The sequence below is a fragment of the Arachis hypogaea genome, chromosome 19 (genome assembly GCF_003086295.3).
Source record: "Arachis hypogaea cultivar Tifrunner chromosome 19, arahy.Tifrunner.gnm2.J5K5, whole genome shotgun sequence".
NCBI lineage: Eukaryota > Viridiplantae > Streptophyta > Magnoliopsida > Fabales > Fabaceae > Arachis > Arachis hypogaea.
This window is the reverse complement of record NC_092054.1, coordinates 2,058,346-2,130,434: the sequence shown is the minus strand read 5'-3', so window position 1 is coordinate 2,130,434 and position 72,089 is coordinate 2,058,346. Positions and strand designations below refer to the sequence as shown.

The 72,089-nt window shown below is 30.1% G+C and overlaps 7 protein-coding genes across 15 annotated transcripts; 5 read left to right on the top strand and 2 right to left on the bottom strand.

Moving 5' to 3' along the window:
* Positions 1–5,025: 5,025 nt before the first annotated feature.
* Positions 5,026–6,477, bottom strand: LOC112775912 (UPF0481 protein At3g47200-like). Its single transcript, XM_025819813.1, has one exon. The coding sequence runs from the start codon at positions 6,475–6,477 to the stop codon at positions 5,026–5,028; it is 1,452 nt and encodes a 483-aa protein (XP_025675598.1).
* Positions 6,478–8,627: 2,150 nt separating this feature from the next.
* LOC140181880 (protein FAR-RED IMPAIRED RESPONSE 1-like) lies at positions 8,628–10,500 on the top strand. Its single transcript, XM_072227506.1, has 4 exons — positions 8,628–9,128; positions 9,282–9,685; positions 9,774–10,427; positions 10,469–10,500. Exons 1-4 carry the CDS (start codon positions 8,749–8,751, stop codon positions 10,498–10,500), a joined length of 1,470 nt encoding a protein of 489 aa, XP_072083607.1. The 5' UTR covers positions 8,628–8,748.
* Positions 10,501–13,598: 3,098 nt separating this feature from the next.
* LOC112776879 (uncharacterized) lies at positions 13,599–14,735 on the bottom strand. The gene is made up of 7 exons (XM_072227505.1): positions 14,727–14,735; positions 14,579–14,664; positions 14,432–14,500; positions 14,283–14,357; positions 14,156–14,209; positions 13,913–13,999; positions 13,599–13,683 (listed from the first exon to the last, which is right to left on the bottom strand). The coding sequence occupies exons 1-7, from the start codon at positions 14,733–14,735 to the stop codon at positions 13,614–13,616; spliced, it is 450 nt and encodes a 149-aa protein (XP_072083606.1). The 3' UTR covers positions 13,599–13,613.
* Positions 14,736–17,864: 3,129 nt separating this feature from the next.
* On the top strand, positions 17,865–21,440 carry LOC112776709 (zinc finger BED domain-containing protein DAYSLEEPER). Of its 4 annotated transcripts, none has more exons than XM_025820939.3 (3): positions 17,865–18,031; positions 18,139–18,223; positions 19,143–21,440. In XM_025820939.3, coding segments are annotated over exons 2-3 (2,025 nt in total). In that variant the 5' UTR covers positions 17,865–18,031; positions 18,139–18,221; the 3' UTR covers positions 21,166–21,440. The 4 variants fall into 4 exon arrangements, with proteins under 4 accessions (XP_025676724.1, XP_025676727.1, XP_025676725.1 ...); XM_025820942.3 differs by having other exon boundaries at positions 17,872–18,027; positions 18,139–18,202; XM_025820940.3 differs by having other exon boundaries at positions 17,872–18,027.
* Positions 21,441–22,384: 944 nt separating this feature from the next.
* LOC112779226 (putative pentatricopeptide repeat-containing protein At3g15930) lies at positions 22,385–25,128 on the top strand. The gene has a single exon (XM_025823477.3). It carries the CDS (start codon positions 22,620–22,622, stop codon positions 24,876–24,878), a length of 2,259 nt encoding a protein of 752 aa, XP_025679262.1. The 5' UTR covers positions 22,385–22,619; the 3' UTR covers positions 24,879–25,128.
* Positions 25,129–25,477: 349 nt separating this feature from the next.
* Positions 25,478–31,214, top strand: LOC112779228 (uncharacterized). The gene is made up of 11 exons (XM_025823478.3): positions 25,478–26,056; positions 26,266–26,341; positions 26,444–26,529; positions 26,842–26,935; positions 27,021–27,097; positions 27,757–27,884; positions 28,146–28,217; positions 28,854–28,924; positions 29,097–29,172; positions 30,705–30,848; positions 30,934–31,214. Exons 1-11 carry the CDS (start codon positions 25,748–25,750, stop codon positions 30,971–30,973), a joined length of 1,173 nt encoding a protein of 390 aa, XP_025679263.1. The 5' UTR covers positions 25,478–25,747; the 3' UTR covers positions 30,974–31,214.
* A 2,690-nt stretch (positions 31,215–33,904) lies between these two features.
* LOC112779488 (protein REDUCED CHLOROPLAST COVERAGE 3) lies at positions 33,905–46,324 on the top strand. 6 transcript variants are annotated; one of them, XM_025823782.3, is made up of 24 exons: positions 33,905–34,122; positions 34,479–34,566; positions 34,700–34,764; positions 34,926–35,018; positions 35,220–35,292; positions 38,537–38,872; positions 39,033–39,097; positions 39,216–39,347; positions 39,558–39,599; positions 39,686–40,198; positions 40,502–40,656; positions 40,756–41,236; positions 41,445–41,507; positions 41,597–41,698; positions 41,808–42,125; positions 42,299–42,391; positions 42,498–42,599; positions 42,693–42,797; positions 43,060–43,193; positions 43,330–43,513; positions 43,683–43,814; positions 43,945–44,057; positions 44,148–44,229; positions 44,475–46,324. In XM_025823782.3, exons 2-24 carry the CDS (start codon positions 34,497–34,499, stop codon positions 46,050–46,052), a joined length of 5,031 nt encoding a protein of 1,676 aa, XP_025679567.1. In that variant the 5' UTR covers positions 33,905–34,122; positions 34,479–34,496; the 3' UTR covers positions 46,053–46,324. The 6 variants fall into 6 exon arrangements, with proteins under 6 accessions (XP_025679567.1, XP_025679568.1, XP_025679570.1 ...); XM_025823783.3 differs by having other exon boundaries at positions 33,939–34,122; positions 34,493–34,566; XM_025823785.3 differs by having other exon boundaries at positions 33,985–34,122; positions 34,493–34,566; positions 34,703–34,764.
* Positions 46,325–72,089: the final 25,765 nt, after the last annotated feature.

Here is a 72,089-nt window from a genome sequence, read left to right as displayed (position 1 = left end):
AACGAACAGACACGCGCGCAAGAGGCACGTCCCCTCCACGGGCGGCCGACCTGGCGACAACACACGAAAGAAGAGATAACACGCCACCAACAACCCTCACGGTCATTGCTGGCGCGTTGGGGGCACTGTTATGGCCTGGTCCAAACCATTTGCAGGCCAGCCCGACCCGAGCACCACCCGACCCGAACGGTCAAGAGTGAGGCGCTTAGTCGCCGACCCGGACACGCGTCCCTGACAGCTTTGCTACAGCTGTGCGAAGGAATCATCGAAAAAGGTGGGCCTGCCCCTGCAGGGCCCACCTCTGACACGGTATATATGGAGAAGGTCTTACCCCTCCCCCAAGGTACGTCACGTACCATTCATCCCTTTTTCGCCTGCATACTTTGCTGACTAGAGCGTCGGAGTGTCTTTGCAGGTGACACTCCCCTCCTTACACGAAGTGCTCGGGACGTCGTCTACTCCAACCCGGTAACTTACGATCAGGCAAGACCCCCCCCTCATCAACCAAGATACTAATCCGAACCGTCCGGTACTCGATCTACCGAACAAATAATAATAATAATAATAATAATAATAATAATAATAATAATAATAATAATAAATATAGAATTAGCGAATAGTAAATATTGCTCACTTTTATTCTTTATAAGGCTAGCATTTTAATTTAAAGTATAATATAGAATATTTTACATATTTTTGTTAATATATAAATATGAAATTGTTTTTACAGCACATCAAATTTTAAATTTTTTTCCCAATATCAGACTATTAATATTTTTCGGTGTACTTATCTTATACTTGACTTAACATTAATTAATTTTCACTATTCTTACTTAAAATGTTTAGGGTGTTCAAATCTAAATCGATTCAAATTAAATCGTTCATTCAATCTAATTAAATCTGAAAAGGCAAAAATTGATTAAAACCGCACTAATTCGGATTTGATTAGATTCTATTTTTTTACAAACCACTAGATCGAATCAGATCGGATTTTGGATATACTTTTCATAACCGATCCAATTCAATTCAAACTGCACAATATGCTATAATATTATTATTTTATTAGTATATTTACAATTATACTTATAACATGTCCAATTTGTTATATATTTTTTATATTATTTATGTATTATTATTTAATAAATATTTTATGTTCAAAATGTTATTTATTTATTTATTTTAACTAACCTATAATTTTATTTCTATTGTTATGTTATTATTGGCTTTTTAAGATATTGTTGAGACTTGTTATGTCATTGTTGATTATTTAAAATTTGATGTTGAAATTTGTTATATGTATTTAATTTTTTTAATTTACAAAACCGCAAATCCAATCCAATCCAAACCGCTTGAAATTGGATCGGATGAAATCGGATTGGATTTTTTAAAAAGTTTATCTAATCCAAACTGCACCGCAAGTAAAATTAATGTTCGAATTGGATGATTTTTTACTCAAAATCGATCCAAACTGCACCACAAATCCCCTAAAAATGTTGGCTCAAACATTATCTTATATGTATATAAATTGAATTTCTATACACTATTTATACGAACAATTAATTATATATTACTATAATACACTAATAAAAATAACCAATTTTTAAACACTTAAAAAATATTCTAAATACTAATTAAGTAAAACTCTATTTATATATATTGAATAGTAGTTGTTTTTTGAAGAGTGAAGAGTTTTTAGGAATTAGGATTTATTTGGAAGCTTAAACCCTTCATTGTGTTCTCTTCTCTTCAGACTTCAGCCGCATCAAGTATTAATATATTGCCGCTTCTTCTTCCAACCATCAAGACATTATGGTGGCAATTGATAAATAGATTAAGAACAATGTTAGGAACCAAAAGGGTATTAGCAAAAAATTAGTTAAATATTTTTAGGTGAATCCAAAATTTCTACGAATTAATATATATGGATGTTTCTTCTGCTATCAGAATATTTCTTTTTCATACTAAATGGATGTTGTTTTATATATTTTTTTAATTTTTTTGTATTGCAAATGTGAATGTCTCTATTTCTTTAAGAATTTTATATTTTTTTAAATTTTATAGATATTTAATTATTTTTGCTAAAATATAACTGGATATTTTTTTTGTTAATTATTAGGATATTTTTTTTTCATATTAAATGAATATTTTTTTTATATTTCTGTAATTATGTAATTTGTCGTCTCTTTAATCATCAAAACGGCACCTAATATCTCAAAACGCAGAGAGCAACATGGTGATGATGCTGCTACTGTGCCATGTTTCGGTGAACCATTGTCCTTTGATGGAGAATTTAAACCCTCATTCATCACCACCATCTTCTTTTCCCTCAACCCTCTTACATATTCCTTTTTATTTGTATTCCTCACAGTTTTTCTTATTGGCTTTGAATTTGAAGAAGAAGAAAAAGAGGTATCACTCATCACTGGAATTACATACCACAAAACACATGTGCAAAGTATCGCCACCGATCTACCAAACACCGTCACTCACCTTGGAATAAACCTTCTTCCTTCTCTCATCGAGTTCAGCTAGAAGTTCCCAAAACTTGTCTAATCCACGTGTTGAGTATGGATTCTTGTCGATAGTGGCGAATCCGACGAATTAGATGTCGATGATAGAAGAGGAGTGGGTCGCGGTGGAGAGGCGGAGAGAGCCTGACGGTTAAAGAGAGAGGTCTGTGTGTGATTGTTGGAGGTGGGTAGGTTAATGTGAGAGAGAAGAGGAAGTTTTTATAGGTTTTAATTAGGTTTACTTAATCAATTTTAAATTTTTTAAATTTTGAATTTAAAAAATTTAAAATTAATTATTAATATAAATTAATGTGGTTTTGTTTAGTTTTTTGCTGGTAATCTTTTGATTCCATATACTTTTCCATAGATTAATCACTATAGCTTATAAGCTAATAAGATTAGGATAGTTTTTGACACTTATACATGACTACATATTCTCCGAATTCGAAATCTTTAAATTTTGAATTTCACTTTAGAAGGTAAAATGTAATTTTTTATCATTTATTTTATAGATGAGACCAAAAAAAATATTAGAGAGAAATTATTTAAAAATGAAAAATTATACTTTATTCTCTAAAATAAAAATTTAAAATTTAGATGATCCAAAATTATATTCTCTGATTGACCAGCTTCAACACTATATGAGTAAATTTTTATATAAAGAAAAAAAAATCAGCTCAGTGTACAAAGCATCTTTGCATTATCACAGGATTTAAAAAAAAACTGCACCCAAAAAATATAATGTACGCAATCTAATTTGATAATTATATTGGTAGCTGTTTTCACGACTTGAATTCGTGACCTTAATACAAATTAAGAATATATTAGATAATTGGATAATGAATATTCGTGAAATATTTTTTTTTATGTTTTTGTAACGTTTCATGAAATTAGAAACTTAATTGAAAAAATTGTATACTTAAAAGACATAATTAATTTTTTTAACTATAAAAAATATAATTAAAATAAAATTGAATAAAACTATTAAAATGTACAGAAAAATTAATCTTATAAGAATAAACTTGGTTAACTGCTCGAGTTTTATAGTAGTATTTTACTTTGTCTGTTATTTATTCAGACATAGCAATTAGCAAGTGTTACTGTGTTACTATTAACCACGATATGCTTTTTGACTTTTAAGACAGCTCATACTCTTTGTTTTCTTTTTTTAAATTAAGAATCTTAACGACTATTTTACCCTTTCTCTTTTAGTTTCTATGTCAACCTCGAAGTCTTTCATTTTGTGTTTTTTAAACCATTGTTTGAGATTATTTGTGTGAATTTTATATTCAATCTCTTGTGGATCTCGATGACTGGATATCATTTTAATTTTTTGTATAGCATAAAGAACCAGTAATATGACATGAGCACTTAAATTATAATTGAATAGTAATACTATTTTTCTATAAGAACTCATTCGTATAGAAAGACTTTCTTTCTCAACTACTTCACGTGTGTTTGGATTTACGTTGGGCAAATTGAAGTTTGAACAGAAATAATTTTGTAAAATTAATTTTGGGTAAAAGTGAGTTTATACTAACATGATTTATGTTTGTCAATTTTTACTAAAATTGATTTTGATAAAATAAATATTATTTGAATAATATTAGTTAAAATCACTTCTAGATAAATAATTAATTAATTACTAAAAAAATATAATATTAAATTATAATATTATTTTTTTAAATATATTTAATATTTTTTATATAGTATTTTTTTATAGTACTTTATTTTAATATATTATAATTTTTTATTATTATAACAAAAATTAATATTTATTTATTAAATTAAAAATAATATATATTAGTACTCTTTCTAAATATTCTTGATAATTTTATTTTTATTATTATTTTAGGTTCTAATTTTTTATAAGTTATATTTTTATTATTATTTATAATTAACTTTTTATTTAATTTATCATTTCTAATAGAAACAATAATACATATTATAAAAAATTAAAATAGTAAACAGTGCACAAAAATTAGAATAATTGTTTTAATATTTTCAGTATTTATTTAAAAAAAATTATAAAAAAACCAATAATAACTAGCAACAAATTTAAACGTGCCTTGAGTAAACACAAAAGCTATAATTTTTTGCTTCTAGTAAAAAATCTTTTGGGATGCAGAATCACGTTGGCCTTCAGAAAAGAAAAGTTGCCAAACATCAAAGAACGTTCAAATTACTGAAACGCACTTTTATCCTCTCTTACTAAATTTCTGTGAATATTATAGCTTTTAAAAAGTATGGCAGTTTCAGACGAATAAATCTCTAACTAAATTAAATTACAAGTAAGTCCTTGATTAAAAAGGAGAGAACCAGATTCCAATTACTGCATAGTAGTTTATGATTGAAATACAGATTACACACAGCTCACATACTCATATGAGTAGTGTTTTATTCATCATCAAGCAAAACATTGAAAAAAAAAAAAAAGATATTAAAGGAGAGAAATGAACAAGTGATAAGTAAGAAAACAATACAACAGCTTTTTCTTTAAAAGTGATGTTATGATTTATGAAGATTTAGGGTGGATAGCAAACCATGTTTGGATAAATGTAAGAACAAGGCCAAGCACCGCAGCAAGCAAGGCAATGATGGTCCATGGCGAGCGGAAAAAGGTGTTAGAGGCCTCTCCCATCCAAGACAGCATCCTGATCTTACCTCTCTTGGATTTAAAATGTACATGGATTTGGTCTCTGATGTGAGCAAACAATGGTGTCTCAGGCACCAGAATAGTATCCATCTTATTAAACAGATCAGCCACTTCTTTGTCATTGGCTAGTTCATTGATAAGTACACCAGCTAATCTGAGTTCCTTGACATCCTCAGGCTGGTCAATGAGAGAGCTCATGAACACTATAAATGAGCTGATCGCGAAGTTGTTGCGAAAACCAGGCCATATCTCATGGGCTACAAGGTTGAGGAAGATATGAGCTGTTGAACCATCCACAGTTAGCTCAGGAAGGTAGAGTATGCCATGATTGAAGGTGGGGTACAAAGAATTGATGTTGGAATGTCTTCTAACTCGAATCCCGGCTGCTCTGAGTTCTCTTATGGTCCCAATTCTATACTTCCTGAGGTGCCAGGATCTCATCTTGACCCTGATATCCTTATGGATTGTCTCTAGATCTCTCATCAAGAGTGCCCTCCTCAAATAATCTAGAAGATGGAGGGGATCAGATTCATTACCCTCTTCTTCTTGGTTATCTCCTTGGACAATTAGCCTTAACTCTTGTTCTTCTTGATTCTGTCTTCGAAGCTTGGGTGCTGTCTGAATACCATGAACTTGGAGGAAGTTCCCGAGGCATTTTTCGAGCCTTTCTTGATCCTCACACAAGAGCCTGAGGACTTGGAAGGGAATTTGGTTGTCCATGATAAGCAGATCCTGGTGCATCCATAAAAGCTTGTCAATGCTAATTTCTAGCTCTTCTTGTGCCTCAAATGAGTTGTCTGATTTCTCCAACAGGTGAAGTACACAACATCCATCCGAAACCAGCGCCAATGTAGCAAACATTTTTCCATCCGGGGGATGGTCATATGCAGATGCAAGTTTTTCATTCTTTAAAAGGTCGAGGTACATGAACTGCATGGAGATATAAGCATTTTGGCGAGTCATCCTATGTACTTCCTGTATCCGATGGAAATCAGCACCTTGAACATACTTTGCAGCCCACAAATCCTTATATAACTTTCCTTGAAGAAGATCTTCTTTGGGTAGATGAATTGGACCAATTGAGATGATCCGTGGCTCATAATAGTTTCTAAAATCCACCCTTTCAGCCATGTGCTGTGGAATTCTTGGTATATTATTTCTTTCATCTGACTTTCTAATTTTCGATTCCAAATTTTCTTCCGAAATTAGTAGTTTGCTCAGTGCTCCTCTTAACCAAGAGTCGTGTATGTTCTCTATTTTTCCTGGGAAACTTTCAGAAGCAAGCCTTTCGTAGGTACTGAAGACAAACATTCTTGGAAGCAAAGAACATGCACAAGAGAAGACTTGTGAGAAAACAGAGAGGAGGAAGAGATAGTATATGTCAAGGTTTAATAATTTTTTTCTAGCAGCTCCATTCCATCTAAGGTTTAATAAGTTTTTCAAGTTTACCAGCTAACTCCGGGGGTCAACTCACATGTTTTAGTCCACATTTTAATGCATTATTGTTTTTCTTTTAACAGAAATAAAGAAATTTTTAAGGTATTAAACACACACATTTTTCATGCATATTTCTTTCTATATATATATACATATATATTTTAAAATGTGTTTACTATTACAACATTAGAAGCTCCATTATGCATCGTTTGTTAGCAAAAAATCAAAGGATTACCGCCTTTTTTTTTAAAGATCTTACAAAAAAAATATTTAAATATTTTTTATTAAAAAAAAAATCCAAATAAGGCCTTAGTCATATTTATATTTTGTATATTTGATTAGATATTGGACTAGTGAATTTATGTATTTAGTATTTATTTTGGTGCTATTAAATTAATAGAATTTTTTTTAATATATTTAACAAATTTTTAGTAGTAAAAATAAAAATATTAAAAAAAAATTTTTTTGAGAAGTTATAATTTATATTTAAAAAAAAATATTTTTTACATAATAAATAAATAAATAATATTTTTATATTATTATATTCGAATATAATTCATAAATAAAAATTTTTTTATATTAAATATTAAATATTCAATATAAAATTATTTTTATTTTTTAAAAAGATAACTTGACAATTTTTTTTTAAAACTCGTCCAAACAAATCCTTGGTTATATGTATATGTAAAAGGATTTGTATGAATACTTTATATTCCACCACTCTTATACCCTTCCAATGAATCTGATCTTTCCATCATTAAGAAAAAGAAAAACAAAATTAAAAGGAATATTTAATACACACACAGATATATATATATATAATATTTTTTTTATAACTAAAATTAAATTGAGTAATACTAGCAAAATGTACAGAAAAGTTAATCCTATTTAAAAAGTATGGAAAAGCTCTGCATACAAGCCCTAATGGCTTGTATGCCATACAAGTTTATTAAACAATAAGATCAAAATACGTGCTGCTTCAGGTACGTTGATTACACGCGCTATATAACATCGCGCGTATATCTAACTACCAGATTTAAAATATTTCTTTCCCTTTTCGTTTTCGTTATTTTGAGATTTCGTTCTTCTTCTTCTCCCGCGTTTACCCTCCTTCTTCTTCATTGTTCTTTTCTTCTCCTTTTCTCACTAGCATCTTCTTCGTTTAGGTTACCTTTGTCTCTCTCTGCAACTCCATCTTCGTTTTCTATTTTTGATTTGTTGTTTTTCGAAATCAAAGTTTGATCTCGTTTTGAAGATAATGGATCATTCAACCTCAGATTGTCATCTGAATGCAGGCGAAGTGGATTATGAGTCAGAATCTAACGAAGTCCCTGAGATTTGATTTACATAGGATTAGTATGAAATTTCTTTCAGTAATTTGTATAGCATTGTGTAGTTGAAAAATTGCTGAACATTACTGTGAAAGTAACACGTTTACGTGAATCTGTCGATTCAATGTATTAGTTGTGATTAATTACCTGGAATTTGTAGCAGACGCTCGGGTGTAGATCAATTCTTGTTTGGGTGTATTTTAGCTAGAAGTGTGGGTGTATCTACACTTTACTGGTTTTTTGTTATTTTAATTTACTTGTTGTTGTTCAGCTGTATTATAACAGACATGATTAGGTGTGTTTTTAGAACTGTATTATATCTGCATGCTGTGTATTTACAGTTTATGGCTTTAAAAGTCATTCTGTAGTTGAGTTGTTGCGGTTAGGGTGTATCGTATTAGACATGATTTGGTGTATTTGAATCATATCTATGGGTGTATTTACAGTTCTGACACGGTGTATTTTGCAGCCTCTCTCAGTTGTTGATGACGAGCTTGTTCCAAAGGTCGGAATGACCTTTACCACCCTTGAAGATGCTGGAAAATTTTACAGGAACTACGCCAAGGCTGCAGGTTTCTCTACAAGAGTTCGGTGCACAAATAGGAAGGGAAACGAGATTAAGAACCAACTGATTACATGTAGCAGAGAGGGAAAATGGAAATCTAAAATATCTCCGACCGAGAAGACCAATTCGACAGCCGGTCTAAACTGTCCTGCAAGAATTTATATACACACATTGAAGGATGTCGGTGCTTGGATCATTTCAAAGGTTGTGCTGGATCATTCACACCCCTGCTGTCCAAGCAAAGCAGAGATGCTCAAACAGCACAGGGAACTAAGCATGTCCATTCGTCGTACGATAGAGAATAACGAGGAGGCCGGTATCAGACCAAGCAAAACCTACCAATCATTTGTTGCGGCTGCCGGGGGTCACCGCGAGTTAAATTTTATCGAAAAGGACGTGAGGAATTACATTACCAGGGAAGTGCGGAATGTTTCCGAACAAGAAGATGCAAAGAAATTCGGGAAATATTTCTTAAGAATGAAAGAGAAGAATCCGAATTTCTTTTTTGAGCTCCAACTCGAAGATGATCAATCGATTAAGCTGGCTTTTTGGGCCGATGCAAGAAGCAGAGCCGCCTTTGAGTATTTCGGAGACGTCATTTCATTCGACACCACCTACAATACAAACAGGTAACAAACTGTCCCTGTTTATGATGCCAAATTAATTTATTTTTACGAATCCGCAGTAGAGGTGTATATTGGCTGTTTCATTGGGTGTATGCGAAGCATTTGTTAGGGTGTAGCTAATGATTTTGCATTCTGGACCATGGTAATTTGTTTCAGGTATAATTTGGTCTGTGGTTCTTTTGTCGGGGTGAATCACCACGGTCAATCAACACTTCTCGGATGCTCTTTGATGAAGAACGAAGAAATTGAATCATTCAAATGGTTATTTCAAAGCTGGCTTCGTTGCATGGGAGGAAACGCTCCGAAAGGGTTTCTCACCGATCAGTGCGCATCCATGAAAAGGGCTTTAGAGGCCTGTATGCCAACAACAGTTCACCGCTGGTGCATTTGGCACATCATGAAGAAGATTCCAAGCAAATTAAACGGGTACAAGGGACATGCCGATATCAAACAAGAAATGAGCCAAGTTGTTTGGAACTCTCACAGCAAAGACTCATTCGATAGGAATTGGAACGATTTTCTGCTGAATTTTGGTCTTGGGGACAACAAGTGGCTTTCAGGTAATGTCTTTTTAAAATCTGCATCAGAGGTGTAAATTGCATGTTTTTTCGGGTGTATTTATAGACTGTCTTTGGGTGTATTATGCAGATCTGTACGAAGACCGTCACATATGGGTTCCTATCTATCTGGATCACCATTTCTGGGCAGGGATGAGAAGCACACAAAGGAGCGAGAGCATGCATTCATTTTTTAACAAGTATATCACCCGGAACAGCTCGCTTATTCAGTTTGTCAAACAATACGATAATTGCCTCGGAAGCAGGGAGCAAGCAGAGAGAGAATCAGATACTGCAGATTTTCATACGGTCATACCGTGTGCAACGAAATCCTGCATTGAAGCTCAGTTTCAAGATGCGTACACTCACGCAAAGTTTAGGGAAGTCCAAGCGCAATTCAGAGGAAAGGCGAATTGCATCACCAGACTAAAGAATTCCGCTCTAGGCTATTCAGTATACGAAGTCGGAGAACAAGTTTCCAGCTCAATATTCAACAAGTTCGTGGTTACTTACGACTCAGTTGCAGCCGAGGTAAAATGCCATTGCTTATTATTCGAGTCGAGAGGGATACTGTGCCGTCACGCACTAAGCGTGTTAAGCTTCGAACAAGTAAGCCAAGTGTCACCGAGATACATACTGGAACGATGGAGCAAGAAGGTAAAGAGGCGACACACACACATCAAGAGCAGCCACGACGAGCCACTAATGGAGCCAAGAAGCAAGAGGTTCGACCAATTGGTTTTTCGTTCGCAAAATATATGCGAATTTGCTTCCGAATCGGAGGAGCTGACTGCAATTTTGCACCGTGCGTACGATAACGTCATGGCCGAGATGGAAGCATTAAAAGCCAAAAGGAAGGGGACATCTTCTTTATCCCACGAAGACGCCAACTTGGAATCCGTTAACGAGCTTCAAAGCCCGCCAAGGATTCGAACAAGAGGACGTCCAAAAAACAGGCTAGGTTCAAAGCTGGAGAAACAGATCGCAAATGCCACAAAGAAGAAGAAGACGAAAGTTTTAAGCGAGGTAAAAGTAATGTTCTTTAAATTTGTGGCGATTGAGTTTATTTTTCTCGTTAATAGTTTAGGTAATGTGTGTGTGTTATATTTCAGATAAACCTGTTTGATGCTGCATCAGCGGCGCATTCAAATTGCAGCCAATATCAAGGACACGTTATGAGTTATCAGTTCAGGGTACCAGCAGCAGGGGATAACTCGTTGGGTGTATAGTTTTACAGAATATGGGTGTAAAAGCACCGTTATTTTGGGTGTATTTTCGTTAATTCACAATTTAGATATAGACACATATATAGATATATATAAAACAAAAGCTGTAAAAATTCTCAGGTTATGGGTTTATATTTGATTTGATGTTTTTCTTCATATTTTAGTACATGTAATTCATACATTTTGAATACAGCGCAGACAGTTTGGGTGTATATTTTATACAACCTTGGGGTGTATTATTAGACTTGCGTTGGGTGTAGCAGTTTATAATTTGTGTTTATATATGCCTTGATTTTTTCCTTCATATTTTACCACCTGTAATACAGCTTTTGAATACATCACAGACAGTTTACCAGCACAGATAGTTTAACTATGGGAAAAAATATACATGGAATAGAAGTTGTTGATAAATGGCAAATATTTACATCATTTGTTCAATTTACAAACTACCAAGCAGTTGGATTACCCAGTTTCTATATCAGCAGAATTAATCTGACAAAATGGACTTAATAATATAGAGGATGGCTTCGACAGCCTTATAGCACTACTCTCTCTAATTGCCTGATCTCTCTGTGTATTCATCTCACTGAATAGTATCCGGGATGCGTACTCCACTCTATAGTGGTCCACCTCCTCCTACAATAAAAAAGTATATTCTGTTTAAACAGCAATATTAATTCAGTAAAGTAATACAGAGTTATATGGTTTTAAAGACAGTTACCTGTGGCCAATTATCCCATTCATACTTCCCCTTTTTGATGTTTTCCGGCTCAATTATCTCCATCCACTTCATAACGTACACAGCGCAGTCATAGCTGAAAACGAAGAAAATAAATTACAAATCACATTTACAAAAATTTAATGTTCAGACTCACAAATTTATACCTTGTTTTTTGGCCTGATATTTTAACATATGGTGATTTAATTTCCTTCTCCCTCTCCCCTTTCTGAAGAGGTTCCCCGCCGGCATATGTTATCAATCTTGAAAATACGTATCCCTTAAATACGAAAACAAATCAGTAATACACCCGAATGAATGGACAAGATACATCCAACTGAATGGACAATATACACCCATCACAACTAACGAAATAGACCTATCTATTAAAGTAAAGAAGACAGATGCAACTTACAGTGAATTTATTAATGGCCTTTCTCTCATCGGTGGGAGCTTTTTTGTGTAGCGGGTCAAGTATTTGACATTTCCGCTTTCTTGTATTTATCAGCCATAACCACCAATGCCCGGCGTAGCAGACAGGGGCAAAAATCTGAAGGATTGCCACACATGAACAGTGTGTTATTTTATTTTGCAAATAAGTAAATAAGTGTACTAACAAATTTAGCAAACGAAAACTTACATATGGGTGCGAAGTCAATTTTTTTCTATCTATGAAGGGAATGAAACTCGGGTAGGCTTCCACCCTGAATTCCTTTTCCGTTTTTGGTGATACGAATTCCCCGTTTGGGTGATCCGAAAGTGCCATGCACTGCAAGAATGGGAAACGAGAAATGAAATACTAAACTTACACCCAATCGAACATGACAAATACACCCAAATCAATACAGAAAATACACCCGAAGTTCGTAGAAGTAACACTTACCACAATATCGGGGGGGAGACAGTATATTTGTTCTTGAAATCTCTTTTCATTTTTGTTGTTGAGGATGAGGCAGATGGCAGATACAATCTAGAAATATATGCCGAAATCAATTTTACATTAATAAGCATTGTAATTGACTTTGGTGTAAAAACAGTAATCTTATTCTAATATTACCTGAGATTCTATATCACTTTTTGCCTGGAGGGAAGCAAGGTGCATTCTCATCAAAATGTATTCTCCTTGGCCAATCAGAGTGCACATCTCCTCATACTCGTTAGTATTGCCATCTGCATCTTCCTTCAGTCTCGTCCCCCAGATGTAGCACTTTTGTTTCATATCATACGTAATCTGATATAATCCCCGAGGAGTTTCAAACTTTGCAGAACTTTCTCCCCCAGTCTCCCTCTGAATTTGTGGACTTGTGTTTTTTCCCTTCGTCGCGCTGCTTGCTATTCTTTGGACCAAACTGTCCAATTGTTCTATCAAATTCGCAGCTTCTGGAGATTTTTCCCTTTCTGTCTCCTGCGTTGACGCCCCTCCTGGCTTGAATCAGTCAATCCAAGGCTGAATGATGGCACCCCTGGATCTGTTTTAGGAACATAGGAAGCTGTCCGTGCCATCATCAACAGGGCAGCAGCGTCTTCTGCGTCTGGATGACTGCGTCATCATGTATAAGAATAAGAATAAGAATAAGAATATACAGATGATAAGCAAAGATTGATTTTAGTCTGATGAACTTACACTTTAGTTGGAGCTGGGGGAACCGTGGGTGTGGTCTCTTGAAGTTGTTTGGGGGTTTCAGGAGTGCTGCACAGTTACAAAAAATTAATCACGGCGTAAAAGAAACTAATCAGGAACAATATACACCCAAACTGTTAGCTAATATACACCCAAACTCCAAACAAATATACACTCAATACTATTTCTTACGTTTCTGTAGTCCCTTCAATCTGTAGCATAGGGGTTGGTTCAAAATCTGTCTCAGTGGTTGTTTGGGATGCCGGCACAAAAACCTGAATTGGGACTCTAAACAAGAAGAAAAATGAAAGGTTAACAACGCCTTTGAAAATAATAAGGTTATAAGGTTGAATATTATTGTAAAACTCACATTGCAAGCGCTTCGGACGGTGTCTGTTCCCTCACAACCATCATATTCGAATCAGACGGACTCAACCTAAAATACACCCAAAGAAATTCAAGAAATACACCCGAACAATTCAAAAAGAAGACAGGCTTTGTTTTTTTGAGAACTTACATACTTGCAGTTTTTGCTTTTTTTTCCTGCCTTTTTTTTCTTGAATAAAATAATAAAGGGCTTTTTTTTCTAAAAAAAATATATACAGAATTAGAAGTAGAAGGGTAATAGAAGAACAAAAGTAACGGTTATTTGAAAGAGAAATTACATGCTCTGTGACGGCTGGTTTACACTACTCTGTTCTGTGTTTCCTTGAGAGGAAGGAGCATCAGTTCCCAAGTTCACAGCCGGTATTCTAAGACAGATTTGATCCAAGCAACACAACAAAGTTAATATTCCAACTTATTAGACAACATACACCCAACTTGATCCACTCAATACACCCAAATGGTACCACAAGACACACCCAATTCATGATAACAAGATTTTATTAAATAATAAAGCTTCTTACGTTTCAGACGACACATAGCGACCTTCTGTCGATCGCAGGTCAGGTTGGTTCTCCCTGCGAAACAAGAAACAATTATTAGCATGCAAAATACAACAAAATATGAAATAGACAGCCCATCAAGACATACCCCTCTGCAGCAGATTTATCAACGTTTTGCCCTAGCCATTCATCCAGTTCGTCACTTGATATTTCATATGTCTCACTACATTCATAAAGGAAGATGTTAACAAAAATAATTACGACGATAGCGGTAATATAGCTTACGAGGTACTGTACCCGTCAAAGTATTGGTCTTCTTTAGGAGGTGAATCCTCCACGAGAACTTTTTTCTTTTTTGGTTGTGTTCTGGGTGGAAAAAAAAGAGTACCAATCAGAAATAAAAAATTAATTTTATCACAGAATATTATGCAAAGAAGTGCTTACTTTTTTGGTGTTGTTTTTGTTTTTTTCTTCTCCTTCTCCTTCTCTGCAGGTGATGATTCTTCACTCCTATAAGTTAATAACAGACACTTCAGTTAATACACGAAATCTTTATAATGAAGCCAAAAGAAAGGAGTAATAATTTCAGGACATTACTCATTACTTTGTTCAGATTCAGATTCTGAATCAGAATCTGGCTCCTCTTGCCTCTGCTTTCTTTTTCTGGAGTCCATTCTGGAAGGCAAACAGTGATTATTTAGAACATACTAAAATACACCCAACGTGATCAACAAGATACACCCAACTCGAAAAAGAAATTACACCCAAGTATGGTACTTACTTTTTCCCCTTTTTGATGGGGTGTTTTCTTGCTGAATCCTCCGAGTCTTGTTGAGTCTCAGACTCAGAGGTAGAAGTGTCACTGTCAGTAGCTGTTTCTGTCTCCGAAGACGATGTTGGACTCGCCTTCCTTTTTTTGTTTTTTTGATTTCTTGTTTTTTTTCTTTTTTTTCTTTTTCTTTCATTTTTTCTCTTGCTCTTGTCTCCGCCATCTTCACAATCCCCTGAAACATGAGATATTTTAGCTAGCAGCATTCAGGTAAATAAAATACAAGCAACATATTATGTTTACTTACCAAAATTTCTTCTTTTTCTGCAGTCATTCTTTCCACCAACTTCTCCTTAGTCCAGTTGGCAATCCAAGGCTTTGGTGGTCTTTCAGCCCTCTTCTTGCCTTTGTTTTCAGAAAGATGAAAGTATATTATCATGAGGGCAAAGAGGCATCCATCAATTGCCTTCTTCTTCTTCTCCTGGTAGTTTGTGATGCCTTTGATCAAGAAGGTCAAAACATGCGCCCCCCAGTTTCTCTCCGATATGCCGTCCATCTTAAAAATTGGGGCGAGGTGCACGGGCGATATTTTGTTTATCGTCGTTGGCAAAAGGAACGCCATCTGTATGTAGAGGATGAATATCCTTTTGAACATCAGGCGTTCCTCTTCGCTGCCAACGCCGATTTCCATCATTTCATCGGTAAGACTTTTGAGTGTCTTACCCTGGAATCTTCTATAAATTATTTTGTCATCATCAGAAAGTTGCTTATAAAGTTGCTTATACTCAACTTTCTCAGGAAACGGATTTCCTACAAAAAAGAAAACAACAAAGTATCAAAATCGGTTCAAAAACACCCAAGTATCAACCTTAAATACACCCAAGCATCAACTTAATATACACCTATAATTTTGAGCTAGTTACCTGTTGCATTGATGCCAAGCGCATCACCTATTGTCTTTGGTGTTATTTGGAAAGAACCATATCCTGTCTTCAGTCTGTTCTCCCCAAGTTTGAAGTTGTTTGCCAGTTCCCTTAAGAGTTGGTGATCCACCCTTAGAGGTGGGACGTGCATCAACCCACCAAATCCGAGATCCCTGACAATTGCCTTCTTCTCCTCAGCCATGTTTCTGAACTTATCACTCAAGAGATGTGTGGCACACTTAAGGTCTTTCGTTTGGTTTCTTGCTGCCATTTTGTCTGAAACAAAAAATACACACAAATATACTCCCATTAGTAACAGTAAGATACACCCATATGTAAGAATCAGATACACCCATTGATAACAGTGAGATACACCCATTGAAATTATTCAGATACATTCATATATATCAGTCAGATATCAGTCAAACATGTTTCAATATCAAGCAACATTACAAGGTCTAATAACAGTAAGATACACCCATATGTAAGAATCCGATACACTCATTGTTAACAGGGAGATACACCCATAGATATTATTCAGATAAATCCATATATATCAGTCAGTTATCACTCAAACATGCTTCAATATCAAATTAATTCAGATATCAGTAAGATACACGCATATATGAGTCAGATACACCCATTGATAAGAGTAAGATACACCCATATGTAAGAATCAGATACACCCATTGATAACAGTGAGATAGATATTATTCAGATACATTCATATATATCAGTGAGATATCACTCAAACATGCATCAATATCAAGTCACATTACAAGTTCAAACAGTATACAACCCCCAATCTACGGAATAAAGCCCCAAAAATCAACAATAGTAGCAAGAGAACTTAGAACAAGAATGTAGAACGACGTAGAACTTAGAAGAATGACGTAGAACTTAGAACAGTGTGACAAAGAAGCAAGAATAATAGCACAGTAAACCCTAGAAGAACGACGTAGAAGAAAACTAAAATATACAGTAATCTTGATGAACTTACGTTGAGTGTATTTGCTTCGTTTTCTCTTCAGATTCTTCACGGAGAGTTTGATGTTGTTTTGATGGAGGTTTCGAAGAACGATTTGTATATTTTGAACTTTGATTTTTGCTCGAAAATGGGAGCGTTTCCTTGGTTTCGAAGCGTTTTGAGAAGTGGAAGAAGTGGAGGAAGTGGAAGAGTCTGCCATACGTAACCGTTTGTGTTGAGCGCGTGATTTTGACGCGCCATGTTATGCTTCCTTATGCGCGTGTCTTCGATTTGGGCTGGGCCAACTTGGATGCTTGGATACTTGTATGTGTAGCAGGCCCGTAAAAAGTAACATATACTTATTAATTATTTTGTAGATACCTGAATATTTAAAAATAGAAACAATAAATAATTTTGTTAGCCTTTTCGATGTTTTTATATGAATTATTTATCATCTTTAAATTAGGAAAGATCTCCAACAAAAAGAAAAAACTAGAAGAGGATTTTCATGGAAACTATTTTTGTTTATGTTACAATTTAAAAATAATCAATATATAATAAATATAAATTTAATAAAAAAAGTTAAGTTGTTTAATCTCATATTCAATCTTGGAACTAACACTATGCATGTTTGATAATAATAATAATAATAATAATAAATATAGAATTAGTGAATATTGAATGTTGCTAACATTTATTCTTTATAAGGCTAGCATTTTAATTTTAAGTATAATATAGAATGTTTTACATATTTTTGTTAATATATAAATATGAAATTATTTTACAGCACATCAAATTTTAAATTTTTTTCAATATCAGATTAGTAACATTTTTCTTTATACTTATCTTATATTTGACATAACAATAATTAATAATTTTTAATATTCTTACTAAAATTGTCGGTTCAAACATTATCTTATTTGTATATAAATTTAATTTCTATACACTCTTTATACGAATAATTAATTATATATTACTATAATTCACTAATAAAAATAACCAATTTTTAAACACTTAAAAAACTAATCTAAACACTAATTAAATAAAACTCTATATATATTGAATAGTAGTTTTTGAAGGGTGAAGAGTTTTTAGGATTTATTTGGAAGCTTAAACCCTTGATTTTGTGTTCTCTTCTCTTCTCTTCTCTTCTCTTCAGCCGCACCAAGTATTAATATATTGCCGCTTCTTCTTCCAACCATCAAAATCTTCGTCGCCAATCCAAGTCGGTTCCGTAAGTAGGGTTCCTCTTCTCTCTCTCTCTCTGTATCTATATATATGCGCATGAATATACAAGAAGACGAAAAATTACTAACTTTTTTTGCGTCATATTTGGTTACATCAGGAATCGCTTTCTCTCTCTTCCGCCGCCACGCTGGCACGTTCTCCTACCATTCTCACTCCCGCAAGTACGAGGTTTATCAGTCTATGTATGTGTTAGTAGTCATAAACTCCTTCATTCATGTATTTAGTTATTTTAATTGTTGTTGTTTTGCTCGTTTAAGGTTTTTGTTTGTTGTGTTTTGCTCTCTTATCAAACCAAAAACCCTACTTGTGATTGTTTATTGTGATTGTTATGTGTGTATGTGTATGTATGCATCATGCGTAATCAACTGGCTTGTTGTTTTTGCTCTGGTTCTGATTATCATTGTTGTGCCAAACTATAGTGCGAGCCACATTAAGAATTATGGTTTTGATTTCACACGCGATAGGATGCTACACCATTGTCTAATTCATGTTATTCAGCAAAAGTTTATAGATGTAGCCAGTGATTTTAATTTGTTTTCAATTGTAAAATTATAATGTAATTAACTTGGTTGGTTTTTATTTTATCTATCTAGGGTTAGAACTTGGGGAGATGAGCCTTAGTAATTAGTATAATGGTAAGGGATTGTGGGATTCAAATTCGAGAATCAATCCCACCTCTTTTGGAAGTAATATGCATACATCTTTTCCTGCAAATCCCACCCGATGGGATTCTCGTGCACTATGCCACCCCACTCTTTCGTAGGGTTAAAAGTATTGTGTTTGAAAAGCCTACCCTGCTTGAATTTGTATTCGAATAACAGAAAAAAGAACATATAAAAGGATATAGAGGGACTGAGCATGAGAATCCTTTTTTTAGCCTTTATATAGGGTATCCTTCTTGGACAGTTTTAGTGGATTTTTCTTGCAGCTGAAGTTCTATGGCTTTTAAACTTTTATTCCATGTATTAAGTTCAATTTTTTTTTAATCTATGCATTGTATTAAATTATATATTGAATATGCTTCATGATTCATTTTGCTAATATATGCATTCACCCCCCATATTGATGACCCTCTATTGTTTCGTTAATTATGTCCTCTAGGATTACACCTGCATTCATGGCGATTGATGCTGGCATTGCTGTAACTAATAACAAAGAGAAACCTGATTTAGGAGAACATCCGAATCTACCTAAGAGAAAGAAGTCTATTGTGTGGGAATATTTCACTGTTGAAACTGTTGGAGCTGGATGTACCAGGGCATATTGCAAACAGTGCAACAAATCCTTTTCTTATATAAATGATTCAAAACTAGCCGGCACAAGTCATCTGAAAAGGCACATTACTTTAGGAATTTGTCAAGTTATTCGGCAGAAAAATCAACAAGGAGAAACTCAAGATACTCCCAATCCACCCAAGAAACGTCCAAGAGCAACACCTGGATATGCTGGTAATGGTGTCTCATTTGATCAGAGCCGGAGCAACCATGATATTGCTAAAATGATAATTTTACATGATTATCCACTTCATATTGTGGAGCAGCAGGGTTTCATTGATCTTGTGCGGATTCTTCAACCCCAGTTCAATCCGATCCGATCTGATTCTGTCGAAGAGGATTGTGTTGCTTTATATGTAAGAGAGAAGCAAAATCTTTTGAATCTTATCAATGGTATTCCCGGACTGGTTAACCTGACATTGGACTTATGGACTTCAAACGAGGCAATGGGCTATGTTTTTGTCCGTGGACACTTCATTGATGGCAATTGGAACTTACATCATCCTGTTCTAAATGTCATTAAGGTACCATTTCCTCTTTCCGATGGTTCCTTAAGCCACACTATATTAACATGTCTATCTGACTGGAATTTAGAGGGACGACTCCTTACCCTTGCACTTGATAAATCCTTCTCCAGTGAGACTTTGATGGGAAATCTGAAAGGCTTTCTTTCTTCCAAGAACCCAGTGATCCTCAATGATCAGTTCTTAAACCAGAATTGTTATGCCCGTGTTCTTAGTCACCTTGCACTGGACGCATTACAGGCAATGAAGGAAACTGTTGACAAGGTCCGTCAAAGTGTGAAGTATGTAAAGTCTTCAGAATCTCACCTAGAAAAGTTTATTGAACTGAAACAACAACTACAAGTCCCAAGTAAAGTGGACCTTGTACTTGATGACACAAGTAGATGGGATTCAACATACCATATGCTTCTTGCTGCCTGTGAATTAATGGAAGTCTTTGCTTGCTTCGATACAGCTGATCCTGATTACAGAATGACCCTTACGATGGATGAATGGAAGCAGGTTGAAAAACTCTGCAAATATTTGAAATGTTTTCATGATGCAGCGAACATTTTGACTTTGCAACCATACCCGACCGCAAACTTATTTTTCCCTGAAGTGTCAAAACTTCAGGTGGAGTTGACTTATGCGGCATTTAGCGATGATCCCTTCCTTAGTGGTCTGATTAAGCCTTTGTATGAGAAGTTTGATCGGTATTGGAGAGAAAGCTGCCCCATCTTGGCAATGGCCATTGCCCTCGATCCAAGGCATAAAATGAAACTTGTGGAGTTCACCTTTTCTAAGATACTTGGTGAGAATGCAGAGCCATGGATAAGAACAGTTGATGATGCCCTTCGTGAAATGTTCATAGAATATAACATCCAAATGCTTCCGTTTGAAACAATCAATGGGGATGATGAAGGGGATGAGATCATGATAAAGACAGAGCTGTGCCCAGAAGGTTCTCTTGATGATTCTATCTATCTTGATGACTATGAATTTTATATATCCGATTTTGTCGGTAACCAGCAATTCAAGTCAGAATTGGATGAGTATCTAGAAGAACCTCTACTATCCAGTCATCAAGAATTTGATATTTTGTGTTGGTGGAGGCTGAATGGATACAGGTATCCAACCTTGTCAAGAATTGCATCCGATCTTTTGTCTATGCCAACGTCTACAGTGTCTCGGGATTCTGTTTTTGACACAGAAATTAGGAAAATGGATAGTTACAGGAGTTCATTAAGCCCTAGGACTATTGAGGCTCTTATTTGTGCCAAGGATTGGTTACAGAATAAAATCTTACCAACAGATGATTCAAAAGCATTTGTGAAAATGGAATTTTAGGTATAGGTTCTTTTGTAGGACATAGGATTCTCGAGTAATTTTGAGGTATACTGAAGTATTGAAACAAGGTTGAAGTAAACTAATTTGTGTGATTAGTTTTCAGGATTTTTCTTTTGAACTTTTTAGTAACATGTTTATAGTATAAGATTGATTCTATATAAACTTTCAAATTTAGCCAAAATAACCCTTTTTGTAAGTGGAAGAAGAAAAATATTAAGTAATTGTGTTCAATACTCATACTCGAGTTTTAGTGAAAAGCAATTTTATTCTTTTTATTGGGTTTGGCTCATAATTCTCGGTTTATTGATTGTTACTTGCAGTAAAAGAAAATACGTGTTTCGTTTCGGTTGATGATTTTATTATGATATGTTTCGGTTGATGATTTTATTATGATATATAGAAATAGTGAGAGATTATATTTTATCTAATAATTAAAAAAAAAACTTGAGAAGATTTACGCTTCTTTTAAGTTTGAGATTCCAATTTATAAATGCATTCTTAATGGTTTTGATTAAAGATTGGTTGTTTAATATTGTCTAATGACTAATGGTAAAAAGTAAAAACAACCTTTTTCTTTCTCGGAAAAAAAAAATCTTAAGACATAATGATGCTTCAACTTGCTAATGCAAATATTAATTTATAGTTGTGAGGGATATACCAAGTTAAGCTACTAAGTCAAACAAAAACAAAAAAGTAGTACAACACGTGTTGAAATTACTATTTAATCAAGAGTTACAAAATTCTTCATTTTCCTTTACAAATTAAAAATTAATAAATAATAATCACAATATTTCTTTAGAATAATTTATATTAAAAGAATTGAATGTTATTATTTCCCCTTGCTTTTCAATTTTCATATCTTATTAAAAGAGCACCAACGTACATAAAAAGAGAATGTGTTATACAATATACATCATTTAACTTCTCATAATATTTCATTGAAATAAAAAATAACTGTTCAATATTTTAAATTGAATAATAAATCAAATTTATACAATAAACTAACATATTTGCAATAATTTCACTCAAAATAATAATAACAAATAAATAATTCCTTCCTGAGTTATTATTTTGTATTTATTTGTAATTAGAATTAGTTATCTGATAAAAATATAATATTATACATTATCATATAAATATAATATCAAAGGTCTAACCAACCTTAAACCTCGTACTCTGTCTTTTATTATCAAAAGCCTTATTCTATTATTGCATTACCATATGTGACATTGTGACAAAGGATTTTCCCTTGAAAACTGCTATTTAAAGTGTTATTGGAACTTAGTGAGTAAAGTACCCAAAGCTTCAATCTTTCACAAATATTAGAACCTTTAAAGTTAGATATAGTTTTAGTAATTTAGAACGCTTTGTGAAATTCTGACATTGATCTTACAGTTAGTTATTGTTCCATTTTTCACAGTAACATAACATTTACAGTTAAGTTAGTTATATCCATGCTTTGTTTGTCAACTTCACTGTCTTGTTCACATGCAAGTTTCACACTTTCACTTTCCTTGCTCATCAAGAGATTGGTTTCTAAGTCTTCTGATATTGCTTTTAAGTGTTCTGCACATTTTGATTCCAAATGTTTTGGAGAATATGCAATATCTTTGCTTGAAAGGTGCAATTCCATGGAACAGTTAAAGCAAATTCATTCACAAACAATCAAAATGGGTCTAACTTCAGACCCTTTAGTTCAAAACAAAGTTATAGTCTTCTGTTGTACCAAGGATTGTGGAGATGTGAAATATGCTCATAAGGTGTTTGATACAATTCCAAAACCAAGTGGGTTCATTTGGAACACCATGATGAAGGGCTATTCTAGGATCAACTGTCCTGAAATTGGAGTTTCTATGTATATAGCAATGATCACCAATGATACCAAGCCCGATCATTACACGCTTCCGTTCTTGTTGAAGGGATTCAACAGCAATGTGGCTTTGCGGTATGGGAAAATCTTGTTTAACAATGCAGTGAAACATGGATTTGATTCTAACGTGTTTGTTCAAAAGGCTTTCATTCATGTGTTTTCCTTGTGTGGCATGGTTGATATGGCTCGGAAGGTCTTTGATATGGGTGAATCATGGGAAGTAGTTACCTGGAATGTAATGATATCCGGGTATAACAGAGTTAAGGCGTTTCAGAAATCAAAGAAGCTTTTTTCTGAGATGGAGAAGAAAGGAGTATCACCCAATTCAGTTACTATAGTTTTGATGCTTTCAGTATGCTCTAAATTGAAGGATTTACTTGGGGGAAAGCACATATATAAGTATGTCGAAAAGGGTATTGTTGAACCTAATCTGATATTGGAAAATGCCTTAATTGATATGTTTGCAGTCTGTGGAGAAATGGGTGCTGCACAAAGTGTTTTCGACAAAATGAAGAGTAGAGATGTAATTTCTTGGACTTCCATCGTCTCAGGGTTCGCCAATTCTGGCGAAATTAATTTAGCTAGGAAGTATTTTGATCAAATGCCTGAAAGAGATTATGTTTCCTGGACTGCCATGATTGATGGATACCTTAGACTTAATCATTTCAGGGAGGCTCTGGTGCTTTTCCGTGAGATGCAAATGTCAAATGTAAAACCTGATGAATTCACCATGGTCAGCATCCTATCGGCTTGCGCAAATCTGGGAGCACTCGAACTAGGGGAGTGGGTGAAGACTTACATTGACAAAAACAGTATCAAGAATGACACTTTTGTTGGGAATGCTCTGATAGACATGTACTTCAAATGTGGTAATGTTGAGAAAGCAAGGAAAATATTCAAGGAAATGCATCAGAAAGACAAGTTTACATGGACAGCAATGATAGTTGGTCTTGCCATTAATGGCCATGGTGAAGAAGCTCTTTCCATGTTTTCAAATATGATAGAAGCTTCAGTTACACCAGACGAGGTAACCTATATTGGTGTCCTGTGTGCATGTACACATGCCGGCATGGTAGAAAAGGGAAGAAACTTTTTCACTAGCATGACCGAGCAACACGGAATCAAGCCAAATATGACACATTATGGATGCATGGTTGATCTTCTTGGAAGAGCTGGCCAATTAAAAGAAGCTCTTGATGTCATTAAGACTATGCCCTTAAAGCCGAATTCAATTGTTTGGGGATCTCTTCTTGGTGCTTGTAGAGTTCACAGAAATGTGGAGCTGGCTGAAATGGCAGCAAAACAGATTCTTGAGTTAGATCCTGAAAATGGAGCTGTTTATGTCCTGTTATGCAACATATACGCCGCGTGCAAGAGATGGGAGAGCTTGCGCTGCGTCCGGGAAACCATGATGGAGAAAGGAATCAAGAAAACACCAGGTTGCAGCTTGATGGAAATGAATGGCAATGTATATGAATTTGTTGCTGGGGATCAATCACATCCTCAATCTAAAGAGATATATGCAAAGCTAGAAAACATGATGCAAGAGTTGAAGATTGCAGGGTATTCACCTGATACCTCAGAGGTTTTTCTTGATATTGGGGAAGAGGATAAGGAGAGTGCAGTTTATAGGCATAGTGAGAAGTTGGCTATTGCTTATGCACTTATTAGTTCAGGAAAAGAAGTTACCATAAGAATAGTGAAGAATCTCAGAATGTGTGTGGATTGTCACCATATGGCAAAGTTGGTGTCTGAAGTTCACGGTAGGGAGATAATTGTTAGGGATAGAACTAGATTCCATCATTTCAGCCATGGTTCATGTTCATGTAATGATTTCTGGTAAACATTGGCATATCTGTAGTGGGGTATAGGAATTAGGAACAGAAACTATTTTATAAGACAATTGAATCAGTGTATCATATGTATGAGTGTGATTGGAGATATGAAGTGTTCTTGTTCACTTAGTCGATCTTCTTGTATAGCTCGTCCACCTTGGAATGAACTCGGATTTTTCTGGATGGATGAAAAATACAATAATTAAGGAAGAACACGGAGTGTGAATACCTATAAAAAGCACTTTGATACTCAAATAAGTGTTTGAAGTATTTCTTGTGAAAACTTAATTTTAGATTCAAAACATACCTCTTCTTCTAAAGAGGTTATTGTTTTATAAATATAGAAGATAGTTGTTGATCAGTTTTAGATAATTTATACTGATAAAGAGTAATAACTGAATTATAATAAGACAGTTATAGCTGAGTTATAATGGACAAATCATGAAGGTATATGACTTTATTTAATGTAACTACTAAGATCATATTTATTTAAATAATGAGTTTAATTTTCGGAGATTAATACTATATAGTTTTTATTTATTTTTAGCATTATAAGTTAATATATCTTTATCTCATTTAATAAGCACAACAGTTACATAGCATTAAGGGCCCTTCTTTTTTATTTTATCTATCAATCTATCAGTATCCTATGTGGAATAATGAGAGGTCTATAATAACGTAGGGACACCAGCCTCAATTTTTGTAGCCAAAAAAAGTAAAGGGGGAGAAAATTTGGAAAAAAAAAAACAGTGGCTAGTTTTGTTCGTTAAGTTGAAGTTCTTTGTTGAGTCATGTAATGTAATACCACACTTCATAGTTCATAGTTCATAGTTCAAACCTCTGTCACTGATCATAGGTTCATAATACCAAAATAGCAATGGTGTTTTCTTCAGTGTTCTCTCCCACCCTCAACCTTGCTATGTCTTCTTCTCATTCTTGTTATTTTTCCTCCAATAAGTACTGTTACAGTTACAGAAGGAGAAGGACACAAAACACAAGAAGAAGAACAGTGAGAGTGAGAGGTAGCAGTAGCAGTAGCAGCTCCTCCAATGAAAAGGACAAAGAAGATTCAGATTCAGATTCTTTCAACCCTTTTGGATTTGTGACTGATAACCCTTCAAGCCGCAGCGCAATTCAGCTTCCTGAGAGTCCTGCTGAGGATGGCAACGTTGGTCAGATGCTCTATGTAATTCTTTCTTTCAATCATTCTTCTTCTTTATATAATGTAATAATTGTATTCTTTGAAAGTAATTCTAAAACTTTGATAAATTTGAGTATTTTTGATGCTCTACTAAGTATGTATGATTTTGAATGTTGATGATATTGATATTATTCATCATTTAGTGGGAGAGTATGGTATTGGACTAATAGTTTCTGTGATTTGTGTGTTCATAGAGGATAGAGGACAAGGGCAAGGAATTCGGTTCATATGTTAAATCTGGAAAGTTAAGATGGTTTGTGAGGGAAACTGGTAATTTTCATTTCTTTGCTGAGAAATGTTTTCAACTTTTTTTTAAGGAAATTTAGAACACATGTATTGTTATATGTTGCTTTTGTTCTGCTTCTTTTGCAGGATCTTCTGATAGTAGAAGAGGGACAATTGTGTTGCTTCATGGGGCTCCAACACAATCTTTTAGCTACAGAGTTGTTATGTCTCAGGTAAGTTGGTCCCCATTCTGTTGTGAAAAAGCATTGATAATTCAGGCAAACTACACCAATCTTTTCTAAAATTTATGCGATATTACACTCGACACCCTTAGTTTGTTGTATTTACACTAACTTCCTTCAAATTGAAGGATGATGTGTGTAATATGGCCTAACCTGTCCTTTGTTTTCGCTTTACATTGTTCATTTTCATTGGTCATTGCATTTCTTGCAATTTCTAATAATTGATGATGCATACATTCTTTTTTTGTCACTATTTCAGTTTTTGTTCTACATATATATGCTTTTTCCTCTCTTTTTTTACAGTTGGCAGATGCAGGGTTTCATTGCTTTGCACCTGATTGGATAGGATTTGGATTCAGTGACAAACCTCAACCAGGATATGGTTTTGATTACACAGGTTTCCTTTTATGGATGATCTCAGACCAGAATCAAATTTTAGTAATGCAGAAACCTTAAAAATGTTTTTGTTTCAATTCTTATAGAGAAGGAGTTCCATGATGCATTGGATAATTTGCTTAAGGTGTTGGGGGTCAAATCTCCCTTTTTCCTAGTTGTTCAGGTATCTAATTAAGCATGGATACTATACAATCTATGGTAGCATCCATCATTTGAAAGTTACATTGAATTCAGTGAAATACTATGATGCATTTATTTACATGCATATAGGATGCTTGATTTAGAAAGCTTATAGTTCATACTATAGTTGCATTTATGTTTTTGGCAAATTCTATCTGACTCTCATCTAATTGTACAAAATATACATTATCTTCTCCTAAGATCAGATAATAGCAAACTAGATACCTCAAATATTTTGTAAAATTTGACTCTAAACACCCTTCAAAAACTTCATATTATAATCTCCTAAAGGGAGCTTTAGGGCCCTATTTAGTAACTGTGTCATGAAAAAACTACAGAAATTTTCGGAGACACAAATTTATTTAGAGAACGAGAGCGATACGTAAACAGACAAAATATCTCAGTCATGGGAGAAAATATGCTTAGTTTTCAATCTACCTAAAGATCGGAATAGTAAGAACAAGAATAAAGACTTGACTTTTCTGTCTTGAAATACTTACCAAACATAACGCTTGGGAGGTCAATGAATAAAATGATTTATTTTCTTCAATCATATTACTTGTACACAAAAAATCATATATATCTTTTGTAAAATCCTTATTAGACATTGTGTCTAACATAAGGTCACACTTTGTTCTTAAGGGATTTCTTGTAGGTTCATATGGACTAACTTGGGCCCTGAAGAACTCAAGCAAGATATCAAAGCTAGCAATACTCAACAGTCCATTAACACTTTCATCTGTCATTCCTGGACTTTTTCAGCAGCTAAGGTTTGATTCTTATAGCTAGTACCTATGATAGTAACAACTAACATTTTCATCCCTGCTTGTCAATTAAATTTTGAGTAAATGACTATGGTGTCTTGTTACTTGTTATTAGTCACCTTGCCTATTTTAATTGTACTAAAGAGTAAAACACATTATACATATTCTCTAACACTGATGAATGTTTATCTGCACAAATTTGATAGTATATGAATGACTATTCACCATCCTTATTGTAATTGATTCCTTTTCTTCTTTCCTTTGTAGAATTCCATTGTTTGGTGAATTTACATGCCAGAATGCTATTATTGCTGAGCGATTTATTGAAGCAGGTAGCCCGTATGTATCCAAAAAGTTTATTTGGACCTTCTTTTTTTTGGAAATTTCTAACTTCTAAACTGAATTTCTTGCATACAATAATTTAATTAGCTTAGGACTTCAGCAAATAAATAAATAACAGCTTTAGATCATTTTCTGGTATATTTCATGGTTATGAGAACCGGACTGAACCGACTTAGTTCAATCGGTTAAAAGACAAAAACCAAAAGAATCAGCAAAAAAATTGGTAAACGGATCAAACCAGTCCTGTTTTTAGCAGTTAATCGGTTTAAATCTTTGAACTTCTAACTCTACCAGTTTAATTATCAGTTCGATTTTAAGAATCTTGGTATATTCTTAGATTCTTATATTTGGATACAATTTATATATTTAATGTAACAAATAAAAAGAAACAAAGGAATTACAAGATATCAGCAAAAGTATCTTTTGTTCCTTCAATAATTATTGCATTGTGCAAAGGGCATGGGGAGCATATAATAAACCACACACATAAATACATAATCATAACTGAATCATTGCTGTTTTTCACATGCCCTTAAAGGAATTCAAATGCAAAAGCATTATTCAAAATATGATCAGAAATTAGAGGCAATAATTACTACTTTATTTGAGGCTTGACATTAAATTATGTTGCAGCTATGTCTTGAAGAATGAAAAAGCTGATGTATATCGTCTACCTTATTTGGCAAGTAGTGGACCTGGATTTGGTTGGTGACATTATTTATTTTTCATCATTTTCATGGTTTCAGAGTTTGCCATTTTCTGCATATTCATTTTCATAATGAAATTGATAGAGCCTTTATGTAACAATATTTAATTTCTTATATTTAAATTTATTATATATAGTAATGAAGTTTCTAATTGATTTTGTTTGCTCAGCTCTTCTAGAAGCTGCAAGAAAGGCTAATTTCAAAGGCACTTTAAGGGAGATAGTGGAAGGATTTGCATCTGAGAGGTATGTTTCTGAAATTGAGGAAGCAATAAAACTGAACATATTGAATGCATGCATGTATTAAGAAAGAATAAGTAAGTAACCGAAAAATGGTACCAAAAAACCAAAAAGCAATCTAGGCCTTTTGGAGTTTGGAAGTTATATAAGAGTTGTTGCTTGCAATCATGACGGGGGTTGTACACTTTCCATTAGGGTGCCATGCTCATCATTGGTCAAGATCCTGTTCGATTTTGTTATTTTTATCCGGTGTTATTTTGAATAGATTCTATTTGGTCTCAAGTTATGTATTTTTTTTCTAGAACAACAATACATGGTGGTTGGTTAGTTTATGAACGAATTTCAGCAATATTGAAATTTTGTGTGTTTTTTTTAGGTTTAATTACTCTGTTGGTCCCTATAGTTTCGTGAAATTTTTATTTAGGTCCCTATATTTTTTTCTTTTTAATTGGGTCCCTGCACCAAATTTTTTTTTCAATCAAGTCCCTCTTAGTAGTAATTCGCTTAATTTTATAGGGACCCAACTAAAAAAAAGAATTGATACAGGGACCTAAATAAAAGGAAAAAAAAAAGTATAGGGACCCAATTAAAAAAAAGAGTGAATACCCCATCCGGCCCCTGACAATTATCTCGAAAGAATAACGAGGCCCCCAAGAAAAAAAAACACCAAATCCGGCCCCTAATAATTTTTTTTTTGGGACTGATTAGCCCCTGTGCCAAAAAAAATAACATTGATTTTTTTTGGTACAGGGGCCTCGTTGTCCTTTCGAAGTAATTGTCAGGGGCCGGATTAGATTTTTTTTTTTTTTGTCAGGGGCCGGGTTGGGATTTTTTTTTGTCAAGTGCCTCGTTGTCTTTCGAAGTAATTGTCAGGGGCTGATTTGGGTTTTTCTCTAAAAAGAAATTTGGTGCAAGGACTCAATTAAAAGAAAAAAAGTATAGAGACCTAATTGAAAATTTTGCGAAACTATAGGGACCAGCAGAGTAATTAAACCTTTTGTTTATATGGAAACCATAGTTCTGATGGTTAAATTTGTGACTTTTAAGTTTTTTTTTTAAACATACAAATTTAATTCTCAGATTTATATTTTAGTATTAATTTTTTTTAAATGTGCAAATCAAACACTCCGATTTACTTTATAAAAAAAAGAAAATTTATTTTAACATAAATCAGATTCTTTGATTTATGCATTATAGTCATATTTCTCTACAAATTTTATTATTTCTCAAATTTAAGAGTCCGATTTATTATTTAAAATAAAACACACCAATTAATCAGACTTCTTTCATTTCTAAAAAAATTAGCCATATTTTACTACTTGTCATTCAATAACAACTAGTGGATGAAAATCCTTCCTTTGAATCTGGTATGATGCCATGTACCAAAATATTTTATAGTTTAAATATTGGTATAAAATTATTTTAAAATTCATAATTATTTTATCTCGGTGCATCACAGCATTGTTGTCCAAGGTGGGTGGAAATTTATTATTTAATATTTTTATTTTTTTTCTTTATACAATTTGAACTACTTTCAGATGGGACAAGCCAATACTACTTGCTTGGGGTTTATCAGACAAATATTTGCCACAATCTGTGGCTGAAGAATTTAAGAAAGGAAATCAAACAAACATCAAGCTTCAACCAATTGAAGGAGCTGGCCATATGCCCCAAGAAGATTGGTAAGTACAATTTAACATTTTTATTATTAAATTTCATTACAATAATCTTTTAATTATTCACCCTCTTAATTAATTATTTTAACAGGCCAGAGAAAGTTGTTGATGCTTTGAGAATGTTCTTCTGATTTCAAGTGCAGGCATTAATGCATCCAAGTGCTTATTTAATTATTGGAGGATATTCCTTTTCCTCTTTTTCTTTTTTTATCCTTAAATTGAAAATTTAATCTTTAAAATAGTTTATTACTATTAAAATTATTACTTTCTAATGTATATATATGTCCTCTAATTCCGGTCCTAGTAGAAATGAAATTAATTACTTGAAAACCATGGAATAATTCTATTAAATAATAGTGACGGTTTTCCAAAGTTTTTGCGGTGATTTCAAACTGCCGTTAAATGTACACTTAAGATAATTCAACACTATATAGTATATATACATTTGAACTATTATTGAATTACCTTAATATTTGATGTACCAAGTTTAACATGGACACAAAATATATATAAAATTTAAATTTTTACTTTATTTATTAACTTTTTTAAATATTTAATAATTATAATTTTAATATATATCCTAAAAGCACATGTTAATTAAATGCAATAAAATTACAGTAATTTATAACCATTCCTTCCATCCATGTAAAAAAAAAGTAACATAAGTGAAGTATTAATGACCTGTCTTTAACACATTTTTTTCTCAAAATAAAAAATAAAAATGGAAATAAAAGAGAAGGGAAAAGTGGCACAAGCATTTCCCATGAGCAAGGAGGTGTTGTTCCACTTTAATTGGATATATATGTGGTATGATATGTCATATATATATGTTTTAGACTTTAGCTTTTGTTACTGTCATCTTTCCAAAGATTCACTGACCAATAGTAAGATAACGAAAGGTTGAAATTAAATTCTATTAAGAGAAGTAAATATATATAAATTTTCATGTGATGATGCATATAAAGTACCTTTGCAATTATATGTTTTGGACATATATAGAGTTCACTTGATTAGGCCATGACCAATACTCTTTGGGTATGGTTGTTTAATGTACATATTTTATTAACTTGAATGAAAATGGATCGTTCATTATTATTTATTATTAATTATTATGAAGATTCACTTTTGAGATTTTGTCGTATTTAATTTTAGTTTTTATTGAATTGAAATGCACTGTTTTTCTTATTGTAAATAATAGAATATAACTTGATGAACATTAGAATAAGCAATTGAGGATATATTTAATCATAGCTTTACGAAAAAAAACAAGGGTTATATATCATTTGAAAAGATTTAGTAGCATTTTTGTTTCAACCAAAAAAACAGAGGAACTTGGTCTAGTGATTAGCTCACTAGTTTGCTTAAGTAAGTGTCGAAAGTTCGAATTCTGTCTTATGCATGCAACAATTTATTGGTCAGATAAATTAGTCTTTGACCTGTCGGACTCGAGAATATCATGAAAAACAAAAATGAGTGAATACCCCATCCGACCTCTGACAATTACCTCGAAAGGACAACGAGGCTCCTAAGAAAAAAAATATCAAATTCGGCCCCTAATTTTTTTTTTTGGACTGATTAGCTCCTGTACCAAAAAAAAATAACATTGACTTTTTTTTTTTTGCACAAGGACCTCGTTGTCCTTTCGAGATAATGGTCGGATTGAATTTTTTTTTTTGTCAAAGATCTCGTTATCTTTCGAAATAATTGTCAAGGGCTGTTTTGAGTTTTTCTCAACAAAAGAATATGTGAATATTATTTGCTACATGTAGTATAATGAATATATTACACATAAGACTAATAAAGAGTAAAGACAAAATATATGGAAATTTATTATATATGATTTATTAATTTGGACGGTACTCATTTGAACTCAAATGAACTTTAATTTCTCCAATTAAGCTAATCACTTTGAAACTAGTGCTAACCATACTCTAAGTAAGTTTCACTCATTCATGCATGAATTTGAAGCTGAAAGGGTCCACATAAAACATGCTTGACCCAAGTGATTGACTAAACAGTAAATAACAAGGACATCTTCCACTGAGAATGTTACAAATTTCTTCCATCAGTGAAGAATTTGCACTAGTTAAGATGGACTTGGCCTTTCATGAGATTCTAGCCTTGTGATTATGACAAAACCAAACAAGGCCTTAATTAAACATCAACGGTCCACAATAACCAAAACATACTTCTATGTTCTTGTAACACATTAATGTATTTTGGAAACACTCACCAACCAATAATTTATATTTTTAGTATTTTAAAATTAATAATATAATGTGTGGTTGTAAATATTTTTTTGTCATGAAATCACTACTTTCAAAAATTTAAACTAATAGAAAAAATGCATAATTAATTTGACAACAACTTATTACGTGTACACCAAAATTAGTCACCAAAATCAACTATCAATATAAAATATATGTTGGAATACAAATACACAATGAAAATAAATTAAATCACATATGTATTTATACACAAATACATTAGTAGCTGATTTTAATGGCTATCTTTGATGTATAAATAATATTTTTGTAAATAATAATATCTTTAATACGTCTTTTTACGCATGAACTTCTTTTAAGTTTGTGTGAGTTTTGTATAGACTTTTTTTATTTGTTTTATACTGAAATTCTTTTTTTTTTTCCTTTTAGAGTCAACAAGGTCAAATTATAAATATTCGATCATAAAAATTTTGATATTTTCTCACGAAACTATTTTTTTTTTTAAATTTAAACTAACAAGAAAAAATACATGAATTATTATGTCTTTAATTAAAGTATATAATTATTTTTAAAAATAAAATAGAACATTTTTTTAAAAAAAGAGATAAATCTTTAATTATTTTTATTTGTCTTAACAAATACTTTAGTAAAATTCCTTTTCCTCATTAAACCCCACCCCTTTTTTGTCAACACAATCTGATTGGGGTTAAAGAAAAAAAAGAGAACACTAAGAAGGCCCAAACATGTGATAAAACAAAAATGCATCTGCCACCACTAGTCTCTGCCACGTGGCACTTGATCAACGGTTAACTTGCCTCTACCACTGTCCTGTTTTGTCTCTAGCCTTAGACTCAATTGGTGCATGAGTCTCTCTCTCTCTCTACCCTTATAAGCTTCTCTTCACAATCACATGGTTCCCACAACACTATATACTCATAACATTAATAGAGAGAGAAAGAGAAAGAGTGTGTATTTGTGTGTGTTGTGTGAAACTCTATCCCCCAAGTTTATTAGCAACAAGGAGAGGCTAGGATTGCTCACAAATCTTGAAAAAGGTTGAAAATTTGATGACCCTTATCCTATCTTCTTTCAAAAACACAACTTTACAATTTTATTTCATCATATATCATATCATCATATTCTCTTCTTTCACCATAGCAACATAAAAAACACTACTTTGTTATTATGACCATAACAACAAACTTATTATAAACTCTTTCTTCTCATTCTTTCTTCATTCTCCTCCTCCTAAAACATCATCATTCACTTGGTGATTGTATTTATAAAATTTTGCTTCTGTCTTTGTGGTGTTTTCTCTATATCTATATCATCACAATCAATAACCAAATTTGGGTATTGGTTAATGATTTTTATTGTGGCGGTTTTGTGAACTTTTTTGTTACCCTTTTAGTTTTGTGACAACAGCAAAATGGCCCCAAGGTCAGGAAAAGGGAAATCAAATAAAGCTAAGACTGAGAAGAAGAAAAAAGAAGAGAAAGGTATGTTGCACTAAATAGTAATAATAATAATAATAATAATAAAATTTTCATGTGTCATAATCTTTTGCACTAATTAAAACTATATATATAAATTTTCTAAAAAAAAAATTTTATGTGTTTTAATTATTTGCAGCAGGAGCACCTTCTCTTGTTGACATAACTGTGGTTACTCCCTATGATTCACATATTGTATTGAAGGTATAGTGTTTAATTATTTTATTATTCATTCTTTGTATTTTAATAACCACCAACAACAAGAATTAATTAATTAATTAATTAATTAATTAAATGTGATTATATATTAAAAATGTTTAATATAACTAATAATTGTTTATTGTGATGATGAAATTTTCCAAAAGGGTATCTCTACTGATAAGATACTTGATGTAAGGAGGCTATTGGCTGTGAAAGTGGAGACATGCCATTTTACAAACTATTCTCTATCTCATGAGGTTGGCATTTTCTTGAATTCAACAAATACTTGTATTATTTAAATGAATAATATATAAAAAAATTTTCTTCCTTATTTTGTGGCAAATTATATCATCTTTCTTTTTGCATTTCCTAAATTTCCTCAAGTTAATTAGAGTTTGATAAACATTAATGAACTAATTAATAATTCAATGCTCTTGATTAATGTTCCCCCTTTTTAGGTTAAGGGTCAGAGATTAAATGACAGAATTGAAGTTGTTACCCTAAAGCCATGTCTTCTAAGAATGGTTGAAGGTAGGTGTAATTTGCATACTTGCCATTCAGCATCAACCACCAATTTTGTGTCTCATTTGAATTTGCATTTACATTTAGTTGAATCTAAAACAATTAGGTATGTTCTGACAACTGCAATGTACTTTGTTTTTGTATTAGCCTAAATCACAATGTTTTAAGGATTTTAAAATAATTTCATTATTTTTAACAAAATTTTAAACCATGTCTTAACCCAATTATAATATTTTAAAAAATTTTCTAGAATCATGTTATCATCTAATAGTGTTTTTCAATTAAGAATGAATGTTGCTCTTTTTACAATATAAAAAAATATTATATGTATACATATTTAAAAAAAAAATTAGTTATAATATTTTCGTTCAATTTCATTCTTCACATTTTTCTAAACTGAATTATTTAACTATGCTACTTTAAGCTTCTAGGCCGTAGAATGCACGTGATTAAAATACTAAATACCCATATTACTCTCTTATTTTAGGTACTTATATATTAATATAATGCTAATTGAATAGCTTACCTCATGAGGTGGATGAATATTTTATATGGATTTTATTATCATGTGCTCTAAAGATATAGGTTAAATATATGATAAAAAATTAGTTTAATATTATTTATTATTTTTATATATTAAAAACGTAAAAAAATTATTTTTATAATATTAATATTAAGAAAATTTTTATAATATGTTTAATCTATATCCTTAAAACACACTATAACAAAATTCATTTTATATATAAAATTTTGTTATTCTGTGTTCTAAAAGCATACGTTATGCATACCATAAAAAAATATATATATTATTTATTGTTTTTATGCATTCAAAATTATTTTTATGATAAATTATATTAAAATATTTTTTTTTATGATATATTTAACTTATGTCTTAAGACACACTATAGCAAAATCTTTATATACAAAGGTTGTGTTTTGGGTCATGAGTTGTTAATTTGTTGTGGGGTTTGTACCATTTAGGTTGTAGTCAATGCCGCTATTTTGGCATCAAGATTTGGTATTTTAGTGGTTCGAAGTAGAAATGTACTTAAAAGCTAACTTTAAAAAGCTCCCTCTTAGATGTTTTTAAAAATAACTCTTAATTTTTAAAAGTTACAAACACAAATATTTGAGCTTTTTAATTTATCAAACACAAAATAAGGTATTTGTACTTTTAACAAGTACAAACACATTTTCAAAAAGTTTTACCAAATTCGACCGTAGTGTAATTAATTAAAAGTCGAAATTGGGTTTCATACACGCTAAGATTATTTAATACTATAAATTTAATAAAAAAAATATTTATATACCATTAAATTTATCTTCATGTGTCCTAACATTGTCCAAGTAAGGCCAAAACAACTAAGTTGAACATGTTTTAGAGAAGGGAAAAACAACATAAGGTTTTGGAGATTTATACTTGATTTATGAGCTTTATTTTTTAAATGACAAAGTTTTTTGAGATTTTTTTTTTGTTAATCCTCTAAATTTCCTGTGTTTCAAATTCTTCAAATTAGAGAATTTTTCATCACATTTTAAAGCTAATTTATATATATTTTTATCCTTAATAATTATTATAATAATATTGCAAAATAATTCAATAAAATATAAAACAGTAAAATAAGATTGAATTTTCTTATCTTATTTATTTCAAAGCTTTGGTTTAATTTCCCTTGCAACTCACGAAGATATTCTTAGTGATTCTTCTTTTATTGTCAAAACCATCCCTTAATCATGGTTTGATTAAGATTAATTAGAATGGTGGTTGTTGTGAATCACGTGAGTGGGCACAAGTAATTATACAATGTAGTATGTAGTATAGTACCTTGTCATTTTATGTGTTGTGCCCATCCCATGAATGATGAATGGCATTGCATATTTATTCTTTTTTCACTTGAGATTGCTACTTCACAATAAGCCATGTGAGGAAGCAGACATTGAAGTTATGGTTACTTAATTGGTGCTACTTTAATACCATTCCCTATTTGGTTTAGACACAATTTGGTTCCTCCATTCATGTCAATTTATTGACACAAAATCTTCTATTCAAATGGAAAGTTCCGGACCCCTACAATTGCTTTCATCATTTTTATCATTATTTTATTTTTGTTTTGTTTTTTAACTAACAACAACTTAAGTCTTTACAATTATGAACCAACAAAATTGCAAGGAAAAATAAAAAATATTTAAAATAGTAATCATCATAGTAAATAGTAAATAGTAATCTTCTAGGACAATTTACATAATTAAATTGTTTGGGCTTCAAAATTACTCATTTATAACTTTTTTTATCTTATACTCAACCACACCTCAACAGAAACTGCAGCCGCCTCTAGCAGTTTCTGTGTAGCCGTTTTTTCATGTAATCCGCGGTTGTCTGTAGCGGATTATGTGTAACTTATAAATCGCTACTGGTAGTAGCGATTTCTATAGATATGTGAAAAAATATAAATACGTATTCTATTTTAAAAAATTGTAAATAGATGATTTTAAAGTCCAAACAATTTAATGATGTAAATTGCCCAATTTTCTATGACTTGGTACTTATTTTGTGTTTTTTGTATCAAGTAGCAATATATTACTTTTAGATGTTATATTTTGGTTTTTGATCCATCAACAGTACTTACTTCGTTTTATATGCAACTACCTAATAGTTTTGGTACATTTGCATTCAACACTATTTTGATTTAGTTCTTAGAATTTTATTTATTTTTTTATGGAAAATAAGATATTTTGTCAAATGTCACTTTCCATTGTGGTTGTTATCTTGGTATTGTGGGATACACACATTGGATTCGCCAATAAATTGTTGTCATTTATTTATGATGCATCATGTTGGAAGTACCAAACACTTTCCCTAGTTTTTTGGTCTCTCTCTTGCCATCACCGTCTCAAATTTATAGCAATGCCAATCCTCTAATTTGACTTTTTATCCATTATTCATATTTATAAGCAAAAATTAAAATTATTACTTAAAAATACTAAAAAAAAAACTTATAAAAAAATATATCTTTTTAGTTTTCATATAATCAACACATGAAAAAGAACTAATTTTTTTCATTCACTTTCTTATTTTACATTGTAAAATAAACAATAATATAATATTACTAACCTATCATAATCAATTTTAAGGCATACGCATTTAAAAAAAAAAAAATCAAATTATGGAAAACATAATACTGAATTAATGTATTTTCAATATTTTACAACACAATTATTTTGTTAATATTTATTTTATTTTTGTTAATTACAGAGGATTACACAGAGGAAGCTCATGCTGTTGCACACGTGCGGAGGCTGTTGGACATAGTGGCCTGCACAACAAGGTTCGGGAAGCCCAAACGAGGCCCATTAAGCCCAGAATCTAAGCCCAAGAAGAACGCTAAGGCCCAAAATCAGATTAAGGGAGGTTCGAGTCCACCGCCTACACCTAATGGCGAAATCCGTGTCGGATCTCCGCCGGCGCCGGCGGAGCGGGGTATTCCGGCGATATCAGATAGCGTTGGCATGGTGGCGATTCACCCAACGCCGAAGCTTTCAGATTTTTACGAGTTCTTCTCTTTCTCTCACCTCACTCCACCTATTCTACGTTAGTCTCTCTCTCTCTCTCTCATTTTTTTTGTCTTCATGCATTTTTGATTATTCAGTTCATGTTCTAGTTCATTTCACGTGCTTAAATGATAATGGGGGATGAAGATTATGGATAAAGTTTTGAATTTTGTGCTAATGGGTAATTGAGTCAATTGCAGATTTGAAGAAATGTGAGCTGAAAAGTGAAGAAGATAGAAGTAAAGGAGACTACTTTCAGCTTCAGGTTCTAATTTTTTTTCTTCATATATATGTTAGTTTCAGATACAATTAGCATAGAAATTAAACTGTCATTTCTTATAATAATAGTATTTTGAAGCTGAAAATGGTGTTGGGACATGTAGGTTAAAATCTGCAATGGGAAGGTAATAGAAGTGGTGGCTTCAGAGAAAGGGTTTTATACTGTTGGAAAACAATCTCTGCAAAGTCACACTTTGGTTGATCTTCTGCAACAGCTAAGCCGAGGTTTCGCTAATGTATGTATTTTTCATGCTGCACTATTTTTTTGTGTTGGTGCTTTCTGGTTACTAATCATGAACTTGTGGCTGTAATGGAACATATTCATGTTTTAAGTTTTAACATTTTCTATATTCTGTGTTGGTTGTTCTGTAAATTTTAAACAAGCACAATTTTGAAATTCAAGTTTTCTATTGAAATCTTTTTAAATAATTTTCTGATTGGTGCAGGCATATGAATCTTTAATGAAAGCTTTCTCGGAACATAACAAGGTAAAATTATACCAACTGATTTTATTTTTTCTTTTAAATAAAAAAATGTTTTCCTTTCTCTTTTCCTAACAATTTATCTCGTTCAGTTTGGCAATCTTCCATATGGATTCCGAGCAAATACCTGGCTTGTCCCTCCATCTGTTGCCGAGTCACCTTCAAACTTTCCTGCCCTTCCTGCTGAGGACGAAAGCTGGGGTGGTAATGGTGGTGGCCAAGGTAGAAATGGTGAATATGAGCTTAGACAATGGGCTTCAGATTTTGCAGTATTGGCTTCTCTTCCATGCAAAACTGAAGAGGAGCGAGTGGTCCGAGATAGAAAAGCTTTCCTGCTGCACAGTCGATTTGTTGATACCTCGATATTCAAGGCCATCAAAGCAATACAGCATGTCATGGAATCCAATATGAAGAATGAATCAAATTCTCCAAGTTCGATTCTGCATGAAGAGCGCGTAGGAGACTTGTCAGTTGTTGTCAAATGTGATATTCGCAACAGAAATGGAAAGTATGATTCTATATCTAATGAATCCAGTCTGCATAAGGAGGATGCTCAGAAGAATTTGCTCAAAGGTTTGACTGCAGATGAAAGTGTAATTGTTCATGTAAGTTGTAATCCTGTCTAAGAAATTTGCAAAAGAATCAGAATGAACTTTGCTTACTTTCAGTTTTGCACTAAACTTGTTCATAATTGCATATAGTTTTGTTGTCTTCATTTCTAAATAAGGCACTCAATCTTGGAGTCTACATTTTTACCATGCATAAATCATGATTGATGGAGGAAATTCATCTTTTCTGACACATACCTGAATTCCTTCTAATATTTCAACTCCAAATTTTAGATAGATTGGTTTCTTTGTACTTTTGCTTTTCCACCTTGTTGATAAGTCCTTAACTTTTTTTTACAGGATACATCTTCATTAACTTCTGTAGTTGTGCATCATTGTGGATATACTGCAACGGTAAGGGTCGTAGGTAACTTAAATATTAGCAAGCCTAATGCTCACGATATTGAAATAGACGATCAACCAGATGGAGGGGCAAATGCTCTTAACATCAACAGGTTTGAACAATAACCAATTCTGCTAATGTTAATCTATGGATGATCTGATAATGTCTGAACTTTGAATCTTTGTACTAAACAATTTGATGATCTTTGCAGTTTGAGGCTACTGCTTCACAAACATGTAGACGAACCCTCAGAAGGAACTTTATCATCTCCACCAAATTCAGATGACTTAGATAACTCTAAGCAACTTGTCTGGAAGGTAATACAAGATTGCTTGGAAAAGATAACACAGGAGACGGGTGTTTCAAGGAGGTTTTTTAGATGGGAACTTGGTTCCTGTTGGATGCAACATCTGCAGAAACAAGAAAATTCAGCAGATAGTAGTTCCAAAAACAAAGACGACATCAAGGATGTTGAGCAAGCTGTTAAAGGTCTTGGACAGCAATTTAAATTTTTAAAGAGGAGGGAAAAGAAAGAAAGTAATCTCGATGGTTCAGATTCTAGTGAGCAAAATGATTCTAATAAAGTTCAGCAATCCAATGAAGAGTCAAGTAGCTCTGCTGAGTTGGAGAAACTACTTTCCAACGATGCATTTTTGCGTCTTAAAGAATCTGGAACTGGTCTCCATTTAAAGGTTTGTGGAAAATTTAGAAGATTGTGATACTTGCAGTTTGGTATATTCTGTTGTTATTACTTGTTTTGTTTTGTTAATCTCTAAAGTACTAAGCATAAATGTCTGTTCCATCTCTATTTTTTAATTAAAAAAAAAAATATTTTTGTTGGCTTATATTTTCTACATTTGTATATTGATATTCATATCACTCAATTTATTCTTGCAACAGTCAGTGGATGAGCTAATCAGCATGGCACACAAGTATTATGACGAAATTGCTTTGCCAAAGCTGGTAACATTTTTCTGCATGGATTCTGAGTCTTTTAATGTGATATGAAGGTCATTGAGATGCCTTATGAACTAATTGTGTAACATTTTTAGGCTACAGACTTCGGATCACTTGAACTTTCTCCAGTTGATGGTCGTACACTAACTGATTTTATGCATTTAAGAGGACTGCAAATGCGATCTTTGGGTGAAGTGGTGAGAATACTTTCTCTTTCTACTTGCTTTCTGTAGAATCATCTTTGCACTTAAACTAGTTTGTTAATACAGTTTGCATTTGTTGGTTCTAATTTCTTCTCTGAATCAGGTTAAACTTGCTGAGAATCTTCCACACATACAATCCCTTTGTATTCATGAGATGATTACTAGAGCCTTTAAGCATCTGCTTAAAGCTGTAATTGCCTCTGTTGACAATGTAGCAGACTTATCTGCCATCATTGCATCAACGCTGAATTTCTTACTCGGAGGATCTCAAACGGAGGATGCTGACCAAAATTTGGCTGATGACCATAATCTCAGATTTAAATGGTTACATATATTTTTGTCCAAAAGATTTGGATGGACACTAAAGGATGAATTTCAACATTTGAGGAAGTTGTCAATTCTCAGAGGGCTCTGTCAAAAGGTACAAAATGATTGATGAATACATTTTTTTTTATGTATAGTAATTGAGATGCTTCTTTGAATGTTTGAAAAAGTGCTTGTTGGGAAACTAGATATTTAACTTCTTAAAATGCACTAGAAAGGACTTATTCTATAAATTTTTTCATGAAGCATTCATTGTTATTGTGTTTTCAGGTAGGATTGGAATTGGTATCAAGAGATTATGACATGGAATCCTCAAAGCCTTTCAGCAAATATGATGTTATCAGCCTAGTTCCTGTGTGCAAGGTCAGATTCAGTTTATTAATCAGCTTCCATGGCCATTCCAATCTGTAATTCATTAACTAGCATCTTCTTAAACCATCTAAAATCGAAATCATGTGTTATTCAACAGCATGTAGGATGCTCCTCAGTTGACGGACGTAATTTATTGGAATCGTCAAAAATCGCTCTTGATAAAGGAAAGCTTGAGGATGCTGTAAATTATGGAACTAAGGTACTTCTTAATTTGTTCTGTCTCATCATGGAGCATATTTTCATGATTAGTTTCCGACTTAGCATAGTGTTTGATCATTGTATCATATTTCAGGCGCTGGCAAAGATGATGACTGTTTGTGGACCTTATCATCGAACTACGGCTAGTGCATACAGTCTTCTAGCTGTGGTTCTCTACCACACTGGAGATTTTAACCAGGTAAAGAATCTTTAAGATGCATGCTTCAGAAATTGTAAATTTTTCCTCAGACTTCAATTATAGCCATATTGAAACCTTTTACTTTTTTGGTGCTAAGCTCCTAAGGGAAATGACGAAAGAAGGAAAATGATTAAAAAAATAAATAGAAGTTCTACACTTTCTGGATGTATATATGATGATGAATCAATGATTTTATTCATGGTCTTCAGAAACATAATTTAGATGTCAATCAATAACTTTTGATTACACTTTGTTTATTTAGGCCACCATATATCAGCAGAAGGCCTTGGACATAAACGAGAGGGAGCTTGGGCTTGATCATCCTGACACAATGAAAAGCTATGGGGATCTTTCGGTCTTTTATTATCGTTTGCAGCACATTGAGCTTGCTCTGAAGTAAGTAAACAAGCTTTTGCAGCACATTTTTTACCATAATCCTGTCGAACTTCTTCATTATATCAATTTTGAGTCAATCTGGCGCAAACACCTCCATTTGCCTTTCTCATTGATCCAAATTTGTATTCTTTTACAGGTATGTCAACCGTGCTCTATTCCTTCTTCATTTTACGTGTGGGCTTTCCCATCCTAACACAGCTGCGACATATATAAATGTCGCGATGATGGAAGAGGGAATGGGAAATGTCCATGTGGCACTCAGATACTTGCATGAAGCTCTTAAATGCAACAAAAGATTGTTAGGAGCTGATCATATACAGGTCTCTCTCTCTCTCTCTCTCTCTCTCACATATGTCCTTTCTACCTAGCACTTATTTTTGTAAAAACTTTCCACAAAAAGTTATTCGGTGTTGTAAGAATTGAGTTTAAGCCACCATCATAAACATATAATTCAGGAGCTGATCATGTATGTGGTAATTCATGTTTTAGACTGCTGCTAGCTATCACGCCATTGCGATAGCACTTTCATTGATGGAAGCATATTCACTGAGTGTGCAACATGAACAAACTACACTCAAGATACTTCAAGCAAAGCTTGGACCTGAAGATCTTCGTACACAGGTCAATACCTTTTCTTTCTGGTTTTTACCATTGTATGTTAAAGAAGCTTCAATTTAATAGCTTTCTTGGGTTGGGTTGACTTGATGCTTTATCTGCCATTTTTTATTGAGATTTTTGGTTTGCAATGTAGGATGCGGCGGCATGGCTTGAATATTTCGAATCGAAAGCCATAGAGCAGCAAGAAGCGGCTAAAAATGGAACTCCAAAGCCGGATGCATCTATTGCAAGTAAAGGCCACCTTAGGTACTGACATGGTATCCCCATATTACTGTGTTTCGAATTGCTTACATTTCACAGCACAGAGATGTTTTGACCTTTCTGTTTTCCATGCAGTGTGTCAGATCTCATGGATTTCATAAGTCCTGATCAAGACTCAAAAGGAAATGATACTCAGAGGAAACAACGTCGTGCAAAGGTTCGCAGATTCAATACTTGCTTCTTATTTTTGATACAATCAAAACATGTGACATCTTTTTTTCCTGCCCATACTCCGAACAAATTTTTATATTTATTGAAGTCCATTTTGAATGGCATTCAATCTCTTGTATTATTTCATGTTATTTCTTAAAAGTTTGGTTAGTTTAAAATCAGATGCATCTTTTTAAACTTTACATGAATCTTATAATGTATTTGGTATGCGTTGCGTATGTGATTTCTCAGATAGTCCCACTGAATGATTCCCATCAAGAACATGATGATGGACTAGCAGAGGATGAGGGAATTATTTTTGATGACTCAAAAGATGCTACGAGTATTACAAAGACGGTGGAAGAAAAAAACAGCACAGTTATTGATTCCAAAGAACTAAAAGAAAATAGTGGTCTAACTAGGCATGAGCCAGTGACAAGTGAAGTAGTCTACGAGACATCGTCCGATGAAGGTTGGCAAGAAGCTAATTCAAAAGGGCGGTCTGCAAACCCAGCCAACCGCAAATTTGGACACAGAAAACGTCCTCTTTTGACAAAGGTCAGTATTGATAATTATAATTTTAGAGAAGGCGGTTACAGGAATGACACTCCTTCACCACCAAAGAAGGGATCTCCAAAAGTCACTTTAGCTACTCTGTCTCCATCTAGACAATCGAAAGTTCGCAGCCAGAATTCCAACGAGGATTTTGTTAGTCATCCTACAAAAGCTTCCATGTCCAAAATTTCGTCTCCTCCGCCGTCTCTAAGTTCCTTGGCTTCCAAGTCTATATCATACAAAGAAGTTGCGCTGGCACCACCAGGTACGGTTTTAAAGCCACTGTTGGAGAAAGTTGAGAGGGAAAATAATGAGGCCGAAAATGAGTCATCCACCAGTTCAACTGTGATATCAACAAATGAAGGAACTTGCCAAAGTTCCATAGTTGATTCAGCTTCAAAGCATGATGAAACTCAAGGAACTCATGAAACCGAAATTCAACAAGAAAATTGTTCCTCGGAATCTGAGGTTTCCCCTGTTCCAGATCAGGTAAAACCTACAGAAACTAATGGTAGTAAGCTTTCGGCCGCGGCAAAACCATTCAATCCAGGAATGTTGTCTATGTCAAACCACCATTTAAGCATATATGATGCTAATGTTAGCCAAGGCATGCTTGTTGAGCCTGTTCTTCCTCCTGCTGCTGCTAGAGTTCCTTGTGGTCCAAGATCACCTCTATATTATCGAACCAACTATGCGTTTCGCATGAAGCATGGTTTCACTAAAAGCCATACTCCTATCAGGGAAAGAACATATGGTGCTCCAAGAATCATGAATCCACATGCACCCGAGTTTGTTCCCAGAAATGCTTCTCAATTAGACACTGGCAATGCCAATGTTTCATCCGAAGAAAACAAGGCCGATGAGAAATTCGTCAAAGGCAAAGATAGTTCTCTGAAAAGCAGCATTTCTGAGTCCGAGAAGTCGGAGATAGCAAGGCAGATATTGCTCAGTTTTCTTGTGAAATCTGTTCAGCAGAACATTGATTCTGTGGATGAGTCGAAAGCTAGCGAAGGAAAGCATGAAAAGTCAGAGAACTCTTCTTCTGATGCAATAGCTAAAGACAGTGCTATCATAAAAATCACGTATGGGGATGAAGAAAATAACAAGGTTCCAAATTCCAGTGATAGTGAAGAGCCTGAGGATGTAAGTAGAAAAGTGAATGGAGATGGTGAAGGATTCATAGTTGTAACAAAGAGGAGGAAAAGCAAGCAAAAGATCACAAATGGGGTCACAGAATTGCACAACCAACAATCCATATGTGCTTCAGTTCGTTGAATAGAGAATCATATGAAAACCATCACCAATGCTCCAATGTTTTTTTGTTTTGTTCATCTGAGACTGAGAGTATGCTCTGACCAAAGATCTTGACATCATATTTTTGACAGTGTATAGCAGCAACATGGCAGGAATTTTGGTCATCCAATCTTAGTTTGTTCATATCAGAAGTACATTGGCTTTGTTTATTCTTCATCATATAATAAGGTCTATTCTCCTTAGAGATTTTGATTTGTTAATAAAAGAAAAAGCTAATTGGCAAGTTCATTTCAGTATTATTGTTACTGTTTTAGTGAACTTGGTAGGTTCATAAACATTCAATTAATAAGGTCTGAGTCTAACCAACTTAGATTGATTGAGTCGTTAGCTCACTCTATTCAACCAAGTGTCGGGGTTCAAATTTCGCTTTGTGCATACATCAACCTTTTGGTCAGCGGCAAATTCTTAAATGAATCTCAAATTTGTGACAGTTAGTCCTTGGCCTACTATGCTGGGGTTCAAATTCCGCCTTGTTCATATATCAACTTTTTGACCAACGGTAAACCCTTAAATAAAGTTCAAATTTACAACAGATTAATCATTGGCCTATTATGCTGAGAGATACCGTAAGAAATTAAAAGAAAAATTCCAAGTCTATATTGGGCTATGGTATGGGCCTGGTCAGTTTTTTCCTTTTTTGTCAGGGTATGAGCCTTATAGAAAAAAAAAGTAACATGGGTCTTGTTGGGCTTTACTTGCGACGTGATTCGCCCAAATTTTTGACATAGTAAAAAAAAAATTTTTAATTTCTGAATGATAATTTTTTCACCAACAATGAGATTATTATACTATATAGTATGTAGGGTTTATATTGAGGTTATAATTCTTTTCATTAATGTTGGTAAAGAGCATGTCACACTTCACTTCAATTAGGGAAGCTAAGATATTCTAACAACTTGCCAAATAAAAAAGTTAAGTTACATCACATCCAAGTGGGTTATAAGTTATAACCACTGCATAATAGTGCGTTAATAGCTTGAATGTGAAAACATATAGAGCAATAATAATAATCTTGATTATCATGGTGCATCATATCAGTTTGTGACTTTTAGATTGTGGGGTTTCTCTTGAATATTGTTTGTCAAAACATATATTAATAAAAAAAATGGGGGGCCAAAGTTTTTTGGAGTGATGAACTACTAACTTAATATTTTATGTGCACTTTTCTATGATGGATGTAGTAAGGGGATGCACCTATTTCATTGTTTTCAATAATATAACAAATTAAATCCACCAAATTTGCCCAATATTATTATTGTTATTTGATGTGTATAAGTACAACACAAAAAACAGGATTTGATTGGAACATGATTTCATTATTATCATTTATTTAATTAGTAATGTGTATATACTTCCAATTACTATTGACAAGAAAACATAGTTTGTAGAAAAAATGACAAATAGGTTTTTGACCTTTTGATTTACGGATATTTAAGTCTTCGAAAATTTGAAAATACATTTAAGTCCCTAACTTTTTTAAAATCTGGACACATCGATCCCTCTGTTCACTTGGATCTATCAGGCTCAACGAAAAAATCAAACATGACTTCCGTTGTACTGACGTGGCCGATATACGGATGCACACGTGGAAAAATTTTTAAAATAGGACAAATTAGATCCAGAGATCGATATCTCCAAATTTTGAAAAAATCGGGGACTTAACAAGAATTTAAATGTCTACAAACCAAAAGTTCAAGGACTTATTTGTCATTTACTCTAGTTTGTAATATAAAATAAATCATAATAAATTCAATTTGCCATATTCTCACATTAGTGTGTTTACCTCAAATTTAACAACAATATAATTACATCCTCTTCTCAAATTACTGAGGGAAATGCAAGGATAAAATGAAATTCAAGCTTCTAATTATGACAAATAAATTAAACAAGTTATTAATTAAATTAGAAGAGCAAGTTGCATGTAATAAAAAACAGAATATGCATATGAATCTATATATGAAACTGTTATAAGGTATAATTGACAACACTATTTTTGTATGCATGCATCTATATGAAAACTGTTTTATTGATTTGATGACTAGTAGGACCCTAAATTATGAAATGTTACCCAAAAAATCATGGTAACGAATACGGTTCATGAATTGTTTTCTCTGATAGGCGAGTTTGATACTATATCACAATCTAATTATCATTAAGTGAAGATATAGATATAAAGATTTTGTTTCTCTAATGTTCTAATAATTATTTGGTTGTTCAACATGTCCAAATCATGGTAGCAGCATAACAAAGATCATAACTTATGCATCACCTTTTTCTATTAGCTCAAATGGATAAAAGCAGGTGACCTGAATTTGTGTGAAATTAATCACAAGTTTGATGAAAGAAAATATGTCCCTTTCATAAACAACTATATAATATATGATCAGCTATATTTCTATTTTTGTTTAGTAGAATTCAAGGTATGTTTATAAGGTTAGATTATTAGAACTATTTATAGGACTAATCCTTGTTTAATTTGTAATGAAACAAAAGTGTTATATATGCAATAATAATTAATTTCTCTATAAAGTTTTTATTATTAAAATTTAAATGCATGCTTTTTCTTAGTATCAGTTATTTATTACTACTTCAACCAACCCTTTGTGCTATTATTATTTTTCAGAAGAATTTTCCAGATTCCATATGTCCACCTTCAATGTATGTTATTATATGTTTTTTTTTTTTTTTTTTTTTGCCTTTTCTATCACAACATAATTATTTTAACTTTTGAATTTCTATTATGATTTTGTATGTAATAATTTTCTTGACCGAACTTAAGCCATTACTAGTATCATTAATATATTTAAGTTTTAATAAAGTCTATCAAAATATAATTGAATGGTCTGCATACATAGCAACTCAGCATTATATTCTAATAGAGAAATATTAGGAGTCAATATTTTTCATTAATATTACTCAATACTTTTAGTTAATATTATGTTTTTATATCATTAGGAATTAGGATTTAATATTTATGGTTTAGAATTTATTACTTAGATATATAATGTTGGCCAAATATTGGTTAAGAAAGATTATTTTTTTGATCTTGTAGTATTACTCATTTATGTATTTAAATTATTTTTTAATTAATAAAATAAAAATATGTGTTAATTATTAAGAAAATATTAGTGACAAATAATATCTACTATATAAAAAAACATAGACGTAATGAAATTGTTTCAATATTAGTCATGCATTATGAAAATAATATATATTAGTAATAGAAAAAGTAAAAAAGTTAGGTTTAATGTCTGAAAATGAAGTGAGGTAATAGAAAAATAAAAGAGGAGTGCTAGGGGCAGCAGAATTTGTGATGTGTAGCTATCAATTAGCTATTATTAATATTTTTAATAGTGTGAGATGATATCTAATAATATAGAATTACTTATTTTTCTTTGATGGTTAAATACTGACCAAATTTTAATAAAAGTGCTAGCCCTAAGATTTTCTCAAAATGAAATAAAAAATACATATGCATTGGGAGTGTAAGAGTTAGGGATGTTCATGGATCGGATCGTATCCGCAGATTCGCGGTAAATATCCGCATCCGATCCGAAAATTGCGGATACGATCCGATCCGCACCATTTACGGATCAGATCGTGGATATCTGCTCTACATCTGCATATTTGATCCGCGGATCCGCAGATCTACATAATAATTAAAAATAAATAAATAAATAAATATATATATATATATATATATATATATATATATATGTTTGATATTATATTTACTTGTTTGTATGTTTTAATTAGTAATTATTATTCATACATTGTATTATTTTATTTTTGTTATTTCGAAAAAGTTTAATTAAAAATATTTTAGGAATAAATAAGTCTAAAAATGTGAAAGAAATATTTTTATTAAATTTTTTACATAGAAATATGATTAAAAAGAAAAGGTTCAATTATGCGGATATATCCAATATCCGATCCGACACTAAGAAATACAAATATCATATCCGACCCGATCCGATGAAAATTGTGCGGATCGGATCGAATTTTCAGCCATATCTGATCCCATCCGCGTATACCCTAGTAAGAGTTAGGGCTTGTTTGGGTGAACTTTAAAAAAAAAGATCTTTTTTTGAGTTATCTTTTTTTAAAAGATCTTATAGAAAAGTAAAAGTAATTTTATGTTTGGATATCTCATGTAAAAAGGTCTTTTTATTTATCAATTATGTTTGAGTATAACAGTATAAAAGTACTTTTTTGTTCATTTATTACATAAAAAACATCTTTTTTTAAGGAAAAAAGATCTTTTAAAAAAAGATGTAAATTACAGCTTCTCAAAAAAGATATTTTTTTTATTTTACTAGTGCTTTTACTTTTACTACTAGAAATTTGTCAAACACGTTAAAAAATAAAAAAAAAAAGATATTTTTTCAAGAAAAAAGATCTTTTTTTAACAAAATAATGGCGCCGAAACATGCACTTATTATAAGTTATGAAGTATTTAATTCTCATCATTTTCAAATTTTGTAGTATGCATGCGCGTTCTCACGTGCAACATGCCCTCCCTCCAAATTTCAATATCAAAGGTTAATAAATAATAATAACTTCTTGTCTTGTAATATATATTCAATTTAGTTAGCTTCTACAGTACATCAAAATTTATACTAATTTGGTCTCACAACATTAAGTGAAAGAGCGTATTCATATTTAATGCGTACTTTTGCCTATGGCATACGCAATTGAATTGTTTCTCACCATTATTATTATACATTACATACCAATATTACGGATAAGCTTATTTATATTACAATTTAATTTGTTTAAATACTAATAATAATAAGTAACCAAAACAGGTTTGTAAAGATATAATGTATGAGTATGTAGTATTTAGGGACACCTTTTTCTGTGTTATTGTATAATATAAGGCACAAAAAGTTGTTGGTGACATGATTGTGAAACGGACCTTTGTAATGATTGTGTAGTCTAACTAATTAAACGAGAGACCTTATACCTTGTTGCTATAAAAAGTAGTTTGGCCTTATGTATTTCCATTTTTATTTTATATATGGATGAAATGAAAATGATAAGAACTTAATCATTTTTCTAAATTTTTGAAATTACTATAAGAGGAATAATAGAATTATTTTTTTTTTATCAAAGATAAGAGACTCGAACCTACAACTTCTTAATTGAATATGGGAAGACTATGTCATTTGAGTTATAACTCATTGGCGAATAATAGAATTATTTTACCCGAATATCATGTTGAGAAAGTATAACTGCAATTTAATTTATCATGTGTTAAATAATTTATTACTCTATATATTATTTAATTAAATAATTAATACAACAACATCTTTAATTGAATTCAGATATTTGTTATTATAATAATAATTAGATTATTAAAAGAAACATTTAATAATTTAGATAGATTAATATATATATATATATATATATATATATATATATATAATTGTTTTTATTGATGAAAATTTATATATATAGATATTGTATATAGAGATATGATTAATAAAAAACTAACTCATTTTAAAAATTCCTAATCAATAGGATATTTTCAAAGTAAAGACAATAATAAAGTTTCTTTTAATCTGAGACTGTTATAGTGTAATTATAATGTATTTATTATATTTTGATTTTGAATACCTAATATCCTAATGTACTAGTTGAATGGATATTGAGTATGATTTGAAAATTTATAGAATTAATGATTAGTCAATAAGAAATTCGTCAACTCTCATGGATCATTCACTGTTCATTATAATAATAATAATAATAATAATAATAACAAGTTAGAATTTAACAATTAAATTATACTCGAACGATTAATCAAGAGCTAAAAAAATAGAAGGAATTATACTTTGTTCTTCTCTAATGCTTAGTAAAAATATATTACTTCGTACTATTAAGTGAGTGTTGCTAGATGCCAATCTTGATTAGTAAATCTAGTATAACTAATTTACTACTTGCTTAATATTAAATCTACGGGGTTACACACTAACGAGTGTTTTAATTTTTGTTAAATAATTATTTAATTATTATTTTTATTTGATCAAATAAATAATTATATTAATTCAAATTAAATATTATTATATTCTTTGCTAGCACCAAGAATATAATAATAATATGATAATTGAGAATATTAAATGAGAATTGAGAATAAATAATTATTCTATTTCTAAATTAAAATTTTAAATTTTGATGAGATCTTAACTTATTCTATTTTAAATTGAATTGGATTATGATTTTTAAAATTTGAAGGATTAAGTTTAAAATAATAAGATATGATTTAAATTTGAAATGATATTTAAATTTAAAATTAATAACAAATCTTAAAACTATATACATGTATGATAAGAGTAAAGAAAAAAAAAATTACCTCTACATATATAATTATGTGTTAGTCTAATTTTTGGAAAAAAAATTTATAATATGCAAAGAGTTGATAACAAAAATTGATTTCGGTGTGGATATACATATCATCTTTGTACTATCAAATAAAAAATTTATTTTTACTAACATATTCAAATATTTGGATTTGATATATGCTATTTGAATAAAATTTTAAATATAAAATAAATTTTTTAAATTATTTTATTATTTTTACGGCCTATTATGAACACATTGTACTTTTTTATATCATGTAATATATATATATATATATATATATATATATATATATATATATATATATATATATATATATATATATATTAACAAATGAAGTAATTAGATGATGAACAAACATATCCATCTTTAAAGGGGGGCCGGAAAATGTAGTTGACAACTTACTCATGCAAACATAAGTGAAAAATAAGAAGCAAATAAATACAATATAATATGAAACTATAATGAATTACTCATGCAAACATCATCAATAACTGCCAATAAGGTATAGTTCAAATGGCATAGTCTCTCTATACTCAATTAAGAAGTTGCGGGTTCGAGTCTCCTATCTTTGATAAAAAAAAAAAAAATCATCCAATAACTTCTTAACCATAATGAATTTCATTAATTCAATGCTTGAATTCTAACATTTTACTATACAGATCAAACTAAAAATGTTCCAATAAAATTTGAAATTGATTTGATATGTCATCATAATACTTTATTTTTACTTATATTACAGTTTTAAAATATAAGAAAATACAACTATTAAACTAGATATTTATTGATATTGGAATTTTCTCTAAATTTTTATAAGCCTAACTATCACAATATATAACATAACTCGATGGCTGAATTGATAAAATTCGTCACATATAATAAATTGTTCGACAATATAAATCAACAAAACTTACACCAGGTGTAAACGTTTTATATATTATATATCAAAGTTAGTTACAAGTACAACATTAATAATTTTTTATAGGATAATATAATATGTATTCATATCAATTGGACTATTGAATTATAATACATATAATGGAGATTATGATTATCTATACCAATTTTTACGGAAATCATACATCAATAAACAAGTACTTAGAGAATCCTTTGTTCAAGCATATAAATAGTGTAGCCAGACGAATTTAGATTAATATAAACCTTCTAAGAATTATCTATAACATATAAATAGTTAACCTAACAATTGAATTTAAAAAATTACTCAATAATGGTAATTTCATTTAGGAATAAATTTGCTATTATTCTAAACTTTTAATGGTAAAAATGGTAATTTGCTTATCTTCTATGAATATAAAATTAATTTTGTTCTTTCATAATTAATTTATCATCCTTTTAAATTTTTATCACTAGAAATAATAGTTATCCTATAATATTTACTTAAATTGATATATATATATATATATATATATATATGTCACAAAAAGATAAAAGAAATATAACTTTATATAAGTGAAAATTATTTTTTCGTATTTAGCAAATTATTTGTGCACTTTTGTGATAATTATTGGCTAACTATTTAAAAAGTACATGTAAAATATATATCAAAATTTGATCTCTAATTCTTTTTATTTTTTAAAAATATTTTTTATCATTAAAAAACATCATTGCAAAAAATATATCTATTTAATATAAAATTATCAAGTATACAAATATTTAATTTTTTAAATTATAATTAAAAAAATTGTATTCAAATCTAATATCTAAAACCTTTTTAAAAATATATATATTTAACAGTCAAGTACTTTTGTCGTATTTTAAAATATTTTAAAAATATTTTCATCGTTAATAAATTTGGAGTAAGCGAATTAATAATTCAAAAACAATTGGTTTAACTATTCTATTATCCTTATAATTTTACTAAATTTGTAATTAGATTATTATATTTTTTTAATTAGGTCCTACATTATTTTTAATTTTATAATTAGGTCATTTCTATATAAAAAATATTAAAACTAATAGAATGTTTCTTTAAAAAAATATGTGGTCAAATATTTAATTAGGTTCAATCTTAATTATAAATACTTTTAATTTACAAAAAAATATTCTATTATTAACTCTAATATTTTTTATAGTGATAGTGATCTAATTAAAAATTAAAAATAATGTAAAAACTCAATTAAAAAAATATATAAAAATTTAATTATAAATTTAATAAAATTATAAGAATCACAAAAATAATTGAATCAAAATAATTTTAGTGGTTTTACTCATAAAATTTTATTTAGATACATTGTAAAATAATTTTACACGTATATCCGATCACATAATACCACATCATTAAAAGTAACTACTATTTTTATTAATCGCGTGAATAATTATGCAAAGGAACGAATTACATCAAAATTAAACACTTACTCATATATTATTCTCTTCGTTCTTGTTTACTTTCTCCTGTTTCAATTCAAGTTTCTTAACAATGGCCCCTTTCTATAAAAGTTTTCAACTCCGTCCATGTGGTATGTTGTTGTTCTAATCACCATGCGTAACACTCCAAAGTAATCACCACTATATGGAAAATCAAATACACATTGGAAAGACATTTCACTATTTCAGTGTCTATATATATATAAGCCATCAGCAATTTTTTAATAAAAATATTTAATTTTTTATGTAATGTAAAAGGATTTTACAAATTCAATTATATATTATTAGCATGAAAATATAATATTGAACAAGTATTGGTCCGGACAGCAATATAATATAATATTCCCATTGAATAAGAAACAACAATCTATCTCAAACATTATCATACATTCATACATATAGAAAAAAAAAAAAGCTCATAAGCTAATAATAATAATAATAATTAAGAAGAAATTAAGAAGAATTATCGTTATTATTAATATCATGAGAAGAAGAAGAAGAAGCGTTTGGAGAATGCAGAGGGAAGAGAGGTAAGAGTTGAGGTGGATCAGATCCTCTTGATCTTGGAGTGTTGGCTGAAGACAAAGGGCTAATTGGATGCAAATAGAACCCTTTCTCCGCAATTACCCTCTCTTCTTCCTCTTCCTCCGCCGATCTCGGACTCCCACGCGCCGCCGCACCATCGAGCGTAGAAACCGGCGACGTCTGCTGCTTGTTCCTGTAAGGTGAGATGATCTTCATGTTCATCATGTTCATGTTGATGGCGTTGAACATCGTCATGCTGCTGCTACTGTTGCAGTAACGTTGTTGTGTTGATGCGATGTTCAGTTGTTCCAGCTTCTTCCGCCGTTCGTGGAGCTTGAAGAGCGGTTTCTTTGCGGCGGCGGCGGTGGTTGTGGTTTGGCGGTGGTGGTGGAGGCGGGAAGGTATGGTTAGGGGGAGTTTGGGGGTGGAAGGGTTGTCGGAGGCGCCGGTGAGTTTTTGAACGACGGCGCGAAAGTTAGAAGGGTCGGCTTGGACAAACGTAGTGTTTGGTGTTGTTGCGGCGGTTTGATCGAAGGACGCCATTGGAGAGTGTGTTTGTTTGGAATTGGAAGCGGGAAGAAAAAGAGAACGAAATGTGTGATTTTATAGTCTCCAATCTCAATTCAGGGATTATATTGTTTTTCGGATTGCTTTAATTTGCTTTAAGGATGGTGCCGTCACCCTAAAGTGTTGTCACCTATTCACATTTAAGAAATATTATTTTAGAACTTCTTAGAAAATTGATAGGTGAAAAGTATACTTTTTCTTCTTAAAGTTTGACAAAAATTTTAAAAATATTTCTAAATTTTATTTTGTTTTAATTTTATTCCAAAAGTTTTCGATTTGCATCAAATATACAGGAATATTTTTAAAATTTTTGCCAAACTTCAAAGATAAAAAATATACTTTGTCCTAATTTAGTTAAATATATTAAATTATTTAATAATTTTTATGTATCATTTAATCTGAGCTTCTATTTTAGAGGTGAGCTTCTACTATATCATTAGTAAAATTTATTTTTTTAGTAATTAGTTATTAATATTTAAAAGTGTAGGTAGGTTAAAATATATTATTAAATTATTAAATTAAAAAAATTTAATTAATAATTAAAAATAATAATAAGAAACAATAAGCATTTTTACATTCTCTGTTTATTATTAAATATTAAACTATCATCGCTGTGTAAAATTAAGATTATTTTGAAAATTATAAAAGATTAATGATTCATCACTATATATATAATGAAGTGGAGTTTAATTTGACCTTAATAATAATTTTACAAAAGGATAAATTGATTTTTGACTTTTTAATTCGTAGACATTTAAGTCTTTTAAGTTTTAAAAATGTATTAATCTCTTCAAAATTTACACACATCGATTCCTGTATCTAATTTGTCCCATTTTAAAAATTCTATCACGTGTACATTTGTGTCAACCAAGTCAATATAACAGGAGTTACGTTTGATTTTTTCGTTAGGTCTAACAGACCTAAGTGAAGATGAATAATTGATATATCTAAATTTTGAAAAAGTCAAAGAGTTAAATATATTTTCAAATTTTCGAAAACTTAAATGTTTGCAAATTAAAAAGTCAAGCATCTATTTATTATTTTCTCTAATAATTTTACAACATGATATATTATTAATATAAAAATATTTTACACCTTCGTTCAATAATAATATTCGTTTTTTTAATAATTATTTACGTAATTAATATAAAAATTATTTTTGTTCATGTAATGTGCCTAATTAGATGCAATTAAACAATATATAGTAACTGATTTAAGGGGTAATAACTTTTAACTTTAGTATATAAATATGCAAATAAGTACATCTTACATCAAATTATTTAAACAGGAACACATCAAAATATTTAATGTGTACGGCTTAAACTGCCTACATCTACAGATGAAGAGAGATAAAATTCACTAAATCAATTCAATGCACTACAATCAGTACGTAATCTTCTAATTTTTATGGTCAAAGTTTTTTTTTTTTTTTTTTGGTTCAAACTTGTTGCAATTTACAAACCCTTAATTATCATCATCATCATCATCACTATTCTCTATCTATGATAATCATATGAATTTTGCTCTTTTAATTTCTCTACTATTTATAATTTGCATGGTGGCAATGTCTATTATAAAATTCAAAATCTAATAATTAATCATGTTCATTTTTTATCTTATTCAAAATCTAATCTAACGTATGTATAAGTTATTAGTTTCAAAATTTTTTTAGCTTGAATTAGTATTCCAAGTTTCATAAATAATATGATTAGTAATTTCAGTATTGGATCCCACGTTTGACTTATTTAAGATGTAAAGTGAGAAAGGTAATGAAAACTTTAATTTGTCAAATATAATTGTGGAACTTTATATATAGATAATCTCTTTTTTGCCACTTAGGCTTTGTTTTGATAAATGAGGAACTTTTCTAATGAGTGGAACTAAAGATCTTTCTTTTATCCTTGTAAGTGAAAATTCATTATCATGAGGTTAAGCTTTAATGTGAGTATTATTCAAGTTTACTACAAAAAAGTCACACGAAATTGAAGCTTCTTATACACTTTAGAGAGAGAGAGAGAGGGAAATGTATGAAATTATGGCCTAATCTCACAGCAAAGCACATGAAGGCAAATCCAAAGTGGCCACATCTTATAGTTTGTAGCTTCATTTATAATTTATTTTGTGAGCATGTATGTGATATGATTATAGCTAAAGATACACAAAAGACATTTGAAAAGTCTCACTAATGCAACAAATATTAAACAATATTTATGAAAATAGAAAAGTCTAGGGGACAGCAACTTTATTAATATCTGGCCAGCATGTAATCAGCAAAAGAAAAGTGAGTAATTTTTAGTTATTGGATAAAATCTCACACCATTAAAATCATCATTGATGGCTATTTAATAACTACAAATCACAAAAGTTGTTAGCCTCCTAACACTCTTCTTTAAAAATTAATTAGTTCACATATAACTATTAAGCAAAAGTTTAATAATAATAATAATAATATTATAACTAACTTCTATTCGTTAAGTAGTTAACTTTTTTATTTGATCAAATAAATGTGGAAATTTGAATCATATCTTGTATATAGAGAAATTTATTAGTTAACGATAAATTTTTAAATAAAATTTAAATTCGTGATAAATTAATCATTGAACTGTTAAATTAAGAGATTTTGTTAAAAAAAATAGTATAATTTTCTATTGATGTATCAAATTTGTATTCTAAAAATACATATTAAAATGATAAGTTAAAAACTAAATAAAATACAGAAAAAATTAAATTTTAATATTAAATAAAATATTTTAAATTTTTTGTACTATAATCTATAATGTGAAGATAAAGTAAGTTGACGTAATTTCAAAAAATTTATATTTTTGTAATATTATTACAGATAAAAATATTAATTTGTACTCTAAAAATACATATTAAGATAATAAATTAAAAAAATTAAAATACAAAAAAAAATTAATATATTTATTTTTTATTTATTAAATAAAAATATTTAAAATATTTTATTAATAATAATCTTATCATATGTTTTAGCTAAGCCTTTTTTATTTTGATGAAGACTATGTGTAAACCTAAAACCTTATAGTATCTCTTGACCAGTTTGAATGACTTTAAATGTGGAAGAAACAATTAATTGGATGATGATTATTCATTTGATGCGTAATGGATTGAAAAGGGAATAATTAATTTAGATGGGAGGATGGGTTTGAATTTTGAAAAAGGAGCAATGAATGAAAGAGGCAAAGGTGGCATTGAATGATGATGAGTGAAGAGTGAAGAGTGAAGAGGGGTCAGCGGGGCATTCAAACAAGAAACATTTCCGAGAGAGAAAGCCAAGAAACAAACACCATTCCCACAGGCACTCTCTGTGCTTGCTCAGACTCTCAGAACAAAACCCTTTATTATTATTATTATTATTATTATTATTATTATTATTATTATTATGTGCCTTGTTATTCTTTCTTTCTTTTATTTTATTTTATTTTATTTAAGAAGAGAAGAGTATTAGGAACCAACAAAATTTGTGATGTTTAGCCATCAATTAGTCATCATTGTTGTCCAGATTGCGGCGGTTTCAAATCGCCGCTAAACATTGCGACGCTATTTCTTGGTTTTGCGGCGGTTGTGTCAGCGGTTTCTGAGAACCGCTGCAAAATCATATAACCACCCCCTTAGAGGCGACGCTTAATAAACCGCTGAAATCCAGTTTCACGACGGCTTAAAACCGCCGCAAATCACCCCAAGAACCACCGCTATTTCCCGTTTTCTTTGTAGTGAATGGTGTAGAATTAATCATTTTTTTTTATGGTTAAGTGCTGGTCAGATTTTAACAAAAATACTGGTTCCTTAGACTTTCTCTTAAGAAAATTCTCATCATCAAAAAAAGAAAATTTTACATCCCCATATATTTTTAAAAAAATAATCATAAATCATTTCGATCTAGTAATCAACTCTTTTATTTGTATAAATATAAAAAATTTAAATTTTATATTATATATACAATAATTTATCAATTAATATTAAAATTTTAAATAAAATTTAAATTTGTGGTGAATTATTTTTTAGTTTAACAAGTTGGGACATTATTTTAAAAAATAATTCAAATCAATATAATCATTTTATTATTATAATATTTTTAATGTAGTAATGTATACTATTTATTGGTTATATAATTTTAAATTAAAATTTATACTACATAAAATAAATGTAATTCCCTAAGGTTATACTTTAATTTTCCCACCAAGTCACCAACTAACTTCTTTTTGTCACTTTTAATTTAATTGAATATTATGTAAGTTAAGGTAGTATATTAGCCATACTTTATTAAAAGTACTTTTAATTTTCTTTTTAAACTACAAATAATTATAATTTATTAAATTCTAATTATTTGAACATGATTTTTTAATTTGACTATGAAATTAATTTTGAAATGCTATTATTATCCATAAAATTTAAATTCAAAATTTATTTAAAACTATATATTTTAGTTTAAACAACGTGAACACATTATTATATATTATTAATTTAAAATTATTTGTTACTATGCGTGAGTAGTGCATATCTAGTTGGAGTAGAAAAGGGTAAAATTTTCAGTTTCTTTATGAATCTGTGTATGCTTTCTTTCTTCTTTTCCTTTGTTTGCGTGAGGGAATTGCACTTTGACATTAAGGACAAAAGTTTCTTTCTTTTTGGCTTCGTTCGTTGCAGTTTCTATGCTTTACTCTTCTTTTTTCTTAGTCTTAGATTGCTTTGATGTGAGACTCTATTTTTTATACCAAGAAAATTTCACATAGTTTTTATTATTTTATTTATTTATTTAAAATATATAAAAATAATTGCCTTTGAGTAACACTTGTGATGATTGAAAACTCATGTGCGGTTAACGCAGTTAATTTTAGGTGAAGTTATATTGATAATTGGTAGCGTTTGATTGATGTTTATGTTTCAATAAGACACTGTGATAGTTTGATTTGGTGAGACAGATTTTTGAATGACACAAAAAAAATACGGATAGACAGAGAGATCCCAATCAAATGTGTGTATACTTTCAATTTGGTGAGAGTGAGACACTTAGATATAATTTGTGAAATATTAATTTTTTATTTTTTTATTTTTAATTTTTTTTGAATGAAGAGTAATTCAATCTTTTTTAAATATTTGTGTCTTGTTTATTATTTTTGCCAAACACAATACACAGATACAAATATTTTATGTCTATGTCTTTAATATTTGTATCTTTGTGTCTATTATCTCATTATATACATCAACTAAATAGAATTTAAGAGTTGTTAGATGACCATGTAAATATGTAATCAAACCTGTTAAATTATTTAACGATTCTCAACTATCAACTTTACATAAAATTATTTACATCTGAATTTCTACTTTTAAATTTTCATATTTTAGAATTGTGACTGTTTTTTATTTTAGTTCCTTGCCTATATAGGAGTCTTCCCACACTTCTTTCTTCTTGTTTTCAACTGGTTTACCTTTTACATGAAAACAGAAATGTCATAGACATAGATAGCGATATATGAAAACAATGAATATTTAGGGCAGGGCTAGCAGTCACATTAATTATTAGAATAGAATTGCCACTTTTTTATTTGTATATAGTTCTCAGGTTTGTGATTTTCAGAATAATTAATATAATATTACTATTTACTAAAATATGATGATCCGAATTTAGACTGCATTTGTTTACAAAAATAAGATACTGAGAGACAAAAATACTAAGACATAAAATTGTGTTTGGCAAAGAAGATATAAACAGAGATAATGTGTCCAGAGACACTGAATTAATATATTTTGTGTTCATCCTAACAGGAAGGATACGGAGACACTAACAAGAGACACAACTTGTTTTTTATTTTTTATTTGATTATTCTTATTAATTTTTTATAATTATATTTTTTATTGTTATATTTTTCATCTCAAATTTTTTGAATGAAAAAAATGAGAATAAATTGAATTTTCATAATTTGTTATAGTTTATCACCAAACAGAATATAAGAACACAAAATTTTATGTCTCTGTCTATCAGTATCTTGTCCTATCTTATTCTCAATGTCTTGTCCTGTCCTGTTCTTAGAAACAAACGCAGCCTTATAGTTGGTGTATTGTATTTTTAAACATTTAAAATTAATAAAAAGGAATCATATTTTTAAAATATGAAAAAAAAAGAGACAATTTGTCATCAGTAAATTGATTTTTTTAATTAAAAAATATAATGTACATATAGGAGGTTAAAAATTAACTGGAAATATAAATTTGATTTTTCTTGGGACTAGTAATAATTCTGCATGCAGAATTGCAGATTATAACCCTTTTTTCTTTAACTATTAAACCTAATGATGAAATCGAACATATATAGAAACAGATTTTTCTCACTAATTTGGTTCAATATATAAAGTGTAAATGTGTCTTATAATATTTTATATAATTTCAACATTCGAACTCAAGAACAATAAAAAAGAAATAAATCATTTAAGTCTCACATTTTTACCCTATTTTTATTCCATACATTGCATTCGGTTTGTATTTTTTATGTTTGAATTTTATACATTTATCGAGTCTCTTATATTTGGTAAAAAAAAAAAAATCCCTATAGTATCATAACTAAATAATTTAAGCCAATGAGTAATAGCTCAAATGGCATAGTCTCCCCATACTCAATTAAGAGGTTGCGGATTCGAATCTCCTATCTTTGGTAAAAAAAAAAAATTAAAAAATAAAAATTAAAAATAAAAAGTAAAAATAGAAAAAATTCATATTATTATTTTCATTTTTTTTTACAAAAACCACAAATATTAAAAATAAAAATAGAAACCTACTAATAGCTGATTGCATTATATTGCAAAACATATAGCAGATTATTAAAGTAGTTTAATAAATAATAATGTCTAGCTATTTTGCAAATAATTTTGATTGAACTGATGATCTTCTTTTTACTATTAATTTAATTACAACCACTCAATAGAGAAAGAGATATATGCTTCCCAACGCTTTATTATATTTGTGTTTTTCCATGACAAGGACCCTACGGCTATCCACCTCTCTGCTTTAATTTTTTACCATAATTAGAAGAATAATTTAATTTTCATTTAGCAATATCAGTTTTCTAGCATAATTTATCATGCATAACGACATTAATTATTCTCTTACCCAAAATGAAATAACAATTTTTTGAGTAGTGAACTAGTGATTCTTAATGTATGTATAAGAATATATATTTGACATTTTATAAAAAAAATTAAGTATGTTACTGTAAAAGAAATTAATTATTCTAAAAGAATAAATTTAATTATTTTGATAGTTGATTATCTTATTAAAAATTATAATAAATATATTTAAATTAGTAATAATTAATTTAGCAGTTGATTTTTTTTTTTATAAAAGCATTATAACTTCTTGTATGACCTGAAAATTTTTTATTTTAAAGAATATTGATCACCATCATGAGATTGAACAGAATATCTCATCCAAGCCCCAAAAGTCATATACAAAGACATTAGATTTCACTATTAATTAATTATTATTATTATTATTATCTAACTTCATATTCATGGAAAAAAGTATAATCTGTGTCAAGGAATATATGCTTCATTAATTGTTTTTATTAACACAATAGAGCAAACCAAACTAATTAATACGTGAGAATAAGCTGCCCTATATTTGTCTGAAAAATGCATGATGCGAATCAACCTAGCTTATCTAAGTAGCTATGCATATATACTATCTTATTATTACTTAAATCACCAACCACGTGTGCATTTCACAACCTGAGTTCTGTTAGGAACTAATTAGGGTCTAACCAATTTCTGTTAACTTTTTAATAGATTCAATTTCGAAATCCATCTTAACAAAAGTAAGTTGATATACATAAATATTTTTTCTACTAAATATTATGATATTTCTTTTTCATACTAAATAGATGTTTTTAAATATATTTTTTGAATTTTTTTGTATTACTGATATGGATATTTCTATTTTTTTAAAAATTATATGATTTTTTTTAAATCTTATAATTGGACATTTCTTTTGTTAAGTATTAGGATGTTTTTTTTTTTATATTAAATGGATGTTTTTTTATATAATTTTGCAATTACTCAAAAATAGTCCGTACTCTACCGCTCCTTCTTCCTTGAACAACTCCTAAAACTGAATCAGATTGTACTTTTCGCAAAATTGCACCACCTCCATTAACATCGCAAAATTGTTGGCGAATCCAAAACTAGTAGCACCACCAGGACCAGCCAAGTAACCGTGACTGTTGGCGAGCGACGGCGGCACAAACTCCTCAGCCATGGGGTTCAACTTTGACAAAAGCTCCTCCAAATCCTTCGTCTCCCTCTTATAATTCTCACCACAGTTCTCCCCATTCCTTACCGCATTAATCCCAACATACCCATCAGTATTGACCACCATCTGTTGACCCTGGATACCGTTTCCATCAAACCCATTTCGAATCTGACCCACCTGAACCTTGTAATTACCGTTAGGGATTGATACAACAGTGTTTACACCTCTATCTTGGTTGAATACACCGTTCAAATTCTGATCACCACCACCACCGTTGACAGCACCTCCTCCGCCGCTGCCGCCGCCAGACCTTGCCTTTGATTTCTCCATCTCAGTGGTACGGTGTCCGATGAGACAACACTGTTGTACAAATTTTGACTGGAAGAACCGATTTATAAAAAAGTTTCCTCTTTTTTCTCAGCTTTCAGGTTTTACTTCTTTGGCGGCGAACTTTTTAAGAGAGAGAATTTATGTGTATTATTGTTGGGAGTGTGCAGGTTACTATAGAAGAGAAGGAGAAGGTTTTTATAGTTTTTAATTAGGTTTAATTAATCAGTTTCTAATTATTTAAATTTTAAATTTAAAAAATTTAAAATTAATTATTAATAGTTATAATTAATTGAGTTGTTCAATTCTTGGCTGATCACACACTTGGTTCCTTATACTTTTCCTCCACAACCTTCATATATCATCTAATTTAATTTATAGTTTATGACATTCTAATATAATTTAGTCCACAAATTAAATTTAATTATTTTATTGATCTTTATAATTTTATCAAATTTTTAATTAGATCTTTATAATTTTTTCTTTTTAATTTGTCTCTACACTGTTTTAATTTTATAATTAGATCATTTCTAGTGTAAATAATATTAGACTTAATTGAATATTTATCCGCAAATTGAAGATATATATAATAACTTAATTATTTTATTGGTCCTTATAGTTTCACCAAATTTTTAATTAGGTCTTTATTATAATTTTTTCTTATTAATTGACTCTTTGCACTGCTTTTAATTTTATAATTAGATTATTTTTAGTATAAAAAATATTAGACTTAATTAAATATTTCTCTACAAATTGAAGATATATATAATTAAGAATCTAATTAAATTTTTTATCATATGTTTTTTGAAAAAAATATTTTATTAATTTTAATATTCTTGATATAAAAATGATCTAATTATAAAATAAAAAACAGTATATAGATCTAATTAAAAAAATTATAGACATTTAATTACAAATTTAGTGAAATTATAAAGATTAACCGAATAATTAAATCTTATTTAAACATATATGATTGAATATTTTTTTTAATTTACTAATGTATAATCCATAAAATTCAAGCCGATCATGCATTGAAGAATTTCATTCCAATAATTCAGATTGAACCGGTGGTTCGAATTTCTGATCAATGCCCCCACTTTGTGTAACTTGCTTCAAGTTGCATTGCCAAAGCTTAAATTAAAGTGAACACAACATATATATTATATAATAATTAATTATTCATAATAATGCAAAGAATTGACAAAATTAACAGTATACTATTCCTTTTTCTTAGTCAAAAAGGCCACTTATATAGCAAACCATCGTTTTCAATTCCATTCAGAGAGTGAATGATGCAAAGGGAACATTCAATCATAAGAGCCCTCTGTGGAGGACACTATGATTGCCATACAAGACTAGGTAACTATATATATTTATAAGGAAATTAAATTAAATCAAATTGTGGAGTTGTGTATTAACTAACTGAGATTATATTACCCTAAAAACATTTTTTTTGCTTAACAATATTAAAGTGATTTTGCTAATATTTGATTACTCTATTAGTCTTTATAGTTTTGTGAAATTTTTAATTAGGTCTCTGTACTTTTTTTCTTTTTAATTGGGTTCTTGTACCAATTTTTTTTTAATTAGGTCATTTTTAACAGTAATTGGTTTAATTATATAGGAACTCAATTAAAAAAAAATGCAAAAATTCAAATAAAAAAAGGTGAATTCTACCCAACCCCCTCTAAAATAACATGTAAGTTACCCTTCATGATGTGTCACATTTTAATTGGTCATTACTTAACTATAGTTGAGTTATTTTGTAATTTATTATTTGAGATAGGTAATTGTATAATTTCTTAAAATATTAAAATTCTACCCCATTAATTGAAGCACGTTCTCGCGCAATCTCTTTCTATAGTGCATCATTTCTTAACGGGTCGTTGAATTCCCATGGCTCGTAACTTCCCTGTTCTTCCCAGTATAGCCAACGCGGACTTCATTGCTATCTCTTGTCCTCTCACTCAATCCCCCCTTCTTTTTTTTCTTTTTTTTTTTTTTTTTTGCCATGAATCACTCTTTACCAACATCAACATCATTAATGGTTAGTTCGGTTATTAAATTTTTTTATTAAAAAAATATATATTTATTTAATTAGAAGATGGAATATATATTCATATTTAAAATATAATATAATAAAATAAATCCATTTAAAATACTTAAAAGTATAATTAAAATCATGAATATATAAATATAATAATAAAATTTGTACTCTAAACAAGTAAACATATTTTTTATCATACATAAATTATTTAAAAAATAAATATATTATTAAAATTAATAATACAAATTTAAAATAATAAAATCCAATTTTTTACTGTATTTGTTATAATATTTTTATTCTTTTAATTTATAATTTATTAGTACTTTATTATTTAATTAATGATTAAACAAATTATTTTTATAAAAAATTATGTTTTATATTATCTTATAGAAGAGACCAATATATTAGTTTAAAAAATAAAGTAAAAATAAAATTTTAAATAAAAAATATTTAATATTAAAATTTTTAAATATAAAAATAATTTGTATAAATATTTAAAAGATAAATATAAAATATATGCATAAAATAAATAAAACAGATAAAATGGAAGTACTCATGAAAAATAAATAATTATTTTTGTCTCCTTTATTTATTTTAAACATGTATTTTATATTTATATCCTGAATATCTATATAATTTGCTTTTGTATTTAAAAATTTTAATATTAACTATTTTTTATTTAAAATATCATTTTTACATTAATTTTTAAATTGGTATATTGGTCTCTTCTTTAAGATTATACAAAAAATATTTCTCATGAAAATAATTTGTTTAATCATTAATTAAATAATAAAATATTAATAAATTAAAAATTAAAAGAATAAAAATACTATAAAAATTACTTGTAAGAAAGTTGAATTTTATCATTTTAAATTTGTGTTATTAATTTTAACAATTTATATTTTTTTAAAATAATTTATATATGATAAAAGATATGTTTACTTGTTTAGAGTACAAATTTTATTATTATATTTGTATATTTCTGATTTTAATTATACTTTTAAGTACTCTTAATAGATTTATTTTATTATATTATATTATATTTTACATATGAATATATATTCCATATATTATTTTTAATGAAAAAAAATTAATAACCAAACTAACCATTAATTACATTGGTAAGGAATGATCCATGGTAAAAAAAAAAAAAAGAGATTGAGTGAGAGGACATGAGATAGCAATGAAGTCGGTGCTGACTATACTGGAAGTCGGTGCTGACTATACTGGGAAGAACGAAGAAGTTACAAGCCATGGAAATTCAACGACTCGTTAAGGAATGATGCACTGTAGAAAGAGATTGCGTGAGAACGTGCTTCAATTAATGGGGTAGAATTTTAATATTTTAAGAAATTATACAATTACCCATCTCAAATAATAAATTACAAAATAACCCAACTATAGTTAAGTAATGACCAATTAAAATGTGACACATCATGAAGGGTAACTTACATGTTATTTTAGAGGGGGTTGGGTAGAATTCACCATAAAAAAAATATAGGGACCCAATTAAAAATAAAATTTGGTATAAGAATTCAATTAAAAAAAAGTATAAGAGCTCAATTATAAATAAAATTTAGTGTAAAGATTCAATTAAAAAAAATATATAAGAACCTAACTAAAAATTTTGTGAAACTATAGAATTAACAGAATAATTAAACCTATTTAAAACAATATAAAGAATTATAGTCAAATTTGACGATGAACTTTCATACTCATAATTTTCTATTAACTAGATATAATAATAATAATAATAATAATAATAATAATAATAATAATATATGGCTTGGATGATGGCTATTATTGCTTTGGGGACAAGTGTTGTGTCTAAGAAAGAAACATAAAATTAAATCATAGGTGTATAGATTTTATTGGACGAATAATGAATGAAATAAAATTATTCAAGGGATAAGGTCACGCCAAAGATTTATTTTCGTATTTGAATTGCATATGGTTGAATATTACAATATAATATTCTTAATTAATTAGAAGATGATTATTATTTATTTAAGAGCAACTTTGTAAAGATTTTTAAGGTAAAGCCGTGAGCCCCTGAAGGATATGGCGTAAACTGGCATTAATCTTATACTGAAATCTTTGGAGAAACGGGAGCATAGAAAGCAGTGATATCGGGTTAATATAAGATAAAATAAATAAATAAATAAATAAAGCTTACTATATGCATCTATAAAAAGAATTTGCGATTCCTCGCTAAAATTTGACTCCAAAAGCTTATAATTAGAATATAAATATTTATTATTTTAATTAATCTCATATAGATTATTATTACTAGAATTTAATAAATAAAATGACAAATTAATAATCGTGTTAGTGTTTATTTATCTACAAATATAATATAGTATATGATAATATTATTTACTAACAATTCCTTTATGTCATTATTATCTCTATTTAAAAATGGTTGTCATTTTTACTTTTTAAATATATTAAAAAATTAATATATTTATGATTGTCATGGTTATTATTATTATTATTACTATTATTTGGTCTTAAAACAATGTTTTTGGGCTGAAAAAAAATTGAGGTAAAGGCCTAAAGACTAACCAAAATAGCTACAAAGAAAACCAGTTCGTTCACTGTGGTATAGTGCACTCTTTGTCCAACATTTGAGCCCAATAAGTTACCAACATTGGTGGCTATTGATTTAGGCTTACTCACAATTTTGGAAAAAGCTAATTATTTGTTCGAATGTCGCTATGCAATCATTCATTAGTTAACGATAAACTTTTAAATGTAGTTTAAATTCGTAGCAGATTGGTTCTTAGCCTGCCGAATTATAGAATATTATAATAAACAAAAAAGACTATATCTTTTACAAGACAAAATAATTTTTCAGTTTTAAAAATATCTTTTAGATTAAGACTATACTATGAATCTCAGACATACAAACGAATTTATCTTAAACAATTTATTAGTCAGAATAAATAAAAAAAGATAAGTTATAAGTAGGTTTTTATTGTCAAAATGTAATGGTGAATATTTTTAAAATTGGATTACATGTGCACTAAAACAACCTGCATATATTTTAGACTGCATATATTTTACATATATTCTCTAGCCAAGATTTGAGTACAGTACTCCTCTCCACTTTCATATAAGTTGAGTATTTGATGTAATTCATCATGTCTTTATTTTTTTTCTTCTATCAAAATCTTTTCATAGTTAAAACACAGAATCTAAAATATCGATTCTAATTTTGTAACCAATTTAAAAAAAATTTCATAAAAAATATTTTTAAAATAAATAAAAATAAAGATAGAAAAATATAATTTTTTTTAGGTAAACTTACAAAAAATTACAGTCAAAATTTTATTTTTAAAAGATCTTTTTCAAATATATATATGCCGTTATATTTATTGTATTTTTGTCAAACTAAAATCATATTTAAAAAGCAAAAATATCATTTCTTTTATTTAAAAATCATTTTATATATATATAAAACTCAATCTTGTACAAGACCAAATGGCTTCTAGTTTTAGAAGATCCTCTTGGATTAGGATTATACCACGAGTCTTTGACATATAAATGGGTTTATCCTAGATAACCTATTGGTAGAAGTGAAAAAAAAAATTGCTATATTCTAAAGATACTAAAAAATTATACGCAGTCTATTTTTATATTACAAATTCAAATAAGATAAACATAAATTATTAATATGGTATTGTTTTTTAATAAAACAGAAAGAGTACATAAATAATACGTAACATTAACAATATGTCAATATCTAAGGTAATGATTTTATAATGGAATTTATGGATAATAGCCGACAAATATTATTTAATATTTTTAAAATTATAATTTTATCTTATATTAAATGATTTAAAAGTTTTTTGATAATTTTTTTTTCTTTTAGTGATATTTTGAGAAAGGTAAAAAATGAATTGACCAATATCAATATCCTATTAATTTTATTCTCAACATTCTTACTTTATTACAGGACATGGACATTGACATTGACTGGAAGGAAGGCTCAAAAGAAATGAGAGATCAACTTAGGTGTGGTAAAAATTTACGTTTAACATTTTTTACATTAATATAATGAGTGACTTAATAAAAGATAAAATTACAAATTAAATATTTAAAAACTCTTGTAATTTATAAAAAATGGTTTTATTATGGTTGAGTAATTTACTTTTTAAAAATGAAGTTAAATAGATGGTTATTATTAATTATGAAATACACTTAAATAAGCTATATTTAATAAGAATTTTTTTATTATAAATTAAAAAAACTTTTTTTAATAAAAATATAATTTATTCTTATGTACTCTTATGTACTCCTATCTGCTTTGGAGACGATGACTATTGTTTATTGTGAAGCTTAAGAAATTGAGTTAGCTATTTTTTTTAAAATTTGAAAGAAAGTTCGCCGAGGTTAGGCGAACTCTATAAAAAATTATAGAGTTGCGACAAACTTACTTTGAATAAAAAAATTTCATATTTAAGAAATTAAAATTAGAAAATAATATTTTATTTTATTTTATTTTAGTAAAAAATCTTATTTATTAAATACTAAATAATTATTTTAATTTAAATTCTTGTTGGGCTATAACAATTGTCGGTGCTATAAAGGCACGTTTTAATTTAAAAGATAAATTCAATGAAGAAGAAGAAATCATGATCTCCCCACAAGATTTTATTAATAATTTTTTGACTGACGAAGAATATGAGAAAATAAAAGAAGTTCCAGATCCCAAATTAGTTTGTAGATTTTCTATTTCTAAACTTGATGAGACGGGGCTTTTGGAGCGAATACTTATGATATTATTGGACGTGGAAAAATGGCTATGTGACTAAAAGAAGATGTCTATTTATAGAAAAAAACAACCAAATACAATAAGAGAAAGGTATAAATGTAATCAGATATTATTATTAATAGATGATTATTGTTAATTATAAAATACACTTGAATAAGCTATATTTAACAAGAAAATTTTATTATTATAAATTAAAAAAAAAAACATTATTTCCAATAAAAATATAATTTATTTTTATGTACTCTTGTGTATTTTTATGTACTCTAGAGACAATGATAATAGTTACCATTATTTATTGTGAAGTTTAAGAGATTGAATTAGCTATTTCTTTTTTTTTAGAATTTAAAAGGAAGTTCGTCGGGATTAGGCAAACTTTATAAAAATATCAATAAAGAAATATATTTACTACTTTTTCTTGGCCAAAACATGTCTTTCATTATCTCTTACTTAAGTTAAATGTTTTTTTTACCAAAAAAAAAAAGTTAAATAGTTTTTTTAATACCAAAAGAAAAGTTAAATATTTTTTTTAGTCAAAAAATTTTTTCCCTAAAAGGTAGAGTACACTAAGAACTTAAGGTTCTTTCTATACACAGCATCATAATCATATAAACCCTCTGCATTGTCATTAAAAAATTCTATTTATCTATCACTATTGTCCCGTCTAATATTAACAAATTTACATAAACTGAAGCAACCGTTACTGTGTCCTAAACTAATTCATTACAGTTCATTTTAAATAGAATAGATACTT

Coding starts and splice junctions, on each gene's coding strand:
- LOC112775912 (XM_025819813.1), bottom strand. CDS start 6,477: ATGTTTGTCTTCAGTACCTACGAAAGGCTTGCTTCTGAAAGTTTCCCA.
- LOC140181880 (XM_072227506.1), top strand. CDS start 8,749: ATGCTCAAACAGCACAGGGAACTAAGCATGTCCATTCGTCGTACGATA. Junction 9,686..9,773: donor GGACAACAAGTGGCTTTCAG/GTAATGTCTTTT, acceptor TGTATTATGCAG/ATCTGTACGAAGACCGTCAC. Junction 10,428..10,468: donor GTTCGACCAATTGGTTTTTC/GTTCGCAAAATA, acceptor GAATCGGAGGAG/CTGACTGCAATTTTGCACCG.
- LOC112776879 (XM_072227505.1), bottom strand. Junction 14,358..14,431: donor GAAGACCAATACTTTGACGG/GTACAGTACCTC, acceptor TTATGAATGTAG/TGAGACATATGAAATATCAA. Junction 13,684..13,912: donor AACCAGCCGTCACAGAGCAT/GTAATTTCTCTT, acceptor GGTGTATTTTAG/GTTGAGTCCGTCTGATTCGA.
- LOC112779226 (XM_025823477.3), top strand. CDS start 22,620: ATGCTTTGTTTGTCAACTTCACTGTCTTGTTCACATGCAAGTTTCACA.
- LOC112779228 (XM_025823478.3), top strand. CDS start 25,748: ATGGTGTTTTCTTCAGTGTTCTCTCCCACCCTCAACCTTGCTATGTCT. Junction 26,057..26,265: donor ACGTTGGTCAGATGCTCTAT/GTAATTCTTTCT, acceptor GTGTGTTCATAG/AGGATAGAGGACAAGGGCAA. Junction 26,936..27,020: donor ATATGGTTTTGATTACACAG/GTTTCCTTTTAT, acceptor CAATTCTTATAG/AGAAGGAGTTCCATGATGCA.
- LOC112779488 (XM_025823782.3), top strand. CDS start 34,497: ATGGCCCCAAGGTCAGGAAAAGGGAAATCAAATAAAGCTAAGACTGAG. Junction 41,508..41,596: donor AAATTGCTTTGCCAAAGCTG/GTAACATTTTTC, acceptor TAACATTTTTAG/GCTACAGACTTCGGATCACT. Junction 42,798..43,059: donor ACACTGGAGATTTTAACCAG/GTAAAGAATCTT, acceptor TTGTTTATTTAG/GCCACCATATATCAGCAGAA.